We start from the raw sequence: 72,089 nt of genomic DNA, 5'->3' as shown, positions 1-72,089 counted from the left end.
TACAGTTATCTTTTGTTAATACATTTTATACGATATTAGTTAATAAAATTTGTATATTTTTCTAAAATGGAGTGTGTGAAGTACGTAGTTTCAATTTTATATATTGCTAGTAAAAAAACATTTGAATAAATGACATGTCGAGATTCCCGATATTCATTTGTTTATATTTGTGTCCTCGTACTGATTCATAGGTTTTGCTATCTTATATTGAAATTTTATTTTGCATGAATCTTTTCAGATTAGTTACGCAGGAGGAAAGCTCAAATAAAAGACGTGAGAGGGTTTCAAAACATTCTTGGTTCGACATGTCTAACAATGAAGAACTTGGGGTATTAAATAAAATAACGTCGAAATCAATCAATCAAATAACTACAAAATTTGCCTTTGTTTTATAGTTAGATGACTCTGAAGAAGAAATTGATGTTCTGGAAAAGACGTACCAAGAGGAACTGGCCGAAGTCCTCAAACATACTGAAAATGGTAATTGTTATATTAATGCTGTATGTTTTGGACCTGGTATTTATACTGCAGGAAAATAATTTATTATGTAACGTTATAAAAAAAGAGCATTAGAAATGAAAGACATTGAGGTTGTGATTTTTGAACAACTTCTACACGTTTTATTTATAAAAAATAAGACCTTTGTACTAAATTTTATCACGTCGAAACTATTTTTATTAAGGTCAAATAGATATAAAAATTACATAAAGGGTATAGGATTTTGCTCAAATTCTTTGTTTATATATATTATATATTAAATTATATTCAAACATTATACTCTAGTTAAATAAAATAATTTATTCTGTAATTCATTGGTACCAAAAATTGGTGATACAATTATTAAAAGACTAGGATTGATATTTCATTCTACTTAATATAATGTTGTTAAAATAATAACTTATGAGTAAAACAGATAAATTAGCCAATATAATAGTAATTATTCAATTAATTTATTTCATTTTCTACAATTATTATTCATACAATTATGTTTTAATTTAATGGGTGTTTTGCCCAAGAGTTGAAAATTTGAACATTGTTCTGGATTGAACTTCAGCTTGAATTAGGAAAGAATAGTTTGAGATTTTTTATTGCTATCCTATTTTTCTATTTTACTTTCGATGAAAGGACTTTCAATTGGTAACATTTTTTTATCTATATTTTCAAGTGCATATTATGTTCAATGTTTAAGACAACCTGATATCATATTACATGATATGCGTTAATCGCGTGTTGCGTTAATCTGTTCTGATGTTCGCTTAATCACTCCATCATCAACACGCTCACAAACATATATATAGATATATATATATATATATATATATATATTATATATATATATATATATATATATATATATATTATATATTATATTTGATTAATTTCTTGTAGGGTGTAACATCAAGTAAAAAATATAAAGATTCTGATTTTTAAAATATCTTTATTTTTATGTACGTTTCCACGTAAAATTCTACATCATAGCCGGTGGTTCTACAATTTTGAAAAAAAAAACATTAAAAGTAGCGTTAACTGAATATACACAGAGCAATAATAAAAAAAAAGAGATTTAACTAGAAAGGCAGACTAATTATATCTAAATCTTAAATTAAAACATTGCATAAAACATTACATACTTGAAATTCTTAGATTATCACTTATATGAATTAACACCAACTTGTGAATAATTAATAATTGGAAACAAGCACTACATGTGTTTGTAATAAACACAGTACAACACGCTGTGCAAATGTGTGTGATAATGTTGAGCATAGCGTGGTGCTAGATATTTGATACAAATTGGGAAACATTATTTAGAACATCTTGGTATTTTTCTCAGAGATTAATCAATATTTACAAATAAAAAGCAAGAAATTAATCATACATTTCAACATCAAATATTAACACCTTCAACTATATATATATATATATATATATATATATATATATATATATATTTTTTTTTTTTTTTATTATTAAGATAAAAAGAAAGTTACTGAAAAGGCTGGTCAGAAACGATCAAGGAAACAAAGTGAAGAGGAGGCTAAAGATAATAAAAAACAATCTAGAGAACGGTGGGATAATAAAATATAAAATAACATTATTTTTTGCATTTCTATGAAGTTTTAAATTCTGTATTTGCATTAATAGAAGTCCAAGTTCAAGTAGCTCATCGACGACATCTAACAGTAGAACTGAGACTGATCCAGAAATTCTAAGTAGACGACAAAAACAAATCGATTATGGGAAGAATACAATAGGATATGACAGATACATAGCCGCAATTCCCAAGTAATTTATTACATTATATGTAATAGTTTTATTAACTATCACTAAAGGCCTTATGCTCCTTGATTCAATTGATCATTAATTTTTCTTTTTACAAAAATATATGAGAATTAAAAATTCCAATATTAATACATTTTTAAAATTGAAATATTTATCAATTTTTTTTTTTTTTTTTTTGTGTTTAATAAGATTATTTTATCTATATACTTTTGTTTGATTTTGTTAAATTAGTAGTTAAAGCATTGAATATATTTATAGAGACAAGCGAAAGAGTGATCATCCACGAACACCACCAAAACATGCAAAATACAGCAGGCGTGCGTGGGATGGCCTCATACGAGTGTGGCGCCAAAAATTGCATTATTGGGATCCAGAGGAGGGTGAATGTGATTTGACTGTGTAAGATATATTTAAAATTTTTCAATTCATGAAGTTTATCTGTTGTTGATTTATTTTGGAAATTATTTTGCATACATCACATATTATTTTTAATAGTGATAAATATTCTTGTAATCTGAATTAGTTGAATTATATTTATACATTGTTTTGTAACAAACGCTGTCTTTTTGTTTTAGCAGGATTGATGCAACTGAAGATAAGCCCTAAGACGTACTTATAACAAAACTATGTACCTTCAATATAAGTATGAAAGATGTTAAAATGTGCAAATACTTTGTGTGTTGTATTTAAAATTTTATGAGTAGAAATGACGATTGAACTCTTTGCCCCAAGTATGTTATTGCGTTATGAAATATTCAGAGATTGGTCTGATATTGCATAAGTTATATTGAAAAATAAGTTTTCTATATAGTTTTTTGTTGTAGCTAATTTTTTTTAATAATTTCTTTTTATACTAAACGAAGCTCATGTTAGGCATTTATATTTTACATGATACATGATACAAATTATTTTACCCAATGTCTAAATGTCCAATTATATAAATCATATCACACTTGTATGTTTTGATAGTTGTATCACGCAGCTAAATTTTTCTAGTTTGACTAATTTTATATCTATTACTAATATTAATTATGATTTCTTTTTATAATAAAGGAGCTTATGTTAGGATTTGATGATACATATGTTACAAGTGTCACAAATGATTTTACCCAGTGCCTGAATGTACAATTAAATAAATCATGTCACACTTGAACGTTTTAACCCTTCCCACTCACGAATTGCAGAATTAATACGTATTTTGTTTCAGGAGTCGCGGCAACCGAGTGGAAAGGGTTGTATCGTCTAACTAAATTTTTCTAGTTTGACTAATTTTATATCTTCTTATAACAAAAGGAGCTTATGTTAGGGTTTTATATTTGATGATACATACATCACGAGTGTAACAAATTATTTTACCCAGTGTCTAAATGTAAGATTAGATAAATCATATAACACTTGTGCATTTTGATAGTTGTATCATCTAGTTAATTTTTTCTGGTTTGACTGATTTTATCTGTTACATATATTAGTTATGATTTCTTCTTATAATTAAAGAAGCTTATGTTAAGTATTTATATTTTACATGGTACATACATCATAAGTGTTACAAATTATTTTATCCAGTGTCTAAATGACTAATTAGATAAATGATATCACACTCACATGATATATGTTTTGATAGTGGTATCTTCTAGTTAATTTTGTGTCTTGAATTAGAGAGAATATAACTTATATTTATAAAAATGTAGCATTTTTCCAATATTAATTTTATTTGTAAATTCTTGAAATGCGTTCTTAAGAGCTTAAAAGCTCTTTTACTGTTGCTCTTTCTATTGCTCTTTCTATTGCTATGGTGGTTTACATTTTGCTATATAGTTCTCAGTGATGAAATATGTTATGTTAAGAGTGATTTATTATAGAGTCATATTTATTATTTATTTATGAATAATATTTATCATTTATTATTTATTTATGAGTAATTTAAGTTTTTTTTAAGGAAACGTTGCATATGGGTATTAACCATTTTGCTATGAATATGACTTGTTTGTACATTGAACATTATTTTGATTCTTGTTTCAAGATTAATCACTCTGAGTTATTTTGTTGAGAATTTTAACTTGTTATTGTGATTTAAAGATTCTTAGAACAAGTGTAATTTATAATTCTTAAAAACAATTTTTAATTATAATAATTGAAAAATTTTAATATGTTGTGTCTGGCCCATTAAGTAGTGCTACTGGTCCGCTTGCTGGGCTGTACATCAGTGTTTCTCCTGCGTAGAACACTACCGTAGGGAAAGGGTTAACGGGTTTGTTTCCGGAGTAATTGATTGCATTTTTTTTTCTCAAATGCACTGCACAGTTTTAGAAACTGATGCAGCTACTGATTATTAATCGATTAAGATTACAAAATCAGAAGTATGAAATTTATTCGAGTAAATTGCCTAAAAAAATTGTTTTTTTTGCGATTGCGTAGAATTCTTGGTGCTTTAATTTATGGTCATCCTTAACCTTAGATAATATTAGAATGATATATTCATATTTATGATCCTTAACTCTTTCCACTTGGCATCGATTTAAAAATAATTTGTACTAGCAAGTCGGCGCCGCATTTTGACGGAAACGTACCCGCTGTAAATTTGATATTGTCTGTGTGTTGAAGAACATACGTTTTCATTAAGACCTAAATTGATTTCCTGCAGTATGCTAAAGTTTAAAACAAATTGCAAAAAGCATGGCGGGTTGATTCCAGCGTCGTTATTAGTAATTATCGTCGTGACATTTTTTTTTATCATTCTACAGAAAAGTGTAATATATCATTACCGTATTTTAAAAAAAGGATTACATAAAAAAATTCTCATTGCTTGATCTATTCTATTTAACGCTTGACTACGAACTGAGTTATTGTGTATACAAATTGTGGACAGCCGAGTGGAAAGGGTTAAAATTCACGATATTTGAAACTTGTGTATCAGTTCTTAATTAAATGCATTAACCGAATAAACAAAACAATATTTGTTCCGTTCCTTGCGAAATCATTATACATCACTGATTTAAATTATAGTACTTGTAGTTTATGGAAAGTCAAATGATTTCCTGTCGGCAGAATTACGGCGTTTCATTGATTTTTTTTATGTCAGACAAATGAATCACACATTTTTATTCAAAGTCAAACGATATTCCTGTGTCAAACACTTTCCACACTGTGAAACTCCATAATAAAATAATGAGTGACCAATCGAATCAAGATTTACAAAGACATGAAAGTAATGAACTAGAAAAGAAAAATACTCGAAACCAAGGAGTGAACAGTACTGGTGAAAATATAGATATGTTAATCGACTATGAAGGTTCATGCTTTACCTTGATTCTAAAAATTAAATTGCATTTTTAATATAATAATTCGAGGATTTTATCTCTGTAACACGTTATTTAAATAGAATATGCAATACATTTAAAAAGCGATTATTTAATAAAAATGACATGTTTGGTTCTTTGCAAGCATATCTAAGCTACTTTTATGAAATAATTGTCGCTCGTTTATTAAACCCGATTAATTCTCATGCCATCTCCGATTTCACAAATATTGGTTTTGAAAAAAAACTAATTATTGCGAATTAAGGTTAACGCAAAATGACGTTTTTTTTTTTAATTGCACATATGTTATAGTAAACATCATCTAGGAGCAAGAAGCATTTTGCCTTGAGGCAAGCTAAGTAATCAATAAGAATTAAGACTTGGCTACCTTTTTGTGACTATTAAATTTTCAACTGGCCAACCATTGAGTTGCCTTCTAAAAAGCGACGTTATTAAACGAATATTTTTCACAACTGCCCATTCACGAACAATCACGTACCTGATTGTGGTACTGGTATTTAACTGTTTTTTTGTATTGAATTTTAAATACTTGATTACTGATACAAATACGAAAATAAGTGTACATGATCATCGCCAACTCCGTGCCATACCTTTCTCAATACTCTTTAAGGAAAACATGGTCAACCATTGAAGATACTATTTATCTATGCTTTCATAATTTTTCTAGAAATCCAAGAATCTTCTCAGCGTTTAGGTCGAGAATTACGCGATATCGTGGAGGGCATGCAAGGACCAGAAAGTAGAGATTCGGAAAGTTTTATAGATTCCAAAATGTTAAGTGATTTAGAGGGCGACAACGAGAGTCAAGCTACTTTGTACAGTGCTTCTATGCATTCAGTACTGCAGGTAAAAATAATTTTGTACAAATTATAATATACCATGTTCAATGATAAAATAATTCATCAATCAATTATGTGTTTAGCGCGTTTTTATTGAAAATAAATATTTTCAAAATAATATTACCAGGCATATTGCAAATTATGTATGAAGCGCTTGTGACTTTACAATAAAAGAAATAAATTTTTGATAATTTTTTTAATTCTAGTTCTAATGGGTGGATCATTATTAAGCAATCAACAGCGAACAATTTGGAATATTTTAAATTTTGGAATATTTGCAAATATCCACCGATTTTTTTCAAAAAAGATAGAGAAATGCGAAATCTTTGGTGGTAATAATGTGTAAAAAAGTATCGAGAATGGATTTTTTTACTCTAAAAACTTCAGCACACACGTTTGGCAAAAGTCATGGTTTTATTTTATTTTATTTTTTAATATGATATCTAAATTTGTAAAGAAAGAATATATTGAAAATTTCACTGGTTGGAGAATGATTACTTGCTGTGTTTTTTTGGCAAAGTTTCTTGAAAAGATCTTCTTAAAATTTAGCCCGACCAACATATATAATATGTACGCATTTGACATTGATCTGCTGCTATTGGTTAGGTAACCGTGAAGGAAAAAAGAACGCCGCCAAGAAAATACCAGCGAGAATTCCCAAGGTATATTGGTAAAGAACAAATACAGCAGAATACTCAGCAGTGCTATCTCGCATCGCCTCAAACAATATCTCACATGGAATCGGAAAACTCTACTTGCTATGAGGAGGTTAGATTGAGTAATATACTCGTATATTGTGAATATATGATATCCTCGTATATTAATTATATATATATATATATATATATATATATATATATATAACAAAGTACTTTTATTATACGTATAGGGACCCGTTGATTCTACACGTTTGTCTACTACTAGCGTTTCTCTTCAGCAAAGTCGTGCCAAACAAGAAGGATATTATATGAATATTTATGATGAAGACACAACGGATACATCGATACTAGAAAAACAAGAAATTGAAGACATTTCTACCATGCCTTGCCCTCCATCCCTCAATCGTAGTATTATGGAGCTGCCACTAAAACGGACATCAAAAGCAACATGTAAATCATTATTCTTGTATGAATTGTTTTATTTACATTATTAATAGGCTTTACTTAAATTAGCCAAATAGTCAATTAACCAGCATAATCCGACATAGTTGATAGAAGATAATGACATTTAACTACTTCACTGAATTTAGATTCAGAAAAATCAGAAAAAATGATCAGATTTTATTTTTTTCAAATGTTTGATTCAAACGATACTGCCTATTTATTTTTGCCTATAAACTGTCTTCAATAAATTAAATCCGGTCGTACCTACTACTCCCTGTACTTTGTCGATTAATACCTTCCCGTAGGGTAAGATATAGTAATCGCAAAAAATAGAAAATGAAATTTTTTGCTTATCTTTACGTTTTAGGGTCTTTTGAACATTTTGGCATACCTTAGAAAAAAAAATGGATGCATGTGTGTGTGTAATATGTATATATGTCTGTTTGGATACAAAATATCGTCCACGATTCTGAGAACACAGATGGCAGGCAAGGCAGGTCCAACGATTTTGGAGATCCAATTAAAAAAGTTTCCAAAAAAGCGATTTGGCGGCCAAAAATGATCATTAGCGATATACGCATCAAATTATCGGATATTTTATAGAGAATTTAATAATAAGTACAAATTTTGTTTTGTTTATATATGTTTATGGATCCGTACTAAAAGATTCAAAATGTTTAACCGTTTAATTAGTTTTTAAAACTGCTACGCAGCGCAATCGCTTCGAAAAAAACTTAATATTCCCATAAATTTTCAAGCGTTTTCAAATAATAAAAATTATAATGATAATAGAAACAGATATTACTATAATTTCTATCTTCACGCAGGTTTATTCGAAACAGGGCCGGAAAAGTATCGTCAACCGAGAGGAATTTCTTTAATGTCGGGCGGGCATAGGCACGCCCGCTTTAGTTCGCCACCGGCTGCGATTCATCGCTCGAGGCAGTCGCAGCATACTCAGACGCAAATTGTCGTCTGCTCTTGCGGCGATGGATGCTCCGTCGCCAGGGAAGGTAGAAGAGAAAGGTATTAAGTATAGAATTATTATATAATATTATTATAATACGTCAAAATTAAGTTCATTCATTTTATTCTATATATTTCCGTTTGAAAGCTTTCTGAACATTTTCGGATACCTTAGAAAAAATGGATGTATGTGTATATGTTTAATTACAAGTTTTTGTCCACGATATCGAGAGCATAAATCAACCGATTTGAATTATTCAAAAAACATTCGAATCCTATTGATGGCGACACGTGCTGATTAGTTCTCCGGAGATATGGTCACAAAGGCGCAAAAACAACCAGTTTTTAGTAGAACGGCACATCCGATTAGAATGATTCAAAAACATTCAATTTATATTGATTAAGTGAATAATTAATTACATTTTTGCGAAGGCGGGTTTAGCAATTTTCTAGGTACGGAGCAAAAATTGCAAAAAATTGCAGTTTTTGAGAGAACTGCGAATCCGATTAGAGCAGCATTGTGCTCGTGTTTATTATGTTTTCGTACTTGCATATAAACATAGATGAAGATCGTCGCTCATATATAAGCTCTTATATTATATTAGATTTATACATTTGACGAAGAACTTTATAGTATTTATAAAATATTTAAAACAATTGTTATTGCTCATTGATAAATTTTTACTGATGATTGATTATTTTTATTTCAAAAACATTGAACTTATCTAAAAATTACGTTTTGACTTTCTGGCATAAGTGCTTCAGACTTAAAAAAAGAGACTAAAAGCTATATTTTTATTACCGTCAATTATGAAAAAAATTGTACAGAATTTTATACCAGACTTAAAAGTGAAAAACAAAATAGATAAAAAGTATGAAAGGTTTTGCATTCATTGATAAAAATTCCGATTTAGATAAAAGATCAAAAAACTTATTTTCAATGTATCCTCAAATACTATATAATAAAAAGACTACAAGTTACCGTCCCGCATTTGAAGTAAGAAAATATGGTGCATGCAATTATATGCATTTAATAACATGAAAAGCATAAATGCATTAAGTTTAATGATTTGTATGCGAATAATTGAAAACGATACTTCAAAAATGACTTATTGTAGCATACTCTATTTATAAATTATCTATTAAAACTAAATTCGAAATGTTTATAGTATATTTTCTTATATAAATACAGTAGAACCTCGATTAACCGGACTAATTATTGTCGATCAGCATCTGGATAATCGAAAATCCGGATAATCCAATGTATGAAGAATAATGATGTGTATTTATAAAAAATAATATGTATTGATCAAATACATACCTGGATATCAACAAAAATCAATGTTTAATAAGAAATTAACATTTCCTTATGTATGTACATTGTCGCGGTTGGTAGTCCAGATAATCGCGAATCCGTATAACTGAGGTCCGGATAATCGATAATCTACCGTATCAATTTCAACACTAATTTTTGGTTTTTAGCTTACACTGCGAAGATGGCAATACGGGTGTTAAAATTCCTCGAATATTTGGTGCACTATTTGATCGTCTGCAGAGCCCTACTAAGAAACAAAATGAGAATAGGCGAAATCAAAATGACTACCACCAATTAAACATTTGTGATCACAACATTAATTCGAATTTACGAAAGGTATTTTAAATGGGTATATTTTTAATCATTAAAAAAATTATTTGAATTTTCAACAAAAATAAAACTTTCTTGGGCAAAACAATATTTGGTTTTATTAACATGCTTTTAAATATAATTTAGAATTATGGTAATCCTTTAAGAATGCCGTTGGATGTGGAATACCCATTGGATACAATTGACGAAAACGAAGAGTCTGAACGACGTTCTCCCATATTTAAGTTTTTCAAACGTGTAAGGTTAGTAATATGTATTAATTTAAGATTCTTGAAAATTGAAAAAAATGAGTAGCTGACTTTTGCAAAATTCAGATAAAGTAAATTACTTAAGAACATGAATTTATAAATTTGTATACAAATCTATTGTCAAACATGCATGTTTTATATTGCTGTAATTATAAAGAGTTCAAATTTTTAGTGTGGAAATCACACTTTTTAAACTAAAAATGGAGTTTTGAAGGATAATAATTTCGTAAAAGTATTCGATTTGTTAAAATTAATATCATGAATTACTATTACCCATTTACAGTGGTGCTTTAAACACTTCGCGAAAAGAGGATCAAGGATGTGAAAGAAGGCCAATTGTGAACGTAAATGGCATTGGATCTCAGGCTCGTTCTGCAAGAACTTATAGTAGAAACGCAAATCGAGTCAACTCCCCTAAACTACCAGCACCTAACAGTCATGGGGTTGGACAAATACGAGGTTTAACCCGATCGATGCCCGCCGTTAAGACGATGCGCATGAGAGGCGCAGGAAACAGCTCATACAAAGGTAAGAAAATATTAAGATTGGGTTTATTAATTTTCTTATATCGAAAATTAATGATTTTGTCTAATCTGTTTTAAAAACACTCCCAGGCAATCTCAGCGAATAAGTATGCGTGTTTTCAGATTTGTCCACAATCAACTGAATCGTTTTCAAATATGCAAAAGTTGTATGGTAGGCCCAATTTGGAATAGAAAAGTTATAATTTTGGGTTTACGTTATGGCACACACATTTGACACATTTAACACATTTTAAACATTCTTTTACTTGGTGGATATAATTTTAAATGTTTAATGTGTGTTGATTACTCGTGAAAATGAGATTTTAGAATATGTTACTAACGGAAAAAGATATAGAACAGGGCAGGACATAAAAGGTCCTATTTGACATTGAGCAATTATATTACAAAAATCAAACCAATTAAATCACAACAAATAACTCATGTCAAACAAATTCATCATTGTAGAAATGTCCTTTTTTTGTTTTTCTATAATTTATTACCTGGTCCTTTTTTACCCCATAAGCGGATTGAAATGAGGACGGCCAGGGGAAAACAGGTCCAATGTCTCAATTTAAACTTATAAAGCAATTAAATAACGTAGATTTCAAACATAAATAAGTGAACATAAACTTCAAAGCTATATTATGATCTCGTAAACTGACCATCAAAGCTCACAACCAAAAAAACTAACAACGAAAATAATTTTGTTATGGATTTTAAAACATTGTCATTTATCTTCTGATAGCGACGTCATAGGAATAAAAGTGATGGCTGATTACATATCTTTTTCCTTCTAATTTCAAATATTGTTAGTAAAACACTGCTAACTTCACTTGTTTTTGAGATATTGATGGTGGACCTTCTGGTAGACCTTTACTTGTTTTTGAGATATTGGTAGGGGGTCCTATGAATGATTAACCAAAAAATATTTTTTTTATCAATCGTAACGTATAGTATTGTTGTACATGTTTTTATATATGTATTACTTATATGCAACGATGTATGTTTTATGCAATTTTTTATATAATTAGTGGCATTGCCTCCTGATCGCGTAGACGTTTACTATTTTGACCATGGAAATGCGCGTTATTTGCGAACGACCGACCTCGCAGTCGCTACAGCTACAGAAGTTGTTGCTGAACAAACCGAAAGATATGCGACTCGGTTTTGGGCCGAATTATTTGGCACGCTACATATCGGTTTTGCATTTTTGACTGCGTTTATACTTCAACTAATCAGGTGAGGAAAAGGAAAAATTGGCTATAGATTTAGCAGAAACTCGGTTAATATAAACGATTGCTTGTATGTAATTTTATTTATGGTAGTTGTTTATTAAAATGACCATTCGGTATTGAATGGCCAAAAAAGTATTTGCTGAGATAGATTCAAAGTGTTTAAGAAATCCGTGATCGGCGAGATGCTACCGAACTCTTGAACACTTGCACTTTTTCGAAGGACCAGATATATTTAGTTGTTGGCTATATCAGACCGTTTTAATAAAAATAAAAGATGTTGAATAACTGTTTGATTATTGTGTATTTGAAATATAAGACTTACAGATGATTAGATAGTTGAGGTTTGAATTAGATGTTTTGGATTTGAGTGTTGATTTACGACTGATCTTAGCTATGTGAAATTTAGGTTGATACTAAATTATGTAGATTTTATAATTTCATATATTTTTCTGATTGGCCCATTTTGTGGAGTTAAAGACACCCCATTACAATTTTGGAACCAATCAGTGGTTATTACATTTATCAATCGATCAGGTATTGGTTGATAAATTGCATGATACGGAGAATTTAAACTGGATACAGGTAGTGCGAATTTCTTGGAAATATAAGGATGATTGTATGATGTAGTCAGGGACAGGTGATAAAAATTCTAGGAAAAATGGATTACTGATTTTGCGACAGGATGCGTAATAATAAAAGGAATGAGGGTTTATTGTCGCTATCCTGCATGGAGATAATAAAATATAATAATTAGACCAGGGTTGGGGAATGAGGCGTTAACAGTAGTTATGATCAATACTATCATATCATTTTGGCTAACGTTGACTTTTGGGATACTCTGGGATAATTATAATGATTTAATTGATAACACTGCGCGACAAAAATGGCACTTTTATTTTTTCCTCGAACTTTCTTTCAAACCTGCTTAGAATTGCACGCTGATTTCAAATATACCCTTTGTTTTTTCGTAACAGCTCCAGTTTTTGAGTTTCAGGGGACTACTTTAATTAGTTATTTCGGCTATAATTATTGCAGTTTAAAGAATAAATAAAAGTTTCATTTGTGTTTTTTGTATGGTTTTTATTATATCGGTGATTAATATGTTTTCGACAAATACCGGAAACCTATGTTGAACTGCGCAAAGGCATCGTATTTCAACCACTTTAAAACTGAATTGCGCAATAAAGATAAAACATGGGTTAATGCGTAGGAAAATTGTGTAGTGTGTTTACGTTTGTATCCAGAAGAAAAAAGTAATGCTGTAAATTTAATACCTCCATAATTTAGAAAAAAAACTCAGAATCACCACGACGATTGTTCCTTCTGTGTGGTAAATACCAATGAAATAAATTTAGAGAATAGAAGCAAATGGTCATAAACCACACCACACCATAGTATTGAGGTCTTCTTATGATTCGATACACAACCCCTATCCATGCTATCAACATCTCCTGTCTGCCAAGTAATGGATGCAGAAACCAACGTTAAAAGACAAGGCAGGAAGAATTAAAAGCTGATATATTTGATGTAATTGAGTTGAGTTCATCACCCGCTTATTCAAAACAGTTTTTGGAAATTTTTGGAGATATTAGCTAAGAGCAGAACGAGAGTATCCACCAAGACATCAGGACTTTGGGGGAACGATATCAAGAAAGGTAGGACATCCACATAATGGCTTGGAGAGTTGATGGCTTGAGAGTTGTTGGAGCTTATGACGACATCAGTCAGGCCTTGTCCAGGCCCGAAAATCATATAAAAAACTTTTAAAAGCATAAAATGAAATATGTTGTATTTTTTACTGTAATTTGAGGTAAAACTTGCGTATTGGCATACCTCAAAAACTAGAGCTTTTAGCAAAATTTTGTTACTGTTTGCGGAATCAGCGTCCTCGAATTACTTCAAAACTATCATAACATCTCAGGAAATTTTTTCAGTGTCGCGCAGTGTAATCGATGATATTACATTCATAAAACATTTAGCATTAATGTTTAAAATGATCTTATTTTTGAATATCTTCAATGAATATTTCTGAACCTGCGCTTTTTCTGTGCATTTTGAACAATATGGTATACATATTGTATTTTTGTGTTGAACCTATATTGTACGTTATATTTAGTATAAAATATGTGGTATAAAACTAAAACAAGAGGGTCGGATAAAGTTGACAAATTGATGAAATTTTTAGTTATGCAGCCTTCAGGCAGTTCTTAAATAGAGATTTTAATATATTAGATTAAAAACTTATTACATTTGCTTATATATATGAGTGCCTTTGTCATATTGAATATGATATTTTTTTAAATATAATTTGGAAACGTAAAATTTTTAGTATGAAATTTGAAATAATCATGAATTTGTTATGTTATTTTTCGATGGATCAAAGTCATTTTTGACCTCGTGTTGTCTTTTTTCTCTAATTCTAAAATTACATTAAATTCTCTCAGATTTCAGTAAATATGTTTTATTTCTACCTATTTTAGATTTCTGCTATTTAGCGCTCTGCGACCTCTCACAGTCGGCGTGATTCAACTCGTATCTGATTATTGCTTCAAACCTTTGTTAACGGCGATTTTTAACGGAGTCTTACAGCCTCCGCTAATATTTCTTTATAATTTGGCCAATTCATTCCGCGATTTATGCGAACCCCTGGCAGATGCTTTTGGCCACTTTCTCAGACCGGTGGCTAATCTGATTAGAGCTTTTAGGATTATCGAAATAAATAATATTCGCAATGAAACAAGTGCAATTGCGGAACCAGTTTGATCTCTGGAAAAGCTTTCGTGTGGAAGTCGGATTTAGTGGAACACCCACGTCTTAAACGGGACATTTTTTTGAAATGAGTGAAGACAAGAAACATAAGAAACAAAGTGAATTTTTATCGTTGGATATTTCACGATGAAACTTCTTCTTTTGACGAAACATATAATAATTGGATACTGCTTTTTTATAATTACTATTTTTATAATTATTTTTTAATACCATTTGATATATTTAGTATGTTCGATTTTATCTATTGGAGATAAATATTTCGATTTGTATTTCTGTAAGAATTTTTGATAAATCAACAAATTTTGTAATTTTCGTAATTATATTAATAGTTTATATTTTATATGCATAGTTTTACTCATCTTTTGATTGGAAATAAAAATTTCAACGCTTACAATTGTTAATAATTTCTTAGATAAATTATTAATTAATTAGTATGTTCGAGTTTATCTATTGGAGATAAATATTTCGATTTGTATTTATGTAAGAATTTTTGATAAATCAACAAATTTCGTAATTTTCGTATTATATTAATAGTTTTTCTTTTATATGCATAGTTATTTTTTGAATAAAAAGAAAAATTTTAATGCTTACAATTCTTAATAATTTCTTAGGTAAATTCGTCGAATCCTGTTGAAAACCTTTTCAAAAAAATATAATTATTAATTATATAAATTTATAATTGTTTAGTGTATTTACTGAAACTTCTGAAATTATCGAAATTCGATACTGCATATATAATTTTAGTAGTTTTGAGATCTGCGCATCTGCATTGATATAAATGTATCACTACTTCAAAATTTTTCTGGTACCTAAAGATCAAAATTCGTTTATAGATATAATAAAAATCATTTAGATATTTTATAATTTATTTCCAGATTCATTCAAATATAAATACAAAATATAATCTAATTAAAATTATTAAACATAAAATCATAGATATCTTTCAAAACTATATACACAACTGGTATTACGTTATTACTATTTATGATATACTTTATTATGTAATTTATACCTATTTACAATTTTTTAATAAATGTTCTTGCTCTGTATAAAAATATATTTTATTTTTAATTGCTCATTTCTTATAAATATTATATTAATTCTTAGCCTAATTATACAATTAATTATATCGCCTTAATAAAAAAGTTGCGTTAAATATTATATAACTAAACTCATCGTTTTAAATTATTTAGCATGAAATTAGGTTTATCATAGATATGTTGGTAGTTTCAGCTTTACATTACATTCTAGATTTTTGACGTATGGTTATATAATAGTTCTATATATTATAGTTTACATGTTATTCTGAACATCCGTCCAATACTGGCCAAAATTCGTCTGATTTGATTGCTTTTGATTTGATCGAAATAAATATAAATACCAAATATCAGCTTTAAATGGGTATTTGTAAATTAACTCTTTGTTTTGAAAACTCATTTTTTCTATGGTTTTCTAATTTTAAAAGAATTTATTATCGAATATAATGCAAAATCAGTAACTTTCTATTTTACTTCGACTAGTTTTAAATGAGTTGGTTGCAACAGTTCTTAAAATTTAGATGTTTCCATAAGTTTATGAAGAAATGCTTGTTTTCGAAAAAATATATCGAGAATCATACTCAGCTATTATGGTATCGTTTGAGAAAGATATAAAGATAAACATAATATAAAAATCCTAATATTTTATACTTCAGTTTTAGGAGTAGTCGTTTTATAGTTGGTGGTCCAACCACTACGTATAATAATTCACACGCCTTTATTCTTAGAGAAACTACTAATAATAAGAAAGATGTATGCAAAATTATTAAAACTAAGTAGAAAATATCGTAATAAAATAATATACAAAGATAATGTTAATTCAAGAGTAGTAGATGTGTATGGAATTATCTCTGTCTTTGTCATTTTTTTTTTCAACTTTAATTTTTCTACTCATTTATCGTTTAAATTAATAAAAAATATTAAAGAAATCAAATTCTTACATTCTGGAAAATCGTTAGTTGAATCCTATAACTATTTAAATAAAATAAGAAAATTAAGGGTAATTTTTATTTGCAGACTTAATTATTATATATATCATATGCCAAATTTTTAAGTTTAGGACGAAATATTCAAATAAAACTACTAAAATCATTTGTGCGGAGAAACATGACTATGACAGTACAATTTTTTGAGATCTTATTTTTCTATTTATTTATTTTAATTTTATTTTGTTTTTTTATAAGAGCATATATTACTATAATTCGACATTTTAATATTAGGCCGATATATTAATTTATCAGTAATTTTGTTTGATACATTTATAAAATTATCATATTATTACTGATACGTTAATTATATATTAGTAGATATGTTTCATATAATATGAAACACAATAAATTATATTTTTTATCAATAAATGCAATATATTAAATTATTTGCATAATTATTCACAATTGGGATTTGGTATTTTTAGTACATAGAGTCCTTGTTAGCTAATTTGCGCACGATTTTTATGAAGCAATTTTTATCATTTTATTATAAAGAGTAATAATTTTATTTGGCACTATACAGTTATATATCAATTAGAATTTTAGTTTCTAAAGATTATTAAATGAAAAAAAAGTTATTTCAAACTTTAATTCATATACAGTAATTTTGAAATGTTTAGTTTTGTATATAAAATTGTATATTTAATAATTACATATTTTATTAAAGTTTTATTTATTCAATATAATACTGTTATTCAATTCGAATGGTATTGATAGTTTTGGAACCGAGTATGTGCAAAATACGTTAATGAAATAAAAAACCGTATTTAAGTATAAGTTCAATACAAATTATCATTATATCATCAATATAGTATTTAGTAGTTTAATAATAGTAAATAAAACCACGATTAAGTAGCAAAATGATATTTTACCAACTTTCTTTTATGAAATTAGCAAATGTAATAGCTAAAACTGCGTTGTATATTATGAATATGAGTTTCTCACGTTATACATTGAAAATTGAAATCGAATCTACAAATAATGTGTTCTAAAACATTATCGCCGAAAATGTGTGAATTTATGACTTACACGTGTTCTATATAGGTATTTATATATATATATATATATATATATATATATATTAGGGTGGTCCTTAATATGGACATTTTAGAATTTCCTTGCTCCCAGGAGTTCAAATGCTTCCAAATTGATAAAAAAATCCTCCGCAAGTTTTAGCTCTTAACATTGTCTTTTAGAGAGCGCGCAATTCAATCAAAGTTTTGTATGGAAATAGCATGGGAAAATTTTCAAAAATTTTAAAAATGTTTTTTAGTTATAAGTTAGCAAACAAATGAATGAGTTTTATTTAAAATTCGACGCTCTACAAAACAAATTATAAAAAAACTTGTTTTGCAGAGCGTCGAATTTTTAATAAAAAATGACATGAATTGTCATTTTTAATTCATTTGTCGCTAAGTTATACCTAAAAAACATTTTTAAAATTTTAAAAAAGTTTTCCATGCTATTTCCATACAAAAGTTAATATTAAGAGCTAAAACTTCTAGAGATTTTTTTTATCAATTTGGAAGCATTTAAGCCCCTGGGAGCAGAAAAATTCGAAAATGTTTATGTTAAGGACCCCACATATATATAAATATAAATAAATATATATATATATATATATATATATATATATATGAATATCGAGAATGTCGAGGCTAAAATCTTTTGCAAAAATATTCTATTGACATCAATCTATATGAGTTTTGCAGATGGTTCGAAAATAAAGTTGTGTAAATAATATTACAAACTCGAAATAATGTTGATATAAAATGATTAAATTTGATAATTTGTAAAGAAAATTGTTTGGCTTTTTAGATAGTGTTTAATTTCAAACAATGAATTCATCAACTAATAACCTTTTAACCGTCCAAGAGTAGTTATAAAATAAAAAGTATAAAGTGCCAGTTCAAATCGAAGTGTTTTAATATATACTTAACTGACTAAGTTAATGATCAATATGATTATGCAAATTGAAATTGAATTAAAAATATATTAATGAATACTTTCTTGCGGTGAAATATCTAATACAATTAACTCTTATGCCAGCTTAGAATGGTATCGAAAAATGATTTTTTTATATCGTTAGTTGCAGTTAAAACCATTAATTTTACTCTTAATATATCTTATCACCTTTGCGCTTACCAGCTCCAGATGTTTATATTTAAATATATATAAAATTCCTACAATTATTAAAATACCATTAGCATTAAACCTATAATACTATCATTAATCTCGAGCCGTATTCATGTGCGTTTCGGCGTACACGCAAAATTTAACCTCCGGCTCTCTGTGCCTTTGCGTTAACTCTGGAAGTATGACCACGGAGGCGGTAGATTTGCCGCTTTTGACACTTTTGCTGTCGCCTTCGTCGCGACGTTGCGGATATCATGAGGCGTCGGCCAGAGCGGCGAGCTTATCGTCCGCCGGAAAGCGAAAGCTCACCTCGGTGGCGGACGTGCACAATTGCGATGAGGCCACCGAGTGGTCCGGGTGTTTCTCCTCGCCGGTGTAATAGCGCGCCGTGCGCCGACGGATGTAGCACAAGCCGGTCACGATTAGAGCGACGCCTGGAAAATGAAATAAATTTTAAATGGTTTATTCAAAGTTTGATCTGTTGTACTTAATTAACACTTAATGGACGTGCCGAATTTTGCTCAGGGTTTTTCAGGATTCCGGGTATTTTTTAGAGAAATTACAAAACATAAAATGGATTGAATAGCTGTAATTGCAATGAAATTATTGAATTAGGGTAGAGCGGTACTTAGAGGTCCGCGGGTAAAAAGGTCTACCACCAATATCTCAAAAAAAAGGATATTACATTAAGTAGCATATATAAATGCACTGTAATAATTCAAGATAGCACTGTGATGTGTGATCCTGTAACTACATCAATATTGCCAGTAATTTTTTTCTTTTTTTAATATTTTTAACAGCAATCAGAACCTTACGTCCTATGAGCGTTGGACTGAAACTTCTCCTTACTTCCTATTTTTTAGATGGTAACCCAATAGTTAATCCATCCATATTCAATGATTTTGTTATTAGAATTAATCTAATAGGGCTGACTTTTTATTGGTGCAGCAATGCCGGGCAAGGGCTATTTTCACTTGGTAACATATTGCTATCTATATTTCCAAGTGAAAATCGTTGTCACTGCTGCCTGACAACAGGCTGCTCGAAGTGGGTATCGAACCCGGGACCTCTGACACAAGTCCTGTCGCTCTTAACCGCTTATCTACGGGCGAGCCCTGCCAGTAAATGAGACTACATTCTTCTAAAAACGTAGACGTATATTTGCATGTTACAAGTAGGGCAATTTTAGAAGATAGTAACAATATGAGATTTGCTCCATATAATTACATTTATGCTGGAATTGATTCTGACTTTCAATGTGCTGCTTTACAAAAAGATGTAAATAATTGGAGTGATGTAGGAGATTTTAATTGGCTCTCTAATGAGCCCTCTCCAAATTGGTTCATAATGGAAGAAAATGCAAGAATTAAACAATGGAATGTTTTATAATAGCTTTTTTTATTACAAGATATTACAATTTTAATTTTAATGCAAAATCAGTGAAGTTAAGAATTTTTCAATAACATTATTTGAAAGTAGAGGGAAAAAAATGTATAACCAGTCATCACCTTGATTCTTACCACGTTGCTATCGAGAGATAAATGGCAATATTTGAAAATCCGTAACAAAAGTATTTTCATTCGTTTTTCGTTTTTTTGATCGTGTGCACTGTTGCTTAGTTTACAAGACCTTAATATAATATTTAAGTGTACGATATTTAATTGTTTTACAAGATGTATTGATAATTTTAGGTAAGATTCAACAGTTTCTTTTATATAACCTCTATAAAAGTTTACACCTGGGTGGGTTATAAAGGACCAACTGAGCATTTACCCTGGCAAAGGTGTAAAAAATGCTAAATTGTGAATAAAAAAGTATATTAAGTTAAAAAAAGATATTTTGCAAAAGATAAATTAAATAAATTGTATTTTAAACTCTGCTGATGAATATTTCTGACGAAATACGAGATCAAGATATTTACAGTATTATCTCTGCCAAAAATGCACACATGAAGTTCATATATTGCATTCGTTGAATAATGTAGCTATTCTTTTGTAAACTCTATTTGAAATTAAAATAAAACATTGGCAAACTGTTTGCCCTCTGGCCGTCTCAATGGTAAAAAGGACCAGGATAATTTTTTTTGAAAAATATTAGATAGGGGTTTAGTCTAACAATGAAAAAAAAATCATTAAAAATTTGACAATGTGGCGTTTAGCTCCTGATTGCGATGTCACCCGATTTAAGGCGATGATTGATTACACACCATTTTGGCCTCTACTTTAAAATAGTATCGTCAAAAAACTCAACTTTACATGTTTTTGAGATAATGGTGATGGAACTTTTTACTGGCGCACGTTTTAGCCCCTCTTTACCCTATTTCTTATTGTTTGAGTTTGTGCTTTATCAAAAAACATTCACCTTCTTGCAGTGAAACCTGACAAAAATGACAAATAATAATGACAATATTTATTTGCACTTCTTTCCTTGTCTTTTCTATTAATTGGTGTGATGGGCAATAAAAATAATTTGTAGTAATATCCAGTGATACCATAAAATAACATACCAATGTATTTAACATAAAGAAACTATTGCAAAATGTCTAAACTTCAAGAAAATCGTAGATCTACATGTCTACGTTTAGAAAGTCAGAAACGAAAAATCTGAATCCGGAAAGCCCGTCTGTTAAGTGTTAAGATATACATACTAAATAAAAAACATCTACTTTATGATTGTAAAAAGTGTGTTCTTTCTATGTGTGAAATTATTTCTTTGGTTTTCTAGAAAAAAAAAAAAATTTTACTTTTGAAGCTGTAATTGATACAAATTTAATTCCGTATATTTTTAATAAGAAAATTGCTAATTACAAATAAATTTAAAAACACATTAAGATCAGCTGTAAATACGTTTATGCTGATTGTGATGCGATATTCTTTACTAAAATAAAATCATCTTATTATATTGTGACTTAAAAAAAATCTCATATCTAATTTTGTATGCTTTTGACTCACATACAATTGCTGTATAATTAATGAATATAATAGTTTTTACTGCCATAAAAAACTTGAAAAAATAACATATTACAGATAATTGCACAATTATAAATATATACAATTTACAAAATAACACATTTAATTTAACATGCAAGTAGGCATTTTTCTCGTCCTTTGCAGTCCCTCAAAATGTAACTATTTTTGGTGTATTTATTTACTTGTATATTCTTATGCTGAATAGAATTGCATATTTTGAACATAGAAAATATCATAGGCACAATTCGGAAAATCTAGGTGTAGGACACAATTCATTTATATTGTATAAGCGTATTTTTACTTTTATGAATGGACAAACAAGATAACTAATAAAATAGATTTTTTTTTGCATATCTTAATTTGTAATTTTCTATACATACCAAAAAGCACCAACGGTATTCCAATCGCGACATACGCTCCAAATGGACCGTCTCTCCTGATGAGTTCAGTACTGGCAGCATCCCTTCCTCCGGCCCCCAATGTGCACCAGCCGAGATCTGATTCTTTGACAGATGATAAAAGTTGTCCTCGTAATATTGATGGACTGGCACATATCGGATCGTCCCACCTAAGAAAGAATACGTTATTAAAAATCTATAAAATCTTCACCAATATGTTTTATAATAGTAAATATAATCGGCATGAAAATCATCTATTACCAGAAAAATGACGTATTAGAACAATTGTTGCACGAATTTTACGTTTTATAATAAAAATAATCTTAATAAAAATGATCTTAAATGATCATAAAACAATTAAAATGTAACTTTGAAAAATAATATTTTCATGACTCTATACAAAATTTGATATCTGATAGATATCAAATATCATTATAAAATCAAATATAAATATCAGGAGTCTTAATCAAATCGTTTATTTATTCAAATCGATTCATATATATCGTTTTAATTATATAGTTATAATTGCAATAGCTTCAATATGAAATAAACTAGTGGTATAAGGCATTGTGCCTTAAGCCGAATCGCTGAAACTTGATTTAAATGGAATTAAATGTTTTCAAATATATTATTATAAATACTGTAACTTTTATTCTTCGTATTGTATAGACAAAATATAAGAGCTTATAAATGATGACGCTTAAATATACACGAAAAAACGCTTAGTAATAATAATAATTTATTTTTGTTAATCAAGACTTTAATGTCTTATTTACAAAATTGATATGTGCAAAACAAGAAAAAATACAAAAAATACAATAAATTGAATTTAAAATGAAAAAGTTAAAATAAAAATAAAATAAAAACAGTAATACAAAAATAATAATATAAATGAACTATGACGTGATTGGGCTAGGTGAAAAAAAACGCTTCATAGTAAGTGAAAGATAGTAGCATCATTAGAAACTATTAATGAATTAATTCGAATGTTTTTTAAAAAATCCATAAATGTTCAATAAACAAAATCCACAATTTTTTCTCGTAACTAAAAATATATGTGATGTTTGGTGGGGGAGAGGGAGGGGTAATTTCAAATATCATCACGTATTACCAAAGGGGAGGGGGTTCCAAAAATCCTTAAAAAATCGATCACATGATTAATGGACGCTCCCTAAGATAGTCATATATTTTTTGCAGTTTAGATCCAACGTACAATGGAGCAGCATTTATACATAATCATTGCAATTCATTAAATATCTTGTTTGAAAACGGTTTTAATTTTTTATTTGAACTGTATTGTATTATATATTAAATATATAATGAAAATATTAATATAAATGTTATTATAATTTACATATTTTATATGAGATACATTATCTAAACAAGGGAATCTCGATAAATCAAGGTGGCCGCGTGCGCGAATTTTGAAGCCTACATTTTCATTTGTTTGCATAAAGGCAAAAAATTAATTCAAAGTACAACATAAAGTTTTAAGATGAACAGTAGAGATGAAGCTATCAGAACGAGGTTTTGAGAAAATTGAGATATCAAGGTGTATTCGCAAATGATTTTGAAAACGGGCAGGAGATTCCAAACAAAATTCTCCTCACTTCAACTCCTGTCAAAAGAAGAGAAGTGGATTCCATTGGCGGTGGCGATTGTGGAATGAATCAAGTAGTAAGAAGTTCCATGATAGCTTGTAAAACTGACCTTTCACAGGAGCAGCAAGAAAATCAGTCAGCTGGTGATTGGAAGTGAAAGTATAAGAATTGAGGGAGGGAGTTACATGGAGGTGTTAGCTGCAAAGATACACCTGGAGCATTATTTCTCCAAGTTACAGAAAGAATAAGAGAAAACAATTTTTCGTTTGTTAGTTTATCAATATTTGATGGAAAAAATATTTCCATTACTCAGTATTTGGAGAAGTAAACGATATGACTACTTATGTAATAATTTTACAAAATATCCGATAATTTTATTAAACCTTAAATTTTATTTTAAATTCTTTTATTTATTCTACTTCATACTTTTATTTATTTATTCTAGTCATTTGATTAATATGCGCACCTTTCTATTGAATAAATTGATTCATTTAATTATTATTAGGTAGTATAATTAGTATACTTTAATATTTTAAGTTGGTTAATAATATTACTTTTATCAATAATTTCAGTTTATTAATAAATAATTTACATTTAATAATTTGAATGATTATTAGATATTCAAAAATTAACTAGTGGTCCATGACTTTGTGCCAAGGCTAATTGCTGGAACTTCCCGTACCAAAATTTTTTTTTTTTTAAATAGCATTAAAATACTTTGAAAACTTTGAAGAAATTGAATTTCTGGGAATTTTGAAATTTTTGAATAAAATTGACTTTCTTAAAAAATTTAAACTTGGTTTTTATATTAGGTTGTCAAATATCTCCCTTCCGCCTTTTTGTATTATAAACCGATAGCAAAAAAGCGGAAGGGAGATATTTGACAACCTAATATTTTGAAAACTCTTTTTCAAAGCAATTGCGATGCTTTATTGCTGCGTAGAAACAAAATTATAAGCGCGTAAGCGACGCGTCGCAGTATAACGGGTTAAAATTTAGAACGGAACCCATGGAACTAAAATTTTACTTATTATTAAAATCTCTATAAAACTTCTGATAATTTGATGTGCATATGTCTAATAATCATTTTTGACCTCGAAATGACATTTTTTTGTTTTTTTATTTGATCTCGGAAACCGCTAGACCTGCCATTCCAAAAATTTAATAGTTTGTTCAATACAAATAGAATGTTTTTATCATTCAAATCAAAACTAAAATACCATTTTTAGCCCGTATTTTTGAAACAGCTGATACTGCTTCAGCCTAAAAGTAATCAGTCTCCTTATCAATACGAACAGAATATTTTTTAAATTATTCAAATCGGTTGATCCGTGTTCTCGAAATCGTCCACGAAAATTTCACACACACACATACATCCATTTTTTCTAAAATATGTCAAAATGTTCAGAAACCTTTGAAACGTAAAGAAAAAGAAAAATTTTAATTTTCGATTACAAAAATTATATCTTATTTTAATACAGACGGTTACAGTAAGGATATAATCGCATCGCATGTGGATAAAATTGATCTTGGAAAAAATGATTTTAATCATGCTTAAAACTGAATCGTTAAACTATGCATATAGATCGTTTTCACGATAAAGGGTAAATTTGAAATACAATATTATTCTTTCACATCATTCCGGAATTCAAACGTAGAACATATCGTCAGCGAACGCATGATCGCATTATGCAACCCTTAATGATATCTTACTGAGATATCACGTAGCACATAAGACATTTCTTGGGATTGTTTGAATTCTTATACTTGCACGGCACGATATCTTCCATATACAATTTTATTATCCTTTGCTACTCCGATCTGTAAAGTATATTTAGATAAAGATATCCAAGACCGTTGCTTGCAATAAAATAAACGCGTTCAGCGAAGCTGTTACACGGTTCAACGAGCGATTTCAAGCAGCACATGCCATCGAAAATATGCTGGAAGAATTCTTTTGTTAGCTCCGGTTAAGATTAGCAAGGGAGATGAGTAGAGTCTTCAAATTTTGTAATGGAAATTTTACGATGGAGCTGTCAATCTTAGATAAATCTATAGCGAAACTAGTGGGGCGCATGGCATCGTGCCTTAAGGCAAATTGCTGGAACTTCCCGTACCGTAACGAAATATTCAAGGAATATTAAATGTTTGAAATACATTATTATAAATACTATAACATTGTCTAATATTTATAAAAATTATATAAACTGAATTACAATGTTAAAATTATTTATTTAGAGTATATAAGTCAGCTTTAGAACTTTAGCCAGAATTAAAATTAATATCTGCATTATTTTCGATATAGAAAAAAAATGTTAAAAAAATGAAATAATCTTTTTCTCCAAAAGCAATTATTTTGTTTTTTGAATCATTCAAATCGGATGCTTAGTTCTCTCAAAAACTGCCATTTTTTCCACAATTAGCTCGGTACCTCCAAAACGGCTGAACGTACCTTTGCCTAAAACTAAACACATCTTTTAATCAAATCGAATGTTTTTTTGGAATATCAAATCGGATACTCCGTTCTCTCAAACCGATTTCTATTTTCTGCACTTTTTGCTCCGTATCTCCATAACGGTTGGACCTGCCTTTGCCAAAAACTAATCAGCATATCTTCCTATCAATAGGAATTGATTATTTTTTGAACCATTCAAATCGGTTGGTCCATGCACACAAAACACACACACACACATCCATTTTTTCTGAAGTATGCCAAAATGTTCAGAAACCTTTAAAAAGTTAAGATATGCAAACATTTTATTCTTTGATTTTCGACCCATTACTATAACTACCCTACGGGAAGTTAAAAAACAGTTAAAGTTTTAAAATAAACTAGTCGTGCATGGCATCGTGCCTTGAAGCACATTATAAATTTTGATACAAAACCCAAAAAAATTGAAACAAAATTTTTATTATTAAAATCTCTATAAGATATCTGACAACCGCCAAATGGCATTTTTTAAACTTTTTTATTGGATCTCCTAAAAAAAACGCCGCCTTGCAGTGGAACGGTTACACATTATAAATTTTGACATAGAACCCAAAGAAATTGAAACAAAATTTGTACCCATTATTAAAATCTTTATAAGATATCTGACAACTGCCAAATGGCATTTTTTTAACTATTTTTATTGGATCTCCTAAAAAAGCTCCGCCTTGCAGTGTATCGGTTAAACATTATAAATTTTGGTACGGAACCCAAAAAATTAAAACAAAATTTTGTACCTATTATTAAAATCTCTATAAGATATCTGACAACCGCCAAATGGCCATTATATAACTTTTTTTTATTGGATCTTCAAAACCGCTAAACTCGCCTTCCTAAAAATTCAAATTTTGCGGACGCTCGGTTCTCTCCAAAATTGACTTGCTATTTTTGGCGCTTTTTATAGGAATCGAATGTTTTTTGAATTATCTTAATAACTGAATCATCAATACACACATACACATATTTTTTCTAAGGTATGCCAAAATGTTCAGAAAACTTTAAAACGTAAAATATGCTAAAATTATCATTTTCGATTGTTTTGGCGTTTACTATAACTTACGGAAAGATAATAATTATTTACGTATTATTAATTGATTAGGTTTAAAAGCGTTATAAGAGTATAACTTCCCTAATAATCACAAAAAAAAATATTGATGGGCTTATAAATCCTATAATGAGAACAAATAGTACAAATGAGTATAAATGCCATAAAATAAATCATATAGGAGCACAACATAAAACCACAATAAACATGAATGTTTCCTAAACTTTAAATAATATGTTATAATGATTATATCCAAATGCATGACCATTATATAAAAATATGTAAATGTCCTACTAGTCTGTGTTATGCAAACATTTAAATTCAGATTAGTTTTGCTAAATATCTTCTGCGTTCAGTGCCAAGAAAAACGATTTAAAGTTTCTACTACTAGTTCAGAAATTACAATCAAATAATTTGAATTATGCAATGTATCCAAATTATATTTCATTTTTAGTTTTCTGATTTTGTTCAGTTTGTGGTATGAAAAATATGATTCAGAACACGATATGAGTAATACTGATTTGTTACGACGAGTGTCAAGGATTTGCATTGATCTATAAGGTAGATGAATCAATTTTTTGCCTTAAAATTTTATTTTGTAGAGAAAAACTGTTAATCTGATGCACATAACCTATTTATATTCATATGCATGTATTAAAAAAGGGCTATTTCAGTATTACAAACTGACACTCCAATTTTATTTATTTGTATAGACTCTAGTATAGAGTATAGATGCAAAGACGGTTTGAATTCGAAGACAACAGCGCGATTCATTATTCAAATTCAACATTCAAATAAATATTTTTTTGTCCATTTTTTGATCAGCAATAATTTTATTAATTCACCCGTTAGCTCGGAGAAAAGTAAATTAAATGGTAATTTAAACATTTGTCTATGTAAAAATACTAAAATATTGTCTTTAAATACGGTAGATTAGTCATAAAATGCGAACCGTCGCACCTCCAGGACGGTTGTGACAGGCATAAATATAGATTGAAAAACAATATGGCTATAAACCAAAATGATTTATAATGGATTTGTTTTCAGAAATATGTAACACATTACAACATAATTATTTAAACAATCACAAAACTTTTAAATATAATATAACAATTTATTATAACATATTTTCTAAACTAAGTTAACAAGAAATAAATTTAACTATACTATCACTTTCCTTCTTATAAATGATGTCACCATCACGACTAGTGTTACTATAAACTTCTTCTTAAAGTCAGTCAAAAATGTTAATTAATAATTATCAGTTAACTAATCAATCAAAACTGATATCTAGTCAGAATCATCATTACAACTGTGACAAATGTAATAATGACTATCACCTGCGCATTTTACGTGGAATCAAAAATCGTCCCTTGAATCTCGATCTATTTTACGCTACCTCTACTTTCAGAATATGAGCTTCCACAAACCAGACAGAATATTTCTTTTCTAGTATTGCTTTTTACATCAAGACATTAAAAACATCACAACCATGAATTTGTTACAACCGTACTCAACCTCATACTTTTGGACACAAATCATCGTATGATCGAACTATCAACAAAGTAATTTATCTGTATACAAGTAACAGTTATTATTAAAAAAAACGAACGGAAAGACATATTTTTGTTTCTTTAGAAGCAAAGCGGTCTACAGATCTTGTTAATGTAGGGTGCTGACTACGGTTTATACAAAAACCGACATTTCAGAAAACCGGTTTTCGAATTCTAATTTCACTAAAAAACCGGTTTTAACCGGTTTTCGAATTTTATATTGAAAATAACTTTTTGCCCGAATATTCTGTAATTTATCCGCAAATTTAGTGTAATTTGACTGAATTTATTTATTGTTCAATTTTATAGATAGTAAACAAAACTATTTTAATTTTAATTAGTAGAACTAAAAAATAATAGTTTATCTTGATTAAATAACTTTGAAAATAATTATTTGTTATTCATGCATCATTTTCACATATAAGAATGAAAATATTGTTATGATAGTGAAAGGAAAGTTTTTAGAATAAATAAAAATAATACATTTCTAAATTAAAAAAATCATTAAATTGAAAAATAAGAGTAAAAAAGTATTAGATTCATGTTGACTTTTTGATATCAATTTTAGTTTTAAAAACAATTAAGCTAAACTCGGGTATTGTCTATTCCGAGAAATTTTAATTAATTAATTTTAAACATTCTAATTGTTTTTTGTTTAATAAAATATGATTTCAAAAAAACTGAGTACGTCTATCGAATTGCTACGTAGATGTGTCCTTTGTTTACTCACAAAATTTCCTGAAATAGAAAATACTCTCATACTAGCGACCAAATTGTGCTTAATTATTTTTAAAGTCTGATATAATAATTTTTTGTTCTTTAATTTGTGGCTTCTAGGGTTTAAAACTCTTTTTTTAAGTTTGAGTACTGAAAGTTACTTCATCAAGAAGAAGTCACACTGATTTAAATTAATATATACACTGGTATAAAAATCTAAATTAATATATACAAAACATTTCAGGGAACCATTGCAGTCTTATAAGATATAAAATGTTATTGAACCGATATGATTTCAAGAATCAAAACGCTTTCATCTATCTTTTATATTTGGCTATATTTGTCATTTTCTATTTATACAGCGAAAAACGACTTTTTTCACTAAAAAACGGTTTTCTAATCTCATAATTTTGCCAAAAAACCGGTTTTTGAAAACCGACAAACCCTAGTGCTGACTCAATGCAATAATGGAAACTTGTTTAAACAAACAAACTTCATCTTCGTCCCTTTGGACCCTATCTCAAAATCAGTATAGTCTAGCTGTTATGACGACTGTCATTACCTTACCCAGTCTCCCCTACCTTGTAGCATACTAGTCTCGTGAGATCGATAGTCGTGTACCAATATTTGCAACAATTTGTTTAGTGATCGCTAACAGTAACAGTAACAGTGATTAATTTCGATGCGATACATACCTGTAATGGGGCCCAATGAGGGAGCGCACGTGACACATGTCGCACTGCCACGGATTCTCCGCCAGGAAGACCCGATCGATCGCCGTGAAGCGTTGCGATAAACGCTCCTCGATGCCGCGTAATTGGTTGTGACGCAAATCCAATTCTTCGAGCTTGGACAAATGCGCCAGGATCTGTATCGGGATCGCTTGCAATTCGTTGTGAGACAGGTCGACGCGCTTCAACTTGCCGTTCTCTTCGAACAGACCTGGAGAGGAAAATGCAATTAGCGAACGTACGTTGGTACGAGTGGCTGCGGTCTCTGGTCGAGACTCGGGACTCTACAGATGTACATTATATTGTTATACTGTTTTGATCATATTATCAACGTGCAAGCGAAATAATTATGTAAACATTTGTTTATTCGATTCTATGCAGGGGTGGGGTCTGAGGAAGGAAAGAGGTGACCGAGGGCAATTTGTGTTATTTGGATTTTCAACATATTATAAATATACTTTATTATAGTTTAAAACTTGGTTTATGGGTATTATGGAAAGGGTAGAACGGGGTTTAAAGGTCCAAGTTTTCATTAACACAGAAATTCAAATTTTTATCAACACTGTTCATAAGTTTGGCTTTGTGTGGATGAAAAACTGAAATGAAACATTTTTTTTTGTAAAAATTACGAAACAACAAATATATTTGCTTCAAATAAACATTTCAGACTAAAATAATTGGTAAACTAGCTGTAAATGAAATTCTGTCTTAAGGCAATTAGGGCATCGTGCCTTAAGGCAAATTGCTGGAACTTCCCGTACCGCAATTCAAAATTCGAATAATTTTATATAAAATAATCAATAATAATAATCAATAAAAGTTGATCAATGATTTGAAACTTTTAATAGAATTTTGAACCATATTAAATCATTCTATCTTAAATCATTTACTTTGAAATATTTTGGAAATTCTGACTGCTTTAACTGCATAGAGACGAAATATCAAAGTGCGTAAGCGCCGCGTCGCCGTCTAACGCGTAAACATTGGTGCGGAACCCATAGGAATGTAAACAGAATTTATACTTATTGTTGAAATCTCTATAAAATATCTGATAATTTGATGTGCATATGTCTAATGTTCATTTTTGAAAATCATTTTTTCATTTATGCCAAATGGCTCATTTTTTTTACTTTTTCCTCCATATCTCCAAAGTCGTTGGACCGGCCTTTCCAAAAATTTGAACAGTTCTTCATTTAGTCAATACATCAAATGTTTTTTGAATTATTCAAATCGGACGCTCCGTTCTCTTAAAAACTAAGTTACCGTTTTCGGCACTTTTTGCCCCGTATCTTCGGAACGGCTAGACCTGCCTTCGCCAAAAACTAATCAGCACGTCTCCTTATCAATACGAATCGAATGTTTTTTGAATTATTCAAATCGGTTGATCCGTGTTCCCGAAATCGTCGACGAAAATTTATATCCGAACATACATACACACACGCACATACACACACACACACACACACACACACATACATCCATTTTTTCTAAGGTATGCCAAAATGTTCAGAAACCTTTGAAATGTCGAGAAATGCAAAAATTTTCATTTTTGATTTTTTTGCGATTACTATAACTTGCCCTACGGGAAGTTAATAAAATGAGAAAGCCGAATAAAGTATACATGTATGCATATCCATATGGCATTTTGTATAAATATTTAATTTTATTCGTTTTTTTCTCATAATTTTTTTAAGATATTCTATAAAAATAAATTTAGATAAAACTTCATTAAAATTTCTTTATTTTATATATATTAAACCATAAATCAATTATTATCTGAATTAAATAATAAAATAGATAACTTTTTAATTGTGGGTCAATTTAACCGAGCCCGGTAGGTATAGGTACACACGAATTGTCGATAGGTTATTTAATTGTTTTATAAGAAGTTTTGTTAATTTTAAGCTAGATTTAACAGCTTTTATTTTATAATAAAAGCTTACACATTTGTGGGGTAAAATGGACCAACTGAATCTTACCTTGGCAATGGTATAAACAATAAAAATAAAGAATAAGAAAGTAAATTAAGTTAAAAATAATCAATTTTTCAAAGTATAAATAAATAGTTATACCACCTCTACTGATAAATATGTCTGACGAAAAAGCAGATCAAGGTGTTATATACAGTATTATCTCTGTAAAAAATGTACCCATAAAATTTATATTTTGCACTGAATGAACTTTGCATGAATAATGTAGCTATTATTTAGTAAAATTCCTTTAAAATTAAAATTAAGACATTATACCTATTTACCCCCTGGGCGTACCATTTTACACTGTCTATGGGGCACAAAGGACCAGGTGACATATTTTTGAAAAATAGCAAAAAACAAATTTTAGTACAATGATGAATTTGCTGGGAGTTTTATAGTCGTTTGTTTGAGATGTGGCATTTATTGTGATGTAATTGTAATTGGTTTGGTTTTCACAATATATTAGCTCAAAGTCAAATTGGACCTATGTGCACCGCCCTACCCTATGTTATATTTACCAATATTATTTAAAAATATTTATTTGATGTTGGTTATATACCTAAATAAACACAAATTCTAACATTTTTTCGAAAACTGAAATTATGTTATATTAATAAATATTAATTCCACGCATACTATTTATTTTTTATAGTTCAAATATTATTAAATGTGTTTAATATTATTAAAAATAATTATTTGCCATTACTTATTCGCAAATAAATGTTTAAGAAATTGTTGGCTTTTCGTACGTACATGTGATATCTTTGCAGAATATTAATTCGTACAATGTTACATCCCCTAATATTTCAAGAATGCTAAATTGTCTGCATTGCAATAGTGGAATGCTTGTAGTGTTGAGCTTTTTGAAATAATTTCGAAATTCCAGTTTTGTCATTAAGATAACATAAATTTAGTTGTATATACCATTGATTACAAATATTTGCATAAGTCTAGAAACAGATTCTGAGACCGTTTTAATTAATCTTTTGATCTGAAGAAGATATAAAGTTATTTGCTCTAAGAGTTTATTTATTCATTGAAAACAAATTTTACGATATTACATTAAACTGTAATCAATATTTTAATTAGTTAATGGAATATAACGCATAATATTTACGTAAATTTGACAGCTTTTATTCTTGCAAACGCTGAGGCCTGCAATTATTAGAGTAGAGAAAAAAAGGTTTTCGTGTGATATTTACAATGAATACAAAATTTTACGTAAATTAGCAGGTAATCCTAAATTCCCTTAACAATAAAATTCATAATATTGACCTTATAATGGCAAAAATAGTGTTAACAAATTTGAAACTGAAAAAGGCTGAATCCCAATAAAATTCCAACAGTTTCTTTTTGAAATTTTCAAATATGTGTTCATAAAAATGTTTTGTGACCTGAAACTGTAATACGTTGATTAAGCGAACCGGATAATAAGTTTCAGTGATGCATTTCACGTAGTACTTTTTCCCTTGGCCTGCTCGCTTTCATTGCGTTGCACTTTTACGATAATATATTTGAACATAAGAAATTTGATAACACGTGAGTATAGAAAACGTGTCTCGGCGAAAAACTATCGTCAGCACCTCTAGATTATATAACGCTCCGGATTTCTGCTACTGAATAAACAAAAGTTACTGTTTACATCTTAACAAACGCCATTAGGGATAGACCTAATCATTAACTTCCCGTAGGGTAATCGCAAAAAACGAAAATTTTCATTTATCTTCACTTTTCAAAGGTTATTAACATCTTGACATACCTTAAAAAAATGAATGTATATGTGTCTGTGCATTTGAAGAATTCAAAAAACATTCGATTCCCATTAATGGGGAGACGTGCTGATTACTTTTTGGCAAAGGCAGGTCCAGCCGTTTCGAAGATACAGGACAAACATTGCCAAAAATGGTAATTCAGTTTTTGAGAGAACGGGGCGTCCGATTTGAATAATTGACATTTTACTCGTATTGACAAAATGAAAAACTGATCAAGGAAGACAGGTCCAGCGGTTTTGGAGATCTAATACAAAATGTAAAAAAATTGCTATATGACGGCCAAAAATGATCATTAGATGCATGCCCATTAATTTATCAGATATTTTATAGAGATTTTAGTAATAAACACAAATTTTGTTTACACGTTTCGATATTTCGGCTTTAAAACAGCTACGCAGGTTTGAAATAGATTCAAAATATTCAAAAATATAACAAATTCAAATTTTTGAAAATAGTCCAATTTTTTTCAAATATGTTTATCAAAATTCTCGCAAATCTAATTGTATCAAAATTTCCAACAAAATTTTAAAGCTTTTAAATATATTAAATTACGGTACGTGAAGTTACAGCAATTTGTCATAAGGCACTAGGCTATGCACCACTATTTTTTTTAAAAAAGTTTTTTAAATATAAATAAGTAATAGATTTCATAAAAAAGTAAAGACGTTAAAAAAATTCACATCATTCGATCATGGGATGAAATAAAAAAAAGTATTGATTACTTTAGTTCAATTGGAATATAACATTTTAATAAAAAACCTATCGATTTTTATCCTATAATTTATTATTATTATATATTATATATCATTAAAACTGTTAGAACAAAACACTCTTAAGTTAAGCAAAATTTTTCTTTGCAAGAATTTACAGAAGTAGAGATTCAAGGGAGGTTATAAAATATTTTCATGTATCATTTATGTTTCATGAATAATAATGTAAAAACAACTTGAAGACATTGTGAATAATTAAATAATTCATTGTAATTAGAAAATAAGAAGACGTGCGCAGACTTTGTAAATTAGACATGTGGTAAAGATAAATATCCATCTTGAAATTTTTTTTGTTTTCAAATATATTAGTATGATTCGTGATACGCAATCAAACTTGCTTTACATTTTCTAATTTTAGTACTTTGCAAAGTTTGAAATAAGGTCGAACAGGGCGCGTTTGCGTTTTTAAAATTATAATTAGAATGAAGTTAAAGTTAGAGTACATAAAACGTGATAGTAGTTTAATCAACTCAAACAATTAAATTTACGATTTACTTCATACTTATTAGGGTAATAGTTGCGTAATCCTTGAATCTTAGGAGGAGGATGTGACCTACTCTCCATTAAACGTAGGAGTATATATATACATTTGATGGCTTAGTTCTTTAATTGTTTTAGAGCTTGAAAATAAATGCAAAATCTTAACTAATAATAAAGGAAGTGTTGACTAAAATAGATTCAACGATAAAATTGGCTACCAGAAATCGTAGTTTGCGTTACAAAAATGTATACTTATATACATACATACATATATATATATATATATATATATATATATATATATACAAACCATAAAATGAAACATATTTATATACCTGATCTGAATTACATCATTTGTTCGAATGTTTCAAGTTAGTGCATAGTATATAATTCCGCGCGTGCTTAGCACATTAATGTTACGATAAAATATTTTCCATTAAGAAAATCCAATAACTCTATAAGCTGTACTACTATACTTTAATCTTTTGATATAAGGCTAAAGTTGTAAGTACCATAAAATGAACCATACCACAATAATAGTGGTTATAACAAATTAACGAGCTTAGCAAACTAATTCTAATATAAATTAACTAAATTTTAATATAACTAATAAGCACTACAAAATTTATATCGCGCCCTCAGTATATGTTTTCAAATGATGTAAGTAATATTTTTTAATTTCACGATGGTGCAGTTTATGTTTTTGCCAAAAAATCCGACTTGCTAATTTTATATTTTTTAAACGTTTGTTAGTATTTTTCAAGTCATTCAATTGTTTGAGACCAAAATTGCAAATAGTGTATATTAAATGTGTGTACAAAATTTGAAAGCTAACAGCTCGATAGGAACTCGCGTTGATTAGTTTTGCGCGAAGATCGCCCAAGCCGTTTCTTTATAATTAGTAGAAAGTGCATTTTTTGTCCACGGTTTAGGCAAAATCTTGAACAAAATTTAAAATTTGTTTGAATGATATGATTTATGAATCTTGCTAATTAGTTTTTGGATTAGGTCAGATCAACCGGGATGATTAAATATTAAAGCAAATTTTATTTTTGATAACATGGTATATTGCAATAGTGTAAATTAATGATATTAATTAACACATTTAGTTTGACATCAAAGATTAATGGGTGGTCTTTTGTATACTCTAATATTACTAATCAGTCATAAACTGTAATCACACAGTCTTGAGTTCAAATCCACGTTTTGCACAACTAGGTACCAGCAGAAGTGATGTCCGTTTTTTTTTGAAAATATAGACCAAAAATGTATTTGCATGTAAAAAAGTTTTTTTTGGCATTGTTGCAATAAGTTAAAATATATCATTACTATTAGAAGGGACAAGTACTGGATTGCTTCAAAGTATGTATAAAATTATGGTGACCATATTTTTTAAGGTCAAAACTGGGACGGAAAACCGTGGGCGATGTCTTTGAACTGAATAATTTAAATATTATTTAAAATAACAAACAAAAGATCTAAATCCGGGAAAATATTGCTTTTAGAAAAATCCGGGACACAAGGTGGAATTCGGGTCTGTTCTGGCCACACCTAGACGTATGGTCATCTTAAATATATAGGCCAACCAATTTATAAAAGGCTTTGCCGAAAAACAATAATAAAACTTTTACATAGCAATATTTTAACTATTTTATTATTAGCTTTTATATCCTGTAATTTTGTGAGATAATATTATTTCAAGAACTCAACGATTTCACGTAGCGCGTAATAAAACTTACTTACTCATAGCCTTTATAACAAGCAAACAGAAGTTTTTAAAATTGTGAATTATGGATACTTCAGTAGATTGAAGTCGTAAATTCCTATCAAAATATTTACATCAACATAGTAGTAAATATATAATACATTGCGTAGTAGGATTTGGCCGCAGTGTACGCGTTCGGCGAGTACTTACAAAAGTGTGGCAAATAAAAGAGCTTAGCACAAAATTTTCACAGGATTAATCCGACATGTCATAAGGCTTATACGCGATTATTTGTATACGCTTAGCGAGCGTTATATTTAATTGCCCCGACAACCCAGTTCAACATGAACACCTAATGCGAATGATAAATGATTGATTATAATAAACCGAGTGAAAATTCGTGAGCAGTTTATTAATTTTCTATAATATTTTCACTATTAGTGTTAAAAGTTCTTTCCATTTTTTACTCGAGAGGAGCCGAAGACTATTAATAACATTCTCTTACACAAAACAATTGAAATAAGTAGTATTCAAAAAAATAAAACACCGACTTTGGAAGCCCATTATTTATTAAATGAAGTTGAAGAATTTAAGCATACATCATCATATTAGCAATATTCGAATAGCAAGGTGACCATATTGTTTTAGGTCAAAACCGGGACGATTTTTGGTTATGCTAATCTGGGACAGAGGGGGGAGGCTGTTTTTAATGCTAAATAACTTGAAAACATACTGTTTAAGGATTTCATAAAATCATGTTTTTAAATAAATATTTTTTTTTAAACTAAGATTACCGACTTTTAAAGAACTTCATTATTCGATCATGTTATACAATATCTTATATTTTTTTGCTTAGACATAAATCTTTAATTTTCTTCATAATTAAGCTGTTAATACTTAGCGCTTGTACCATCCAGTCAAAAAGTTCCTTTGCATATGTTTTGCTATTTTTTATAAAATTCAAAATAAAGCCCCAAAATTTTTAAAGTGAGAGGCTATTTTAACCTGCCTTCGAAATTTCGAATTCGGCTACGTGTTGTTTGATATAAAAATACTTCTTTGCATATATCATTTGCAAATTTCATGGATGATTGTAATTTTATTATCAAGTAATTGATTTTATTATCAATTTTAATCTTTACTTTCTGAAAACCCGGGACAAAAGTTCTAAATTCTGAAATTCCTCTGAAAAAAAACCCGGAACACTAGGTTGAAATACTGGAGTGTCCCGGGCAAACCGGGACGTAAGGCCACCTTAAAATAGGCAATACACTTTTCAACATAACATTCCAAATTTCAGTTTTTTCTAATAAATTTTTATTGAAAACAAATGAAAATTCTTGTGCCAGGGACTCGAACCAAGTATTCTTGGCGCGTGAGTCAGGCATGTTACTGATTGAGCTATTCCCGCCACTATTTCAGATAAAAACGCAGTACAATTACCACATCTAATTGAATGGTTTTCAATACTATAAAAACTATTAATTAATAAAACGCAATTTAAATTGTAATTACGATTTTGATACTTCTTTGTTGGAGTTCTAAACATGATTTATTTTGCTTATTTGTTATTTCAAATTATTTATAGTATTATTGAAGAATAGACTTCATTAAATTTTTCTATCTACTTTTTCTAGTTTTTTCTGCAGGTCTAAATACTGATCTGATAATTCAATAAGGAAATGAGTTATATTTCGAAATGCATCATATTAATTTCAAATATAGTTCTCCTATATATAGTATAATGGTGAGTCCGATATGATGATTGAAAAGTTTTGATTAGAGGTATCATTTTTTGTAAAGAATTTTAGATTTGCAAAAGATGGCGCAGTTATTTTGTGGGTTAGCATTTGTAAGGAATCCTTAATAATAAATATAAATATTTGACCTGAACTCTAACCGTGACTGGAAGGTACTAAATATTATCATTTACAAATGTAGTTTTATCATTTGTTTGTCGGCTTCCACCGAAGTAAGACATTATGTAACATCAGTGGCAGAATTTTGAAGGACAGTGTATCTCGTGTCACTTTGGGTACATAATGAAGAACATTTTAGACTGAACCAAATGGTGAAATTGTTAATTAATTGTAAAACAGATTGTCAAAATTTAATGTGCAATGAAATATTGAACATTTTCGTGAAATTATGCAGTGAACTCAATGTATATCGTGTAATCTCAAAGGTACTTCGACTGCATGATGACATCAAAATGAAAGGAACTGGCGTCCATGTATTTCTGTTCATGTGCATGGACTCATGTAAGCAATAAAAATTTAAGAAAAATCCTATCCAAATTTTCTGATGGTTTCATAATAACATTTTGGCGTCTGAGGTAATTGTTAAGATTTTGCGCATTAGATGCAAACAACGAGGATAATTTTGCTTTGTGCGCTGTAGACGTAACAAATTTGTACGATGCGATTTGTACTAACTCTGAGTCTCTGTTAGCGCGGTTCCCATACTGCACTATGTAAGATTCCGTAGAACGCACTACGAATTAGCCTGAATTGTATGTTAAATACGAGTTTTTTATAGCACGGTCACCATACTGCACGGTACACACTTGCCGCGTTAAGCGAGTGTTTACTGTATACAGTCAACCTTCCGTTAACATGGTAATCTGGAAACGCGGTTTCCATGCTACGCGGAGCTGAAACTGTGACAGCCCTGCGATAACACGGTACTCCTCCAAAACGGTTTTTGTTCAATAACCCATAAGTTTCTTACGCGCAACCTATGAATGACCCACTAATTTTAATGTAATTTTTGTTATAGACTTTTTTGGCTTTTACGGTTTGTTTATAAACACATACGATATAGATAGTGTCATTTACAGGTCGCTAGTCTTTCAAAAAAAAAAATCTGCTTATTGACAGAAAACAGATTGTATCATAACTTTACATCAATTCTTCAATTCAATAAAAAAAATTGTAATCTATCCTATCTGGTTGGTCTCCATATAAGGCAGTGAGATATGTGACTACTAATTCTTATAGCACGGTTTCCATACAACGTGATGGCCGGTTTTCCTAGAACGCACTTCGAATGAGTGTGGGTTGTACGTTGAATCCATGTTTCTCATAGCACGATTTCCATATAGCACGGTACCGCGTTATCGGAGGGTTGACTTTATACATATGCATGAATTTACCACAAGTAATTTTTGTTGAATGCACCCTATCAAATTATATGTTTCAACAAAATCTTTTTGTTTCTTTAACAAACTGTTGATTATTTTATATTTCCAGAGTTCAACTATTTATATTTACGATTTGTTCATCGCTATAAATTTTTCTAAAAAGAAGATAATTTGTAATGGACATTCAACATGTTCGTATAATACATTCATTTCATATTTTCATACATATATTATTTAAAAATATTAATTGTAATAATAATCTTACCTAATGGTAAGTCCACTAGTTTCAAATGACTCAACCGAATGTTGGTCAACAGATGCATATTCTGCAAAACTGGTCTGATATCATCCATGTCCAGATGGTTTCCACTCACGTCAAAACTTTGCAAAGTTGCGATCACGGGTTCCATAACTGGCAGTTCTAGTACGTCAAGTTGATTCCCTGATAGGTTAAGTTCTCTTATAGAGTTCAACCCATCAAATGCTTTTGGGGCAATTTTTACCAATCGATTATTCGCCAAATGAAGTGTCGATAGTTGAGCTTGTTGTTTAAATAATCCGGGTAACAACACAGCTAGGCGGTTACCGTCCAAGTACATGTGCTTCAGTTTCTTAAGTTGAGAAAAATCTTCTTTGGGAAGATAGTTGATCGAGTTCTCGCCGAAATCCAACTCACGAAGTTGCGGTAATAAGTGATATAGTTGGGTGTTGATAATGCGCAGGTCACAGCCGCGGCATCGCAATGTTCTCAACTCCTGAAAGTAATTGGTTCAATTTGCACATTAAAAAATCATCATTGATAATAAATTGAGATTAAGAAACTTAATGACTATCGGAATTTAACTTTTCATGCCTCATTAATATTATAAAGAATAATACTATATTAAATTGTCCACTTAAATATTTTCATACGCAAAAGATATGTGTATTTTTATTTGCCGAACCGTCTTTATTATTTTGGAGCCCATTTTTCAACTTCCCGTAAGGTAAGTATTAAATCAAATCCAAAAATCTAAATTGAAAATTTTTACATTTCTTCACGTTTTGAAGGTTTCTGAACATTTTGGCGTACCTCAGAAACAATGGATGTGTGTGTGTATGTATGTATGTATGGATACAATTATCCGTCTACATTTTCGGGCGCACGGATCAACCGATTTGAATTTTTCAAAAAACTTTTTGGCAAAGGCAGGTTTAGCTGTTTTGGAGATACGGAGTATGAGTACTTAACTGTAATTGTGTGGTGTTGTATCACTCATGTGATTATGGGACGTTGTTTGGTAGCTGGAGCTGAGCGGTTGATAAGATAAAAATACTGGTTGTTGGTTGATCTTGATCTTTTATTGTTTACTATTTTTACAATTAAATAATTTGTTCGATAACCGTTTGGTTATCGATGATCAGAGACTACATTTTTTTAAGTATCTAAACAGTAAGTCTGACTTGACTCCTGACTTCTGACTGCTAACTAAATCTTAACTACTTCTTATATACTAAATAATTGTAAACAAAACGTGATTCCAAAATCTAACAGCAAGGCCGGAAGATCTTCGGATAACCTTCAAATAGCACGTAGTGCTCTAACAAAAATAATAAATAATAAATTATATTTGTCATTACAGAATAGTACATTAAATGAAAATCGAGTTTTTGAGAGAACGAAGCATCCGATTTGAATGATCTAAAAACATTCAATTCGTACTGACGGGGAGAAGTGGTGATTAGATTTTGGAAAAGGCAGGCTCAGCCGTTTCGGAGATACCGAGCTAAATGTGCAAAAATGTCAGTTTTTGAGAGAACTAAGCATCCGATTTGAATGATTCAAAAGTCGTTCTGCTTGTTTTGACAAAATAATTGCTCTTGAAAAAAAAAAAAACATTTCAATTTTTTTTCCAAATTTTTTTTTGTATTTCGAAAATAATTCAGATTTTGATTTTAATTCTGGCTAAAGTTCTAAAGATCACTTATATACTTTAAATAAATAATTTTAATTGTAAACTGTTATTCAGTTTATATAACTCTTATAAATATTAGACAATGTTACAGAATTTATAATAATCTATATGAAAATATTTAATATTTCTCGATCATTTCGTTACGGTACGGGAAGTTCCAGCAATTTGCCTTAAGGCACGATGCCATACACAACTAGTTAAATTTTATTTGAGAACACATTTGATACGATATTTATACAATGTACCCATTTTTTCTAACTTTCCGAAATCCTTCCGAAGATGTTTCTTTTTGCCACAAAACCAGATTTTCTAAATTTATGTTTTCTAGATGTCTCACGTGATTCTGAATCATTTAAGGCCAAATTTGGTAAAAGTATGAATGTGCATAATATGTGCCGATTTTTTATCCTTCAAAGTTTTCTCAAAAACGGCTGAATTAATTTTAAAATTTTGAAAATCATTTGATAAACATCAGAACTAGCGAAAGACTAGTTTATTAGTTTCAGAATTTTCATGAAAGTGCAATTTTTAACGTTTTCGCAAAAAAACTCCAACTGATTTTGAAAATTTAAAAGATCTTGAAGGATCGCGTTGATTACTTTTTTGTAAAGATCGTTGTAATTAATTTTCAGTAAAACTTTTTGACGATATCTACTCAGAAACATTTTCAGGACTCTATTTCCATATTGAAATAGATATCACTAATGCTTGATATTAGGTTGTGAATAGCGCATCTCTGTACTATGGATACCTTCGATAAATAAATATGTACTTAGAAAAAGGACCTTTGTGAAATAATATAACTTCCTTAAAAAGTCTTTAAACCTCTTACTTTTTCTATTAATATTCTTCTTTCTGTCACAATAATAATGATGCAGTAGTAAATCTTACAATAAGAAAATCACAATATAATTTAATTTGAAATCCTCGTGAAATAAAGTTTTTGGATATAATCCGCCATATCGCATTATGAATGCATTTATTTTCAGTTGCATTTATAAGCTATAAAAAGATATGCATGATGATAATAGAGTTTCTGCAGATTTATAGATTATAATAAAACTTTATATGCCATGAATTTGAATGACGTTATTTAAATTTCATTAATCATTTATTATTTCTGGAATTCCGCGTAGACTTCCTGTATTTCGTAATCAATTCTTTTGTATTTGTGATTGCGTTCTATTTTCTTCATTGTGAATTTAGACATTCAAGAGTTAAGTTACTTTTAGAGTTCCGTTTTCTAAGGAGTTTATCAATGCGATCAAACAGTCAATATGTAGGTGTCATTAATACTTAAATTCAATATCACGTTTGAACCAGAGTTTATTGCAATATATGCAAAATGTTTGAAACCTGGTTGCTGGAACTTGCCGTATCAAAAATTAAATTTTTTAAAAAAGATTTAATTTTCTTTTAGAACTCTGAAGAATTCGATCTTTTGAGATTTTTAAAATTTTTGAAGAAAATTGGCCGGTTTGAAAAATTTGATTTTTTTATACTTAGAAATATTTTGGGAATTTTGAAGTTTTTTTCAAAGCGATCGCGATACGTTAGCTGCGTAGAAACGAAATATAGAAGCGCGTGCGCGCCGCGTCGCAGTATAACAGATAAACATTGGTAAGGAATCCATATAAATGTACACAAAATTTGTACCTATTATTCAAATCTTTATAAAAAATCTGATAATACGATGTACATATGTCTAATGTTCAGTTTTGATCGCCAAATGGCATTATTTATTACTTTTTTATTGGATCTCCGGAGATGCTGGACCTGCCTTTACAAAAATTTAACCAGTTGTTTATTTCGTCAATACAAGTAAAATATTATTTGAATTATTTAATTTGGACGCTCCGTTATCTCAAAAACTGAAATACCATTTTTGGCACTTTTTGCATCGTACCTCCGAAACGGCTAGACCTGTCTTTGGCAAAAACTAATCAGCACGTCTTCTTATCAGTAGGAATCTAATGTTTTTTGAATTATTAAATCAGTTGATCCGTGTTTGCAAAATCGTCGACGAAAATTTACACACACACACATACATTCAATTTTTCTAAGGTATGCTAAAATGTTCAGAAACCTCTGAAACGTAAAGATATATAAAAATTTTAATTTTCGATTACTCTAACTTACCCTACGAGAAGTTAAAAAGATAAAAGCGCAGTGTCAAAAATAGAATAGTAGGTATAATGCATAAAAATGATTGTTATAATAAAAAACTAACGATGGAATTTTTGGAATAATTTTGAATATAAAAAATTAAGAAATAGGAACGAAAGAAACTGTCGACAGAAAAATTATATCATATATTATTTATAGGCAGTTCACCAGCAAAATATTGTTTGATATTCTAATATTCGTTTGATACCGACAGTGGCATATTCGAATTGTAACTTTTAAAAATCGTTTGCTTTGAGCTTTGAAAAGTTTGACAATAATGCAGGAAACGTGGATTTGTCTAATGTTTAAGAAAATGGATATCACTACTGCTTGATAACTTAACGATTGCAAGCCGAGGCCCTATAGGGGTATACCCCTAGCTGTTACCCATTCGATACTTTTATGCTTAAGAAAAATAGTTGTTTTCTTTATATATGTAGTTTGTTTTTCAAACCGGTATACCTTGATGAATTGTTTTCGTGTTTACAGAAAACACACACACACTATATATATATATATATATATATATATATATATATATATATATATATATATATATATATAATCGTATATATTCGAAAGGGAAGAATTCTTTGAAATCAAAACAATGAAAATGTGCCCATTCAGTGTGCACAAAGGCAAGATAATAAATTTTTCTTTCATCTCAACGGTCAAAGGAATAAAACTAGGTTAGTTGGATCATGGTAACAAGATAGTGAGCTCGTTAGAACATCTTGCGGCTACGTTAATTTTCTTATTTAAGCGGAAAACTACATTTGTATTATGCGAATGCTGCTTGTTATTTCAGCTTTGTTTCATTTCATTAAATAATATGTCGATGTAGAAATAAAAAATAGTTACGATGCTCTGACGTATAATTGTTTAAAGGGTTGAACGTGTTAAGTTGATGTGTGTGTGTAAATATGATGTAATCCTATTTGAAATTATTTGGAAACCAATGAGATTTATTGTACCTACAATGTAATTAATTATATGAATATATTATGGAGTATAATTTTTTATTTTTATTATTTATCATAAGCAGCAATCAGAACGAGAAATATTCTATGAGCTATGGTTAATAATTTGTAAGTAAAATTAATAAAAGGTGAAATTGTCTAATTTGTATAGTTACACATTTTTAAACAATATTTGAAAGTAGAGAGCTAAATATGTATTACTAGCTATTACATTGATTTCTACAACGTTGCCATCAAAAGCTGAACGGAAATGTTTGGAAATTCATAACAAGAGTATTTTGTTTTGTTGTTAGTTTTTTGGGTTTTGAGCTCTGTTGTTTAGTTTACGAGACATTCATATAATTTTTAAGTATACCTTATTTAATTGTTTTATAAAATGTATTGTTATTTGTAATAGTTTTTTCATACCCTATATAAAAACTTACATTCGGGTGGGGTAAAAAGTACCAATTGAACCTTTACTATGGCAAAAGTAAATTAAAAAGTAAATTAAGTTTAAAAAGCATTTTTACAGCAGATAAATTACATAAATAATTTTCTGCTGATGAATATTTCTGACGAAACACCAGATCTAGGTTATATACGGTGTTATCTTTGAACATCTGCCCATCAAATTTATATTTTGCATTGGTCGAAAAATGTAGCTATTATTTTGTAAAATTCTTTTAAAATTAAAAATAAGCATTGGACCTATTTGCCCCGCCTGAGGGGTAAAGAAGAGCAGGTGACAGATTTGAATAAATAATCGGCAGATTAAAATAATAATTGAAATGCTATTTATATTTCTTGTTAAGTTGCAGAAATCGCGATAAGTGATGCACGATATTTAGATAATTATTTAAAGTAGCATAATCGAGAACTAATAGCTTAAAGTATATATTTTAATAACTTGGTTCTCGGTATTTCGATAAAAAAATAATATTTTTACGATAATTGAAAAATTATGTAATTTTTTACTCTTGATTGGTAATTAATAACTGGGTATGACTAAAAGAATGAGTATATTTCATAATCTATTAATAATGTAATCGCAAATACTCATATTATAAAAATTAAATCCAGGTACAAACTGAATTTATTTCAACACAGTCTTTTTATGCATTATACGTGTGTAATTGTTTATTATTCACTATATCATTCTGACATATCAATTAAATATGAATTGGAAATAAAGTGGATAAAATGCAGTTAGACATGAATATTTATTGAGCGGAATCTATGCGTTCGTAGTATATTCGAACTTGTATATTATTCATGCACATTTGGGCTCAAAAGCAAAATGGTTTTTAAATCATGAGGTTACTGCTGCTTTTATATATTTTCAACTCTGAATAAATATGTTTGAATTTGACAAATCAGAAAACAAGCTAGAAAAAATAACATGGGCATAGAAATAAAACATATTATATATATATATATATATATATATATATGTATATATATATATATATATATATATATATATATATATATATATATATATATATATATATATACAGGTGACATATTATCTAATAGGGTAGGGCGGAGCACAAAGGTCCAATTTGATTTTGAGCGATTATATTGTGAAAATCAAACCAAATTATATCACAACAAATAACACATATAAAACAAACAATTATCTGACTATGTTTAGTAAAACTGCCAGCTACTTCATTTTTGTAGCCATTTTTTTTATTTGCTGTTTTTTTCAAAAATATGTGACCTGTTTCTTTTTACCCGAACTGGGAGACTGTTTTATTTTTAATTTTAAAGGGATTTAACAAAATATTAGCTACATTAATCAACCAATACAAAATATAAATCTCATGGGTACATTTTTTACAGAGATAACACTGTAAATAACCTTGATTTAGTTTCGTCAGAAATAATTATCAGCAGAGATGGAAAAACTATTTATTTAATATTCTCCTGTAAAATAGCTTTTTTACTTCATTTACTTTTTTATTTTTTACTCCTTTGCCAAGGAAAAGGTTCTGTAGGTCCTTTTTACCTCACCCACATGTTAGCTTTCATTGAAATTGAATTAAAAAACTGAATGAATGAATCTAACTTAAAATTAATACTACATTTTACAAAACAATTAAATAACGTATACTTAAAAATTATTTTAAGATTGCGTAAACTAAACAACAGTGCTCACATAAAAAAAATATCAAAGAAAGAAAATACTTTTGCTATGGGTTTTTAAACATGGCCGTTTATCTCTGGATAAAGACGTTGTTAGAATCAAGGTGATGGTTGGTTACACATCTTTTTCCCTCTACTTTTAAATATTGTTGTTAAAAAATTCTTAACTCTACTTGTTTTTGAGATATTGGTGGTGAAACTTTTTACCCGCATACCCCGCTTTACCCTATATATCATATTTTTTTGACCGTTTCGAAGTAAGCAGTAAAAATATATGATATGCTGAAGACAGATATGCTTTTGCAGTTAGTTCTGACTAACGGTGAGTTACCTTATCATAGTCTTCTATAATTTCTTTAAATTGATTGTTTTTGAAATTTTTACATTAAAAACTCTCATTACAGTTTATATCTTCATACCACATATTAATAGTGATTTATTTATGAATGTATCAATTTACTTATTTATTTAAAACTATTAAAGCTAATTAGTCTAGTATCAGAAATCAAACTGTAAGTGTTTTATTTTCTTTTATAGATAGAACATTATGTTTATCAGTTTTTAATTCCTTTTAGTATTTTTGTTAGATACAGGCTATGATATGAGCTAAAGTATATTGATTTTGAACAATCTTATATATGAAAGATGATTCAAAACGTCAGATTGTTCAAACTCGTGAATATGTATAAATTAAATTGCACTATTAGCCTTATAAATACACGTGCATAGCAATATAAATAGACGTGGTTCGACCAGGCCAAAAGATTAGTCATTTCATCTGACTGAACGTTGGGTATCGTGTATAAACTGCGCAAAACGTGTAGACGGTTCTTACAATACTAATATAAATACCAAAACACTTTCCTACCTGTATATCTTTAAAAGCGTCTGGTAGAAGTTCTTTCAATGGGTTTCCGCTCAAATCCAAAACTTTCAAGCCCCCCAACATGTGAAATAGCCTCGGCACTAGTTCGGAGATTACGTTGCTCCTCAAAGAGAGCACTTTGAGTCCGGTCAGGTATCGAAAGGTACCACTGGACATTTTCTCTATCCGGTTGAAATCGAGGTGCAGCTCCTCGAGATCTGCCATGCCTCTGAAGTTATAGTCCAGAACCGTTGATATGTTGTTGTGCGTCAGATTCAGGAGCCGTAACGTCGGCACGCCCCAAAACGAATGACGACCGATTGCCGGAATGTTCGAATGCGATATGTGGACCTGCAAATTTAACAAACATATTTGTTAATACTTACATGTAGATTTAAATTTATATTGATATTTTTGGGACTTTTTAACTTCCCGCAGGAGAAGTTTATGTTTTCATCAAAAAATCCAATTTGCTAACTTTATGTTTTCTTGACGTTTCAAGCCATTCTGAATAGAATGAGACGGAATTTGGAAAATTATGTGTGTGTGTATGTATGTGTGTGCGTATATGTGAACAGATTTTTTGCAGTAAATCGACGTTTTATCAAAACCGTCTGAACCGATTTCAGAAATTTAAAAGCCATTTGATGTATCTCGATGAGGATTATCGTTTCTCAGTTTTGTGCGACGATCTGCCGAGCCATTTCTTTGTAATTTGGAAAAAAAGTGTTAAACTTTTCGTCCACATTTAAGCTCATACTACCGAATCGATTTTAAAAAATCAAAAACTGTTCGAAAGATATTAGTTGAGAATGATACTAATTAGTTTTAGGTAAAAATCTACCAAGCCGTTTTCTTGTAATTAACTGTTGAAAAAATTTAAGCGGATTTTCATGGAATTTTTTTGGCGATATATATCATGGTCTTATAGAACTTACTGAAATATTACGGCCTTACGACAAGTAGTTTAATTTTAAAAATTTATTAAAATTTTAGAAAATGAGCAGTTTTTTTGACGTTTGTTAAAGATAAAATTAAACGATTTACTTGGTATAACGATAGAGTACATGGTCTTAATGAACATACTAAACCATTAAATTCATACGGAAACTGGTTCAATTATAAAAACCATTAATTTGTGAAAATTTGCTTTCAGAAAATACTTTGAGTTAACGTGATCGTTCGTTCTCAATTATGTGCAATAAATCCACTCTGATTACTTTTATCACTCATAAATTAATTTATTTTCTATTGATTAAGTCGATTATTTACACATATTGGGAAGTTCATGTAACTTGCAAAGTTCCAATACCAACCAGTTTAATTTTGTTCTTTATGACAAATTTTCGTAAACCTAAAGCTGTATAAACAAATATTAGATGGAGTATATTAAAACCATATAAAAACTATACACAAATTTTTATAATGGAGAAAATAGTGTCTACATAGAAAATCTGTGTTATATAGGCTACAAGTGTCACATACAGACCGCATCTAGTGTGACTTTTGCTACAAAATTTTCAACTGTAGTAGTATTTTATTTTTCTTGACTGAAACACTGCTTTAATGAATTGTTCAAATAGTTTCTTTCTGGGAAAAATATTTCCGTAAATTTTGTAAAATTTTTGGAATTTTGAAAAACACTGATTCTGTTGTAAATTTATAACTTCCCATAGGGTAAGTTATAGAAATCGCAAAAAATTGAAAATAATTTTTTTATTATTTCTTCTCATTCCAAAGCCTTCTGAACATTCTGACATACAGAAAAAAATTGATGTATATGTGTGGGTGTGGGTGTATGTATGTATGTGCGGATACTATTTTTTGTCCACGATTTTAAATACACGGATAAATCTATTTGAATGATTCAAAAAACATTCGATTTCTATTGATAAGGATACGTGCTGATTAGGTTTGGCAAAGACAGGTTCAGCCGTTTCCAAGATATGGGACAAAAGTGCCAAAAATGGTAATTCAGTTTTTGAGAGCGGAGCATCCGGTTTCATAATTTCATAATAATTTAAAAATCATTTTACTTACTCAAAAGAGTACATTTTTTTCAAAAATTTCAAAATTCTCAATTTTTTTAAGTATTCAAATATTTCTAGATTCTAAAAATTTTAAATTGCGGTATAGAAAGTTGCAGCAACTTCTCTTAAGGCACGATGTCATTCACTACTAGTTATTTAATTATATAATAAATATAAAGTAAATAAATAAATCATATATTAATAAAACAATGTTGATTAAATAGTCCATATTATTCATAAAATTGATATAACAATTAGTAATATTTAAAAGGTCACTGCCAGAAAATTAAAAGTTGTAATTGATATTAAAAAAGAAATATTAACTTGGGAAAGTTCTTGTTTTCGCTAGGTAATTTATTTAGGGTAGATTTACTAAATTAGTTTTTTTCCACTTCAAAATGTCATTCGGAATTATTTTACACCAATATTGATAAAATTATTTATGTGTTTCATTAAAGTCGTCAGGAAAAAAAGCTCACAGCACACAAGAAAAGTACCATCATAATTATTGAAAGTAATAAATAGACAAAAGATCAGAAATTGCCTGTAGTCATGAGTTAACCGAGTTTACGATATCCCTGATCTCGATAAGATAAGTAAAACTTTCCGCGGTATGTACCAATTATAAATTTTCTAAGTATTTGCAATTCTCTTTGGTCCGTCTAACGATCATATTGTCTAGTTAATTATGAGTATATAATGTTTGAAATCAAAAGATGGGGAAGGAAAGAGCATATTTGCATTGAAAAGATCTGATTATATAGAAAACTTAGTATAGCCCTCTAAGACCGCGTAATGTAAGAATATTTTTGTTTACTCGACTGAAAGCTACTCAAGCGCAACTGTTGAGCAATTTAATGGAACTGTTCACAACAAACTTTCGCATATCTCCCCAGCGGTCTTAAAGCTATATTCATCTTGCAGGCGCTTCCTTCTTCAAAATTATATTGTCAACACAATGTACTAGAATTACTTATTTTGCTTTTCTATACGCTTTTGGTAATAAATGCGACGCGAGGAAAATAGTTTTCTTCCAAAATGTCGCGTTAAAACTCTGCCGGAGACATAAATCATAATTACAAATTTACACATATTTTTATTTAATAAATAAAAATTAAAATAATATCATAATTACCAAATATCTTAAATATAAAAAATAACTAGTCGGCATGGCATCTTGCCTTAAGGCAAATTGCTGAAACTTTCCGTACCAAACTTTTTTTTTTAAACTTTGAAAAAATTAGTTTTTTGAGAAATTTAAAATTTTTGAAATGAATTGAATTTTTCGAAATTTTTGTTTTTTTATTATTTTAAAATATTTTGGCAAATTTTGAACTTTTTTCAAGCATTCGCACTGCTTTAGCTGCATAAAGACGAAATATCGAAGCGCGTAAGCGCTGCGTCTCCGACTAACAGACAAACGATGTTACGGAATCCATAGAAATGTAAATAAAATTGACGTACTAGTTGAATAATGTTACTATTATTTCGTAAAATCTCATTAAAATTAAAAGTAAGGCATTGGACCAGTTGGTTCCTTGGTTGTCCCATTTTACCCCGCTTATGGGGTAAAAGAAACTGGTGACAAATTTTTGAAAAACAGCAAAAAACCCATATTTACAATGATGAATTAGCTGGGGGTTTTACTGAACATAGTCAGATTGTTGTGTGTTTGATATGTGATATTTGTTTTGATATAATTCGTATAGTTTTTACAATATAATGGAAATCAAAATGAAATTGGACTTTTGAGCTCTGCCCTACCCTATATAATTTTTAAATTTTTAGTTTTTTTATGTTTATACTTCTACATGTTCTATGAGTTGTATTGATCACTGCTAATTACTAACAATTGCAAGAATGACGTTATTAGTAGGCAATTCATTAATTTTCCTTACTATAAGAGATATAGTTTAGTTTTATATTGATCGATATTAGAAGACAAACCTACGGTCGCCTCTGCAGAAATTGCGATAATGCAGAAATGCAAGGTAAAGACTATTTTCACATGGAAACATGTTGATATTTATATTGTTGCTTGACATCAGACTGTTTGAAGAAGGATTAAAATAAAAGAACCAAAAAATCATGATTCAAGTCAAATTATTGATAATATAACATATGAATGAATTATATCGATAATTTTTCACATTAATTTTAAAAATTATGCTTTTAAGTATAGACTTCACAATTGACTTTCTATTCATGTACATTGTTCATAAATTCTCAAGAAATAGTTTTTTTCGTAATTAGTAGATCAACTGAGGCAATGGAATTCCCAATTTCACCTTTCGCCCTCATTTGATCAGCTTATTATTTCGCACAACAAAACAAAAATTGATTTGTAATATGATTAGGCCGTATCAAATAAAGAATCTGACAATCTCAGCAATATATAAACAACAAAATCTCGTTGTGTACACAATGTATCAGTCGCTATTCCAAGTCTTCGAAATATTTGTAGCAAGATAATTAAAAGTAATGGCGCACATTAAACGAACTTATAACCTCGTTGCTAAAATGTGTTTTTAATGATCACTAAATAAGAATTATATTACATGTAACTAATATTTTTCGCAGATAATGTTGTTTTTTATTTTAACGAGAGCAAAATGCAGTTATTTTCACTAACGAACCATTACATGTGCAATCGTGATAAATTCGCGTCGTGAAAATTTCAACTATGTATTATATGAGAGAATGTGGCTGATGGTTGCAACAAAAGCTCTTATTATACTCGATTTTCATGTAAATAGAGATGTTAGAAATCTACCAAAACTTAGAAACACAAACTTCAGTTTGTGATTACTTTATACCAATAATGAGCAAAGTTTAAATTAAACTGCTAGGTCCCTTTCACTAAACGTTGCCGCATCCTTGATTGTCTGTGATTGACAAATGCTCAAGGGATTGAGTAGTTATAACTCTATATCAAAACTTAGATATCTTAAGTGGGTCACACTAAATATAAACCGGAATTTATCTGTAAGATAATCATAATTTAAATTTAATTAACTTGAAAGGTTAGAAATCAACAATATTTATGCATGTTTTTACTTTTCGAAGGAAAGTTTCTGTTTTTGCTGTGTTTTTTCTGAGGTTTCAAGTCATTTTGAATCGAATGAGACGAAATTTGAAAAAAGTATGTGTATGTGTGCATGTGAACCGGCTTTTTGAAATTTGATGGAAGTTTTCTCAGAAACGGCTACATTGATTTCGTAACTTCAAAAATTATCAGCTTATTACGACAATTGTCAAAGACGATTTTTTACAATTAGCAGCAGAGCTGAACTTTTTGTGACAAAGATCAGTCAAGCTATTTCCTCGGAAATCAAATGTTTTCAAAATTATTTTTTCCAATGATGACAAAAAGTGGTTAAATTATAGTTATAACAAATCATTAAAGTTTAGAATATTGGGCTTGTTTTATATACAAGCGCGTGTTTTAGTACTATTAATAATATAATAAATACATATTTGATAAATAGCATTGATTTATTTTTAGTGAAAGCTAGAACTTTATTTTCGAAATGAATAGTTTAAAATTTTATCTAAATAGCTAAAGCTCAAATGCCACGTATTGGAAAGTTTATACAACTTGCTTTAAATGCCACTTATACCAAGCTTTATTTTCTATATGATTTTGAAAAAGATATATTTCTTGCAGTCCACTCACAAACTCCATTAAAAATAATAAATATTGAACGTAGAGTAATTGTTAATTGTTAGAGGCAATTAGAGTAACTCACATTCATTGCAAATTTCATTTTTATTAGAAAAACATGACTTGGCGAGTTTTTATAATTATAATTTTTAAACGTAAACATTTAGAATATTTTAATAAAATCCTTTCTTAGTTTCTGGGGTTTGTAATTATTTTTTTAACATCTAATTTTACTCTAATTAGCACAGAATGAATAAATCGTTTCAATTATCTATATTATATTAAAAATGACAAACAACAAAAATAATTTTTATTGCATTTAACTTGTTAGCTGTATGTCACGTAAGGTTAATTAAACAGACTAAAAAAAATAAAAAAAAATCGGACTTCTCATATATACGTAATCTCTTGCTTAAAAAGTATTTTGCTTATTATATTTCTATTATTAATTTTTCCCGAAACACGAACTTTAATACTAAATGTAGTTATAAAATTGAAAGCAATATTGCCACTTTCACAATATTCATACAAAATTACTATGAATTTTGTTCAATTATATGAATTTATTGATTTAACTGAATAATTTATTTCTTGATTCGCAAGGTAATTGATATAAATTTTTAGTCCTCTGCTGGTTATAATACGATAGTATAGTAGTTGGAATTGTGGAGCAACATTATAAATTGCGTAATTAATAATGCCTAGTGCATCTAGTGCAGAATAGCATTTTGAAATTGGTATATATTGTCGGGTATTTGTGTCGTGTATGTAAAATGACGCAGTCTTTAGTAATTGCAAGAGTTATGGCTGCGCCAACGGCAAACTCAACTTGATGCCATGTTGTTTTTGATGCGAACTTTATTGCGGATTTTAATTACGAGAAGGCAACATTAGTTTATAAATATTCAAACTTATGAATCGAGAGTTTCGTACAACGATATTATCACAATTCTCACTTCAAATCCTACCCAAATATCATTTTATGAATTTATTTAACCCTCTATGGGCCTGCGTAATTTTTAGGTCAAATACTAAATTTTTTAGAAATCTTTTCAAATCTTTTTTTATGAGATTATGCATAAATCTGAATTCCATAATATAACGTTGTCAAAACAATCAATATCAATATTTATGACCAATCTGAAATAACATTTTTATAAATTAAAAAATAAGAATTATAGGCCGCTGGGACTTGAAAGTCACACATAATTCATTAATATAAAAAAAATTGCTGAAACAGTTTTTTGTTTAATTCCCATTTGCATATATAGCCTTATAATTACTGATTATTTGTCCTCCCATTTGTTTTTCGGAAAAAACTTTACAATTTTATGAAAACTTTGAAAAAATAAGGTCTTGAGAATTTTTGAATAAAAGACTTTTTTGAAAAATTTGAAATTGTTTAAAATTTTCGTAATTTTTAAAAAAATCGACTTTTTTGTAAGTTTTAAAATCTATTCATGTCGATTGATGCTGTCGAAAATGTCGAGGATATTTGTTTGAATTATATAAGTGAACTTTAAACAATATCAGTCTTGTTTCGGAACCTATATAAATGGTAATAAATATTGGACTTATTATTAAAATGTCTGATAAATGCATGTGATCATTAGACGATCATTTTTAACCACAAAACGACATTTGTTTAACATTTTATTCTAGATCTCTGCTATATAAAATATAGCATATAAAAAATTTGATCAATTTTTCACTTTGCCGATGCAAATAAAATGCTATTTGAATTATTCATATCGGATGCTCCGCTCTCAAAAACTGAAATGCTATTTTTGCACTTTTCGGCCATCTTCAAAATAGCTGGAGCTGCTTTTGTCAAAAACTAATCAGCACGTCTCCTCATAAATACTAACCGAGTATTTTAAAATTATTCAAATCGGTTGATCCGTGTTCACAAAATCATTGACGAAAATTTGTATCCGCACACACACATGCATCAATTTATTGAAGTAAAACTTCTTTAGGCGCAACTAGTGTATAGATCCGTACAAATGCAACAGAAGTGAGTTACGGCAGATAAGATAAGATAAGAGTCGAGTGCCAATGATTCGTCATTTGCTATCGATGATATCATTTCTATATGGGTCGATTGTGATTAGTCGTCGCGTATGTGAATAGAGATCTGACGTTGTGTGCGTACCGGCATTAACTTTGTATGCGTACTGATATCAACAAGGAAATCGGCATAGATGAATAAACAAATTAAAGTTACATCGTAGTACAAATCTTGATTTAACGAAAAATGCCTGAATCAGAAGCATATTTTACCTGTCCACGGTAAATAATTATAATGAAAATAATAAAACAATGCAGCATTTGCGCCGTGTACGAAATAAGTTTATTGAAATAATTTCTATATTATTTGTAGTTTCTATAAATCTTTGAAGTTATTGAAATGGAAAATATTTTTTAGGCAAAACAGATATTACAGCTGTTCCAAGAATGAGATTATATCGCCAGCAAAAAAGTAAAAAAAAAATATCATCAGTCAATGAATGTATGTTAATTTTAAGTAAATGAAGTTTTTCAAACACAATTATTACATGATGAGTGCGAAAACAATACTTGTTCAGGCGTTGTTTAACATAATCCACTTTGTGAACGAATATTATAGAAGTAAATAATCAGCAATTACTTCATTTCTCTAATGAAGGTTCATTTCTAAACGCTAATTACTATGTATGAATTTAATTACATTATTGTTTTTAAATATTATACATATTTTTGATGCTATTATAAATATATAATTTATAATTTGTCATTATATAAATGTGTATAATGGTTGACAGTAATAAATATGTGCATCACGAGTGTTGCCATATTACTAATAAACATTATCCAAAATTGTTATATGATGTATTTATTTTTACTCAAATGCCATCTTGCACAGTAGGAAATAAGTTTTACTTCAATCGCGTGTGAACCTTACGCGCATTCTTTTTTTTCTAATGTATGCTAAAATGTTAAGAAACCTTTTTGCGATTTCTATAACTTACCCTACGGGAAGTTAATAAAAAAACTTTGATCATATAACTGCTAATGCATCATATTATAATCAAAATGCCTAGGCAACGCTTTGATGTATATTTATTAATATTCGTAAGATTTTATTACACAGTTTGTTATACTATTGTAATAAAAATTTGATTGCATAATGAATACGTGGTAGACTACTGGAGTGTCTTGCTTACTACGCTTATTCCATAGTTGTCACTTCTTACCTCTTGTAATTTGGTGAATTGTTGAAATATCGGCCCTATGGTCAGCGAGTTTGCGCTGTCCTCATCGGGCGCTGTCACGATTATAACTTGCGTGAGAGGGTCCATGTGATTTACCGGCAGACTCGGCGAGAGATCACCGTCTTTGCAGAGGACGCTGATCCTGCCCAGAGCGTCCGTTCCGCAAACGCACTGATAGGGGCACAGCTTCGGGGATGGTGCGCTTAAGGTCATCGAGACGATACTCGCCAATCCCCATATCACGTGTGCCATTGTCCACGTATCCATGTCTAATCAAATCTGTAATGAAAATATTTGGATTGTAATAGATATTAATCTTAGCAGATTGGTTCATGCAATCTATATATAAATTCGCCAAGAATTTACGATTACGAATTTACGCCAATGCTTCCAAACCAATAAAAAATGAACCTCAAATAGTATTAGTATGTTTACTTATCTATGTATTAGCTCTTTATATAAACATTTAGGTAGAGCGCACAATAATTAAAAGTTTCATACATTTGGTATTAACATACGTCATTAAGTAAATTCTAGCGCCATCTGTATAGTATTCGTGAACTCAAGTATTATAACACATAAGAATATTTATAAACCACTTAACCTCTAACTAAATTCATATGGGCTGTTCTATAATGTTTATTCATCATGGAATCAAGATAATAATTTGAGTTTCAACATCACCAATTAAATAAATATTTTGCTGCAAAATTAATCTTGATTCCATGATTAATAAATATTATAGAACAGCCCACACGGAATTAATTAGAGGTTAAATGGTTTATAAATATTCTTATGTGTCATAATATATTGAGTTCACGGATACTATATAGATGTCGCAAGAATTTACTTAATGATATGTTAATAACAAATATAAGAAACTTTTAATTGGCGTGCGCTATATTATATTAAGAGCTAATACTATAGAAATTTATTTTTCATTAATTTGGAAGCATTGGCGCCCTTGGGAGCAAAGAAATTTGAAAATGTCTTTGTTAAGGACCACCCTAATATATATATATATATTATATGATTATCGATTTTTGCTGCCAGCAGTATCCATGTCCATGAACATGTTCTGAACATATGTTTGAGTTTACAGTTTAAAACAACAAAATACGACTTTTTATCTTTAAAAACAAACTAAAATGCGCTATGTACTTGAAATCGTAAACATATGTTCGAGACATGTATACCAACACTAGAAAAACGAAAATCGATATTCGTGTGGACGTTGTCCACAAATTGTGAAACCTTAGTTTTATACAATTTTATATATACATAGGGTAGGCCGGTGCACAAAGATCTAATTTGACTTTGAGCAATTATATTGTGAAAATTTTATCACAACAAATAACACATATCAAACAAACAATTATCTAACTATATTCAGTAAAACTTTCAGCCAATTTATTCATCATTGTAGAAATGTGTCTTTTTTACTGTTTTTGAGAAACTTGTCACCTGATCTGGGAGTAAAATAGAACAGACAGTTGGTCCTTTTTACCTCTTCCACATGCAAGCTTTTATAGAGGTTATATAAAAAAACTGTCAAATATAACTTAAAAATGACAATACATCTTATAAAACATTTAATTAATGTAGACATAAAAATTATATTAAGGTCACGTGAACTAAATAACAGTGCTCACAACCAAAAGAAACTAACAACGAAAAAAAACAACTTTTCTATGGATTTTTAAATCAGCGGTATTAGAAAATCCATAGTTTATCTCCTGATACCGAAGTGGCAAAAATCAAGGTGATGGTTGGCTAAACATCTTTTTCCCTCAACTTTCAAATCTTGTTGTTAAAACATTCTTAACTTTACTTGTTTTTGAGATAACGGTGGATGACTTTTTTGCCACTGACATTTTAGCACCGCTCTACCTTATAATATGTATATATATACATATTAAAAAATCAATTTATTATTTTTTGCCAAATTAAATATATATATATATATATATATGCAAGTAATGACGAATAAGGGCTATTTCTACTTGGAAACATATTTCTATCTATATTTCCAAGTGAAAAGCGCTGCCACTACTGCTTGACATCAGACTGCTCGGAGCGATTATCGAATCCAGGGCTTCTAATTCAGATCTCGTCGCTGTAGACGTTTACCTAAGAGCAAGCCCCGCCACGCACATAACTCGTTTTTTTATTGGATGTTGAATTATTTCAATTTTAAAACGACTGTTTGTCCTTTACCCTTTTATGAACCTAAACAATTATTTGTTGTATCGAAATAAATTTATCGATCCATGAGTTAAAAGCATACACAGCGCTTCCTCTATTAATCATTCACAATATTTGAACGATAATATATCATGCATACCTGTTATATAAACGATATTGCCTTAGTAACTGTCCATATTTATTTTTTCAAATTTAAACTTTTCAGAATTTTAAATTAAAAAGTTTTTGCACTTTTTATCATTATACAATTATCACTGACAAATTGGATTTGAATTTTCGAAGTTTTAATTATTGCTTTCATCAGTATAGATAAAAGTTTCATCGCTAATAAACTACAATTACCTATATAAAAATGTTATTTTCACACGTATAAGTTTTCTATAAGCATTGTAGTTTTAACTTCGAGAGATGATTAATTCTTTTCAAATTATTGTACTCTTTCAAGCTTTCTTGTGAACTTTTAATACGATATAAATTGAGCTATAATAAAGAAAACTTGAAAGAAATATTTACATAATGATAAATTAAAGCGAATAAAATATTTAATTCTATTATTTCTTCTGGTTTCTTTTTATAAAAATTGTTTATATTGTATTACCTGATTCATAAACGATATTCATATCTCGTATTATATTGTTTAGTTAATATTAACCAATTAACTTCATTTTTTCATCAAATCAAGAAATTTAGATTTGAATGTATGCTATTAGCGAAAGGTATTATGGCACAGTATTTGAGAACATTTATTTATTCAATGATATTATAACCAGTCTCAATTGTTTTTACTCATCTTTGGTTTATTGACTGATAGTGTTTCAATTAAATAGGAACTATAATAGCATATAATATTTATCAAGAAAAAGTGCAACCTATTGCAAAAACCACTTTGTCTATATAGTACGTGCAAAATAACATATAGTGTAAGGAAGTATGAGATTCTAACTTTGAGGAAAGCAGTTCACAAATAAATCGGTCCGCCTCTTTGAGACATTAGCACATGAACCATAAACCCAAAGGGTACAAGTCATACATTATAACCAATCTTCGCAAGACTTAGAACGGAAAAAAGGGTTTTTCAACAAATGCAAGTTTTTGCAAGTCTGCTTTTAGCAATTATTTCTTACATACTTGGAGTAGAAGTTGAAAGCCAATCTATATACCTTTGACAGGTTTTAATTACTTTAGGACCTGTAAAGCTCTCGAAATAGTACTGTCATTTTACCTATTCTTGCAGTCATTTGAAGCATTTCATTTTATATTTATTTGTAGAATGCCATTTTATTCAATTATGAACAAAAGTGAATAATTATTTAAAATTCCGCTAAACAAACGCCTGATTATTGTAATAAAATTGATTTAAATCACTAGTACTGGCATAAGTTAATTGATTTTCATTGGAATAATTACAAATATTAATGAACAAGTTTTCAAAGAAACCCTCAAAATAAACTTTTTAAAGTGCGGAATACGTTTAAACTGATACAGCGACAATGACGCTCAACATCTGACAAGGATTTACAACATAGCTTGCTTTGTTTTACACAGTCGCGGAAATAGTAAGTTTAATTTTAAAATAAGGCCACTGTGTCATTTTGTTCATATACGAGTATACCATTTTGTCCGTATTTCTCTTACTAAGAATCAATTAGCATTAGTATAATTCTATTAACCTATTTAGCGTAAGTAAATATTTTCCTGTTTTTCTCTGCAATCACATCCTCGATATTTTTCATCCCGTAGCAATTTGTAAAACCCGCAGAGTGGTTAAATGAAATAAACTCGTTTAGTAACATCTGCCTAGTTTTATACATCCTGTTGATATGAGATCAACACGTTCGTTAATTGAAATTTTCGCAATTGAAATCCCAACGGTATCGCTGCAATCCTCAAACACAGTCACATCACGATTGCACCAGTTTACATCACGTCAGTCGCGTATAACGAAAACTGCCAAATGCCCATTATCAATTGCGACTATTATGCAAGTTGTGACAATATTCTATTCAATAATAATCATAAGCTTGGTAAAACCTATTATCTGTTACTGGATATATGAAAACTTTCAGAAAATTCAACATATTTACATGTTAATAACTCTGTTCGTATTTACTGATATAGGATTGGTATATGGTAGCGTTCACGGCGAAACTTTTGTAATTTCATGTGCTTGTAGAAAATAATAGCCAATTAAAGTACAGAATTGACGAGGGATGCTGATAGAACATTTGTATTTTTTACGAATACTCTGAATGCGAACTGTAATTGCGAATACACCACAACCGATAATAATCAGAGTAATATAATCACTTTTTAATAAAGTATATTTAAAAAGAAATGTGATATTGTGATACAGTTGCTTGTTTATTGTTTGAAAGACTTAATTGATTTTTTTGTTATAAGTATAAAATAAAAGTAGGTGTAAGTAAATGCTAGTCCGTTAGTAACTGGTTAAAGCTAAGGGTTTTGAATTAGAGCTCCTAGGTTCGATACCCGCCTCGAACATTATTGACATCGGTTTCTACTTGCAAAAATAGACAGCAATATGTTTCCAAGTGAAAATAGCCCTTACTTTAGTATCAGTGCATCAATAAAAATCTGTTCACACACACACATACTTTTTCCAAATTTGGTCTCATTCGATTCAGAATGGCTTGAAACGTCGAGAAAACATAAAATTAGCGAGTCGGATTTTTTTATGAAAACATAAACTTCTCATTCGGGAAGTTAAAAAATGTATCAGTAATGCACAGCTTGTAACGAAAAAAAATCATCATTATCATCAGGGTTGCCATTAATAAAAACGACGTAATTAGTTAAATCAGCTTAAGTTCTGATCGTTGTGTAAATAACATAAAAAAAACATTACTTGTATTGAACTACTTTTGCAATGATATGCCAATTTATTTCATTATTTGATTACGTATAGTTTGAAATATTAGAAATGGCAGGACAAAAATGCCAAGTGTTCAAAAATATATTTTCATTCAAAAGTTAGAATATACAATTGTAATTTGAATAATATTACTACTAATAACCAAAAATTTTCTTAGTACATAAAGTTAATTTTTGCCAAATATTTAGTATTGTATTTATTGGTAGTTCTTATTTTATTATTGAGTAGATCTCATATTACATTAAGTAATATTAACAAAAATATTCTATATTCTATAATTCTTTCTATTCCCATCTATTTGATACGGATTCCAGAAGTAAACATTTGTTATATTGTTTATAATTCAAGAAAATGTTCAACAATCAATTAAAGAAAAGTTTGATTTAATTTTTTATTTTACGGTTAATAGATTTTAACTCTAGAACCTTAAACATAGGTAATAATTAAGAATATTGCAAAAAAATTAAGCAGTTACTGAAGATGTGAAGTAATAATAAATAATCTAGAATAGCTTCACCGACGAGCATTTTCCGCGTCAGATATCGAGCTTTTGTGCTTTTGGATTATACTTAAACTTATTCGTTTTGCACACATGCTATAAAAATCTCACTATAAGCAAATGCAGAACATCGTAAAAGTTTATATTACCAATGAAATATTCAATCAACGAAAAAAATTTATATTTAGTAAAAGTGCATCATATAATTTCGCAGAATTTATATTGAGGAATATTTTAATCAAAACTTGTATAAAAACGTAAAATTATCTTGGCCTTAGAACTTGATATTATATATTAACGTTTTAATAGAATTATTTTTGAAAACCTAAGTTTACTAAGCTTATTATTACTAAGTTTATTGATTCCTTTGTAGGCTATTTATAATTGTGATGTGCGGTTTCAGGATTTTTTTTGGTTCAATTGTAAAGCAAGAAGGTAGGCTTGTTTTAAACAATGGGTACATTAAGCTTTTATAGACATTGTTTTGAATTTTATTAAAAGACTAAAAAATATATGTAATTCTTCACAATTCAATATATAATTACCTGTCTACCACGTCTTATATTTTTATGTGCGTCTATTTAATTAGATAAATTATATATTGTTTAATACATAAAATTTAATTAGATAAATTATATATTTTTTAATACATAAATAAATTGCGTCGATGAAAACCCGAATTTAATAAACGTGCAACCATATTTATGGAACTAATACAAAAGAATGGAAAAAAAACTAGCATCAAATATGTTTAGAAGTTTCTTACTAAAACATAGTTACGGTAAACAAAACTTACGCTTATATTGTAATGTGATAAACTGTTCAACATGGTAATGATTGAAAATGATTAGCCGGTTTTGTTGAGAATAAATTATTTATAATGTCATATAAGTGGTATTTCTTGTAGTTCGTTTTGTTATACATATTTGGCTGTTTTTAACTATCCGCAGGCTAAGTTATAGTAATCTCAAAAAAATCGAAAATGAAAATTTTCACATATTTTTACGTTTCATGACTTATTGAATATTTTGGCATATCTTAGAATAAAATGAATATATATATATGTGTGTGTATATGTGTGTGTGCATCAATTTTTAGATACAATTTTTTGTCAACGGATCAACCGATTAGAATGATTAAAAAACATTCAATTTCTATTGAAAACGTGTTGATTAGTTTTTGGCAAAGGCAGCCCAAGCTGTTTCAAAAGTATGGGGTAAAAGGTAACAAATGCCGTTTGGGGTCAAAAAAGATCATTAGACTTCTGGACATCAATTCTGGAATGTTTATGGGTTCCGTACCAAACTTTGTAATATTTAACCGTAAGACTGCGACGGGGCGTTGCGTCCTTTGATATTTTTTTTCTAAAACAGCTACGCAGCGCGATTGCTTTGAAAAAAAAAAGCAAAACAATTTAAGGCATTTAAAAAAATCCATTTAGAAAGTTCCAGCAATTTGCCTTAAGGCACGATGCCATGCACCACTATTTTTCTACATATGTTATAACAATAACTTTTCCACCAATCTACTTATTACGATGTAATCCCATTAGACCATAATGACTGCACCATGAGGAAACGCACGCAGAAAAAAGATACTGAATAATGCAGAAACGAGAGAGCGCACGTATGGATGACTATAGACATGATATCCTGCCGAAAAACAAACCGTTGTAAATCCCTACATCACTGAATATCTCTTAAAAATGTACGAATGTCTAGTGGAATGTAGGTAGCGCACGGGAATAATTAAAAAACTTTGCCAGCAGAGTCCGACCTCATTTATGTCAAGCCGCGGACAAGCGGTCCTTCAGCATGAAGTATTTCGACGTGCCAGAGCCCCGCAACCGTCTCGCCCGCTTCCGCAGGACTTCTTCAGGAACGAACGTTCTTTTCAAACGTAAATTTATGTAAATTGAATTTGATTAAGGGAGCTCGCGAAAAATTGAAGACGTGACGGCGGTTAAAAGCATTTTCACTAAGAGGTTTCATGATAAATTCAATAATGGATTTTGAGTTCGAACAGTTACAGTTACTCCTTTAGAACAGCAACAGTTATATTTCTTGAACTATTGTTGACTTCTGTTAATTGGGTACATAGTATTTTCGCGTTTATTGTAAATGGAAATGATTTCTGCTTGTCACTATTTTTATATACTTATTCTTACATCACATGTAATGTAAAATAATAGAAATGCACATGGCCGATGGTAATTTTGTGTTAATACTAGTGGTGCATTGCATTGTGCCTTAAGACAAATTGCTGAAACTTTTCGCACCAAAAATTTTAATTTTTAAAAAAGCTTCAATTTTTTTGAAAACTTTGAAAAAATTAAATTTTTGACAGATTTGAAATTTTTGAAAAAAATTGTTTTTTTTTTATATTTTAAACTTTTTTTCAAAGCAATTGTGCTGCGTGGCTGTGTTAGAGAAGAAATAGCAAAACGCGTAAGCGCCGCGTCGCAGTCTAACGCATAAACATTGGTACAAAACCCACAGAAATGTAAACAAAAATTGTGCTAATTATTAAAATCTCTGTAAAATATCTGATCATATGATGTACATATGTCTGCTGATCATTTTTGACCTCCACATGGCAATTTTTTTTCACTTTTTTTCTTGAAGCTTCGAAACCGCTAGACCAGCCTACCCAATAATTTAATCAATTTTTCATTTTGTCAATACAAGTAAAATATTTTTTGAATTGTTCTAATCGGATGCCCCGTTCTCTCAAAAACTGAAGTACCTATTTTGGCACTTTTGGCTCCGTATCTTCGAAACGACTGCTCCTACCTTGGAAAAAAACTAATCAACACGTGTTCTTATCAATAGGAATTTTAAATTATTGAAATCGGTTAAACCGGGTTCCCGAAATTGTTGTCAAAAATTTGTATCAAAACACACACACGCATACACGCACACATACATCCACTTTTTCTAAGGTATGGCAAAATGTTTAGAAACCATTGAAATCTAAAGACATGTATATAAAAATTTTCATCTTCGATTTTTTGCGATTACTATAACTTACCCAACTATTCTACTAATATATATATATATATATATATATATATATATATATATATATATATATATTAGAGTGGTCCTTAAAAGTCATTTTCGAATTTCCTTGCTCCCAGGGGCTCAAATGGTTCCAAATAGATAAAAAACAATTCTCTGAAAGTTTTAGCTCTTAATATTAACGTTTAGATAGAGCGCAATTCAATCAAAGTTTGTATGGAAAGAGCATAACTCAATGAGTTTTATTCATTCATTTGTTCGCTAAATTACATCTAAAAAACATTTGACAAAACATCATACAAAATTTTAAAAAAATTAAGTTTTAAATTTACTTAAATACTCTTCTTTTATCTATGAGTTTATTTAAAAAAAACTTTTTTTGTTTTTTATTACTTTTTTGATTCTTGTTCGAAACTCTACAATATATATATATATATATATATATATATATATATATATATATATTGTGATTCTAAAACCAGTATAACGAGCGATACTATTTTGTTTGAAACCACAAAACACGAAAATGATCAAAATGAAATTAAAAAATGTATGTCCATACCCTGCCACGCTAAATTGCCCTTATTTGTTCAGTAATGTTCAGTTTGAACATTCTGTTTGATCATGTAATTCATCACCATCAGGTTTTGATTTAATTAATACCCACTCTATTATATAGGATTTTGCTTAACATGCTTGAATTTGCTGTTTCGAAAATGTTTGTACGATTTGAAATTTTTATTAGCAACATTGACCACATTGTCGCGTAAACATAAGTTTAAATGAACCATATTAAAAGTATCTATTTCTTATAAGTCATTGAACTTAAAATTTTGTTGAACCTTTAAATAATATTTTAATTAATGGGTCAGAGTGAATGTTATATTTTCTAATGGTTTTATGATGATTATTTATCAAAATTATACCGACGGCTAGAAAAATATATTAAATATTTTATTATGGAATGCACTTCACGATGTTCTGTAATTCTGCTTGATCATCTGCATCAATATGCGAAATTCCACTCGAAAGCAATTAGATCGATGTTGGTAAAGTGCGCACATTTCGAAATAACTCCAAGACGATCGAGCTAACTTATTAGGAGACCATCTTTCGTGTATATAATATATAACAGAAATTCCTAGAAGTGCCAGTTCAAGCGGCGACTGATATGAAATCAGCGTTAATCGTATCATGTCATGAATGTCCCACCCGAGCAAGACAATTCGTGGTAGAGAGCAGCAACAATCAGGGAACTGTCATAAATTAAACTCGTAACATACATTGAAACAGATTGAAAATTTATCTGTCCTTCTCAAGAACATTGTGTCAATTTGCACGCGCCGGGTACAATAAGCAGCGCGAGGACACATTGTTATTTTAGGGCTCCATTCCTGGGGCGCTGTTTGAATAATGGCGGCATCATGAACAGCGTTAAATGTAGTAAGCGATTTCCTATTATTGTTTTCATAATTAATCAAGAGTGAATTACCAAGCACTCCCTGGTTTCAGAGGCGTCATAATTAATTCCGTATGTGGCAGCACGCACCCCCGCGCCGTGCAGCCTGCGATCATATTGTTTCAACGAAACATTGTAAGGACCACCGCCGTAGAATGCCGGCCTATTGTTGTACTGCACATTATATGTATATGATAGAGCCGAGATTCCACGACAATATCTACACGACTGTGAATTAATAATTTTTCAATAGGTTTAGCATATCTCGAATTGCTCGTTTATTGACGCTAATTGCCTTTTCTCGTTGATTACAAATTTTTTAAGATCCTTTCTTGTTAGTATTTTTGTTGCTTTTCATATTGTTCAAAAACGATAAAAATATTTAAGCACCATAAAATAAATTATGTACTCGAACAACGACCAGACCCTAATAGTCCCATTAGCCGCTGTGTCATCAATATCTGACATCAGGCTGCCCGAGGTGGGAATTGAACTTATTATACAATCTACTGATTGGAAGGACGTTACTTTAACCCTAGGCTACAATAGGTCCCAAGTAGAAAATTTAACTATATTTTCAATATTAAGGATAAAACACTTCAAAATAAGTGCATATAACTATTTGAACACTTCAGCTATTTTGTGTATCATTTACTCGTATATGAAAATAAGTTGCTGCTATATAAATCAATCATTAAACCAATCTGGATCTACGGAATTGAGCTCTGGGGATGTGCTTACAAATCAAATATAGCTATAATGCAGAGAACTCAGTCAAAAATTTTACGTACAATTCTTAATTCTCCGTGGTACGTGACAAATGAAACCATTCACAGCGACCTCAACATGAAAACGGTGCAATTAACGTTCAAAGAATTCAAGGAAAAATACAAACGCAAACTGGACTCACATTCGAATCCATCAATAGTTGACATTACTCGACCTTTTGGCATAAGGAGATTGAAACGACAATGGCCTTTAGACTTAGTCTTATATTAGGTCTAATATAATATTATCATATTAATTGTTAAACTGAGAAGATCTCATTGGAGTTCTTCTTAGGCATCGCTCTTAAATATTGTCAATTTAGCTCAAAGGAATCTTCATGTATTTCTGATTGCTAAATAAAACAGAGTTAAAAAAAATTACTCGTATATGACGTGTATATTTAATTAGATAAAAAATAAAACATTTAGAAGAAATGGAAGATTTTAATGTGGCTATATAAATGCGAAGTAAACTATTTTTATATAAGGGATATATGGTATAAAATTATTATACGATATTATTATATGGCTTTTTTACTCATGAATTTTCATGGATTCAAACATTGATTTGATAATTTCTTTATCAGAAGCCACTGATGTATTAAGATAAATATGACAAATTTATGTGTTCAGTAAAAAGGATAAAATTGTGTAGATGAAATTCAGCGGTTCCTAAATTTACTTCAAATTTGTTATCAAATGTTCAAATCTTCAAATAATATTGGTAATCTCTATCACCCAACATTTTTTCCAGAATCTCTGAGCAATTCATTTCCAATCTTTCATTCAAACTAGTTTGATTCAACCTTTTCTTTAGTACAGGTAAAGTTAATCTGCTACCCGGTGCCACGAATGAACAGAACTAATATATTTAAAGGTAAAGTGATTTTCATTAAATGAGCGGCTATTTGTTTTTTCGCGGAATGTCGCAAACCCTCTGCCTGATGTCCTCGGTATGTGTAATTGGTCTTTCGTAGCAAGTGACGGAAATACATATTCAAATATTCCGAAATCCAGTACGAATGGATTCCTGGAATTGTAGACACTTTACGACCGCGCTACGAAGTATTGGTACACAATAATTTAATACCCATTAATGTATATGTATGTGCTTTCATCGTGCTGGCGAATTTATTACTGGGCTTGTAATTATTTGTCCTAATTTATGGTCTAGAGATAATATAACACACCATCATTTAATTGCAATTTATAAATTTTTTGAACAGACTAACCTTATTGCAATCGTTCTAGTTGTATGAAGTAATGTGCAGGTGGTATTTCACACGCAATTCTAAAAATATCAGAAATGCACGATAAAATGATTTATAACATATTATTAATTTGCTGAAGAAGAAATGCATGTTTTTGCCACAAAATCCAATTTGCTAATTTTGTTATGTCTACGGGTATCCGATTGTTACGTTTCACGCAGGAATTGAAAAAAAGACATTGGTGTATGAATGTCCGCAAAAATTCAACTTTTTGTCGATATTTTTCTCGAAAAAACAGCTACACCAATTACAAAAATTTAAAAGCCATTTGATAGAAATCGACGATGACCAGTTTGGCACGACGATCGGACGAATCTTTTATTATAATTCGCAGACAAGTGAAAAAATTCCGCCCTGCTGATTAGTTTTCATAAAGGTACGTAGAGTCATTTCTTCGTAATTGAAAAAAAAAGAGGTTTTGATAAAATTTTGCTTAGTGATGGAGTTTGCAATGATGGGATTCTTAGAGGAACCATTTATAAAAGTTTTTGCACAAATTAGGCATTGTTGTAATTTCAAACCGTCTGCCCTATTAGTCTATTAAACTAGCGACTTTTTGCATTAACGAAATTCAAGTACTTCTATCAAGCAGTTTGATTTTTTTTATGAAGAACGACAAATGCATTAAAATTGAAAAATGAGGAACGTGAAGCAATTATAATAGATTTGAATAATTATGAGAATAAAATGATAATTATGAACTGAAATGCACAGTCAATGAAATTATTCAACTAATTAGTGAAGCTCTTATATTTAACAGTTTTGCCTAATATATTTACTATAAAAAAATCGAGCAATTTTCTTTAATTTTTAAGGTTTTATGTATTCAATCAAGCAAATCAAATATCAAAGCATTAGGAAATAGAACTCTAGGTGTTCAAAATAATGTTATAAGAACAATATTGAGACTTGTTTTGCTAAAATTTTATATATTTCTTTAATTATTATTGGTTATTGTATTATAAATAGACATATATTCATGTCTTTTATATATGGTAAGGAATCATATCAATGTTTAATGAAAACTCATATTTCTTTACAAGTCAAAGACAGAAATGAAAAATATCATTTTTTATTTAGTTTGAATCTCGAAGTTTTGAACCTAACCACTCCAATTTGCTAGCAATGGGTTCCTCGCATCACTCGTAAATTTATTTTATATAATTTTATAAATGACTTTATGTATTTGAACCATTTTTAAATCATACAGTTTGAAGAATCAATCAGTGTAAAATATATAAATGCAGAAAATCAAATATATAAATCAGAAAAACAATGCGCACATACTCAAAACATATCACGGTGGAGATCAGTAGGTTTTATCAGCATAAAAAGTAAATGTATGAATTAGTATTTAAAAGTTTTGAGAAAAGTGATGTATTATGCATGCGATAGATAAAGCAATTACTAAATTATTTTACTGTATAATTTCATATTTGTTAATTCTGATTTGTAGAAGTATGTCATTGGATGTTTGTTATCGAAGCACTTACACCAGAGACACAAAATGTGTATTGATTTTTCCATACTAGCATCATAGTTTGGTATTTCTACATTGTACTTCAGAGTTTCTATGAGACCATTATATAACATCCAATACTACCCTACACTATATCACTTCGATATCGAATTGGCTCGAAGCGAATGTTGGCGATCCTTACCTGCCGCTTTTTAACTTGAAGTTACCAATTTAAATTATTCGCGAATTAGTTGAAACATTTATAAGCGACTTATAATTTATCTGAAATGTGGAGCTGCAGTAAATTGAGAAAACTAGAACAGCGGAAATGAATATTAACGACGCTGGAACTAAAATAAATTCGAAAAAGTTATTCATTATCATATAGATTAATTTAGGATACGCCGGAAGGCATTTATCAAAACATCATGGCCATTCTACGTTTTATTCTATTAAGAAAGTATATAACCCATTTTCTCTTCTCGATTTGCAATGTTACAAATTTATAGGACGCGTAGTATTCTAAAATCTGAAACCTTGGGTAAATGTTGAGGAACTTTTGAAAGAATAGATAATTATTAATAAAGACACATGCCTCGGTACTCGCAAAGTACAGAAGTCGTGGCAAAAATTACATAATTCTACTTACATTTTTGTTCAAGTAAAACTATCATTTTTCTGTTTACATCATACAAAAAATTATAAAAAATGCATGGTGTTGACAAGTTAGTTGTATAAATGTTAGTGCCAATCTCTAGTGTTGTGTACACTTCTCTAGATGTAATCTACCAACGTAATATCCACTGATGATGACATTAAATTGAATGTCGAAACGTTTGGAATTAAAGATTATTCTATAAATCTTTGCCTTTTCTTTGTTTGATGTATCGCCCTCGTATATATATATATATATATATATATATATATATATATATATATACATACATGCTTACGTTTTGGCATTTTGATTTACGCTATTAGTGGATGTTTAACAATAGATTCTCATTATATATGATTATGACTAATATACGACTAAT

The 72,089-nt window shown here is 29.5% G+C and overlaps 3 protein-coding genes across 4 annotated transcripts in view; 2 read left to right on the top strand and 1 right to left on the bottom strand.

Moving 5' to 3' along the window:
- Window positions 1–3,152, top strand: part of LOC113377863 (histone RNA hairpin-binding protein) — a 3,209-nt gene extending 57 nt beyond the window's left edge. Inside the window, exons 1-7 of one of the 2 annotated variants that reach the window (XM_026618300.1) lie at window positions 1–80; window positions 239–329; window positions 396–480; window positions 1,976–2,069; window positions 2,146–2,286; window positions 2,542–2,682; window positions 2,859–3,152. The exon at window positions 1–80 is cut by the window's left edge and continues 57 nt beyond it. In XM_026618300.1, the coding sequence (XP_026474085.1) occupies window positions 67–80; window positions 239–329; window positions 396–480; window positions 1,976–2,069; window positions 2,146–2,286; window positions 2,542–2,682; window positions 2,859–2,889 (597 nt within the window). In that variant the 5' untranslated portion in view covers window positions 1–66 and the 3' untranslated portion in view covers window positions 2,890–3,152. The remainder of the gene's footprint in view (window positions 81–238; window positions 330–395; window positions 481–1,975; window positions 2,070–2,145; window positions 2,287–2,541; window positions 2,683–2,858) is intronic. The other variant, XM_026618301.1, reaches the window with a different exon arrangement.
- Window positions 3,153–10,892: 7,740 nt separating this feature from the next.
- Window positions 10,893–14,923, top strand: LOC113375152. Its single transcript, XM_026615101.1, has 3 exons — window positions 10,893–10,929; window positions 11,957–12,164; window positions 14,641–14,923. The coding sequence occupies exons 1-3, from the start codon at window positions 10,893–10,895 to the stop codon at window positions 14,921–14,923; spliced, it is 528 nt and encodes a 175-aa protein (XP_026470886.1).
- A 4,420-nt stretch (window positions 14,924–19,343) lies between these two features.
- LOC113375150 (insulin-like growth factor-binding protein complex acid labile subunit) lies at window positions 19,344–57,746 on the bottom strand. The gene is made up of 6 exons (XM_026615100.1): window positions 57,462–57,746; window positions 48,535–48,882; window positions 40,701–41,190; window positions 30,558–30,804; window positions 22,441–22,628; window positions 19,344–19,525 (listed from the first exon to the last, which is right to left on the bottom strand). The coding sequence occupies exons 1-6, from the start codon at window positions 57,744–57,746 to the stop codon at window positions 19,344–19,346; spliced, it is 1,740 nt and encodes a 579-aa protein (XP_026470885.1).
- Window positions 57,747–72,089: the final 14,343 nt, after the last annotated feature.

This window comes from Ctenocephalides felis, unplaced genomic scaffold (assembly GCF_003426905.1).
Source record: "Ctenocephalides felis isolate EL2017-DRISC unplaced genomic scaffold, ASM342690v1 CF-g0.4_SCAFFOLD_01886, whole genome shotgun sequence".
Classification (NCBI taxonomy): Eukaryota; Metazoa; Arthropoda; class Insecta; order Siphonaptera; family Pulicidae; genus Ctenocephalides; species Ctenocephalides felis.
Note: the sequence above shows the minus strand (reverse complement) of the source record. Positions and strands in the feature narration are given on the sequence as shown.

What these genes read in the sequence shown, in the direction of transcription:
- LOC113375152 (XM_026615101.1), top strand. Translation starts at nt 10,893, where the DNA reads ATGCGCATGAGAGGCGCAGGAAACAGCTCATACAAAG. An exon ending in AGGAAACAGCTCATACAAAG is followed by an intron (nt 10,930 to 11,956) that starts GTAAGAAAATAT and finishes TTATATAATTAG; the next exon opens with TGGCATTGCCTCCTGATCGC. An exon ending in TTTATACTTCAACTAATCAG is followed by an intron (nt 12,165 to 14,640) that starts GTGAGGAAAAGG and finishes TACCTATTTTAG; the next exon opens with ATTTCTGCTATTTAGCGCTC.
- LOC113375150 (XM_026615100.1), bottom strand. Translation starts at nt 57,746, where the DNA reads ATGGATACGTGGACAATGGCACACGTGATATGGGGATTGGCGAGTATC. An exon ending in AATTCACCAAATTACAAGAG is followed by an intron (nt 48,883 to 57,461) that starts GTAAGAAGTGAC and finishes TTAAATTTGCAG; the next exon opens with GTCCACATATCGCATTCGAA. An exon ending in ACGCTTTTAAAGATATACAG is followed by an intron (nt 41,191 to 48,534) that starts GTAGGAAAGTGT and finishes AATTACTTTCAG; the next exon opens with GAGTTGAGAACATTGCGATG.